Source organism: Thalia democratica, chromosome 3, assembly GCF_965202585.1.
Source record: "Thalia democratica chromosome 3, ktThaDemo2.hap1.1, whole genome shotgun sequence".
NCBI lineage: Eukaryota > Metazoa > Chordata > Thaliacea > Salpida > Salpidae > Thalia > Thalia democratica.
The window spans coordinates 96,475,548-96,547,636 of NC_139167.1; the positions used below are offsets into that span (position 1 = coordinate 96,475,548).

General features: G+C 24.4%; 1 protein-coding gene across 1 annotated transcript; it reads right to left on the reverse strand.

Moving 5' to 3' along the window:
• Positions 1 to 32,064: 32,064 nt before the first annotated feature.
• On the reverse strand, positions 32,065 to 53,330 carry LOC145831330 (TBC1 domain family member 10A-like). Its single transcript, XM_082938545.1, has 14 exons — positions 53,224 to 53,330; positions 50,132 to 50,284; positions 48,480 to 48,638; positions 47,928 to 48,028; positions 46,397 to 46,501; positions 46,068 to 46,120; positions 45,039 to 45,214; positions 44,257 to 44,358; positions 43,945 to 44,088; positions 43,381 to 43,544; positions 40,026 to 40,268; positions 34,054 to 34,257; positions 33,255 to 33,323; positions 32,065 to 32,562 (listed from the first exon to the last, which is right to left on the reverse strand). Exons 1-14 carry the CDS (start codon positions 53,304 to 53,306, stop codon positions 32,402 to 32,404), a joined length of 1,917 nt encoding a protein of 638 aa, XP_082794671.1. The 5' UTR covers positions 53,307 to 53,330; the 3' UTR covers positions 32,065 to 32,401.
• Between the last annotated feature and the right edge of the window lie 18,759 nt (positions 53,331 to 72,089).

Consider the following 72,089-nt stretch of genomic DNA (forward strand, 5'->3'; position numbering starts at 1 on the left):
TATTCTATACAAATTCAGGTAAGAATTCTAATAAAAAAGCTATACCCATAATACTTTTTTACCTTATAATAAAATTTTTATGCTTTTTGAATAAATTTCTTCAATAAAAGTTTTAAGTTCTTCAATTTTTATATTTTGGATGGCTAATAATCTGTCAAACAAAACTAGTATTAACTTCTTTAATTGAACGTAAATTAATGTATGAAAATTACAAAAAATTTTAAAAATACTAAATATTTTGTACCGAATAATGGTCTTAATACAATTTTAGCACAAATAAAACATTCTTAAATATAATTGCACTTCCAATTTAAATACAGTTTTAGAGCTAAATTTCGTTTTCTAAATTATGAGCCGTAACAAACATATTTCTTCGTCTTCTTAAAATTTGTTTATAAAACACTTAAGTTTTGAAACAACGTTATTGCCACTCTAAAATAATTAAAAATATTAAAAGTCTAAAATTAACGAAATCATATTTTATCGTAAAATTTTGATTATAATCTTTATAAAAATATTAGTAAAGATGTTTAAACATTTTAATTTTTTTTAATCCATACTAAAAAATTGTGCGTAATTCCGTTATGTCCTTTACAAAATACTTCATTGTATCCTGGTGTACAAATTGATTAGCAAAAATTTTTCGTTCACTAAATCTTTTGACCAAATTGTTTGAGTACTTAATTTTTTGTCGTTTAAAACATTCACTAGATTGTATTTTCATTTTTATCGTGCCAGACAAGTTTTTGAGTATATCATGATAACCGTCGGGTTATCAATACGTCACAAAAGTTTTGAATATTTTCAATTGCATGTTAAAAATCCAGAATGTTTTATGATAGCAACGTTTTGCAATAGTAAAAATGATTAAAATTGTATTAGAAACTTGCAATAACATTAGAAAAAATATTTTTTATAAATATATAAGTTAAAACTTATCTGCTAGTTTTCAGCTTCTGTCATCTAGAGGTTAAGCTCGTATAAATTCTAAGCTTTTAGTTTTAAAGTCTTTTGTCAACTCTTTATAAATATCAATTGAAAAAAACTAAACTAGTTACTCTTTTTTTTGCTTATTTAAACTTATTTAAAAGTCTTAAGCAATTTTTTTATATTTACAATGTTGGTATATTTAATTCAATTTACTTGAAAATATGTTAAGATTTAGCTTGAAAACATTTTATTGATAAAAACTACATTTTTTAGAATTTTTAAAAATATTGAAAGCATGGCTTATTTAGCTTTTAGATAGTTCTAGTATTTTTTCCTACAATTCGACTCAAATGTAAAGATCTGCGTTAATTATCATAAAAATAAACACAGACTACTAATACATTTTAATTAATTCAAGTTAGATGGATTTATATGGGTTTTAGGACTATTTTATAGGGTAGAGTTTGACCTATTTGTTTATTAAACTAAGAATTTGTAAGCTTACAGTTTTCTAAACAAAACTATATTAAAACTTTTTGAATATCCAGTTATTTTCCAAGTTAGTGTTTGTAATTCAAAAAGTTTTGATAAGTAGAAACATTGTTTTAATTGTTCGCCTCATATAAATTCATTTTATAGCTATATTTTGTTTTCCGAATTATGGGTCATAAAAAATATGTTTGTTTCTCCTTGTAAGACACATTTATAAAGACTATTTGATACTAAAGAATTTTTCAATTACATTTGTAATACTAAAAATTACAGTTACCAAAGGTAAAAAGTATTCACTCTAAAAGTTTGAACATTACGATCATGTTTACTCAACAACATATAACTTAAATAGCGATTTTAGCTACTCGAGGAGAATTACTAAAGAATGGGTTAAAAGATAAATGGGTTTATTAGTAAAAAGACAAAACTTAATAAATGTTAACGATTATTAATTTTTAAATAGGCGACTATAAATCTATATTTTGCAAACGTTTTAATTAAAGACATAAAAACTTTAGCTCATCTTAGAAGAAGTTAAGTAAGTAACTAGTTAATGTACAAGCATTTCGCTTGTTTCAAATAATCATCATTACGATGCGATGGATAGCCACCAGATACATTTAACATTTGCTGCCGCAACTTATTCTGCATGTGAATAATCTTTTGTAGCAAAAATTATCGTTACGTCACTACGCTTGTTTCATGCGCTCGCATTTCGCGCTGCTGATTGTTGATCTATTGTTTTTATTTTTGCGTTCGGCTGATTTGCTGCATTTACTATTAATTTCCGTTATTAAGTTGAATTAATAAAGTTCTTGTATCATTTTTTACTAAAATTTGGTACTTTTGATTCTATTTACACCAAGGTTTACAAAACTCATTATAACAGGTAGGTGTCAAATTTGCATGTTCGGACGAGATTGCACAAAGGAACTTTATTGCACCAAGGGTCACTTTTGCACGAGGGGAATATTTTTTTTTTTTTGTAAATTTTTGTAACATTTTTTATTAATTTTTTTATTTGTTATTTGTGTTTATTTTTATTTGTACTATCACTGTTACCCCTAACACTTACGATCGTTCGGTAACTTTTTTATATTTTAATAACTTTTTTTTCTGTTTTTATTTAATAATAATTTTTATAAATCTTTTTTTTTCTCACTGTTACCCCTAATCCTTACCCTTGGTAAGTTACTTTTTTGTTTTTATTAACTTCTGTTTTTTTTTTGTTTTTTTTACTCTTGTGAGAATTTGTTTTCGTGCATAACGAACCCTCCTGCAATTTTGTATTTGTGCTACTTTGTGCTTTTTTTATTAAAAAAATTTAATTAAAAATTATATTATTTCGTAACACTTAAATGATATTTTGTTCTGTGTAATCCGTAGTTTTTAAATATTGCGAAACTGATAAAATATTGAGTTTTTGTTCAAGGGTCAGTTTACAAACAATAATTATAGTTAAACATCAAGTTATAACAAACAATAATTGCCATGTATAATATGATAAAATTTTTAAGAATAGTACAAACAAACCTGATTTATGCTATTTACATATTTAATAACTAGTTATCTATCACATATTTTTGTGCTTAATTGCATCGTTTTATACCATTTTAAGTTTAGAGTTTATCTAAGTAATTGTGTTTTTAATAGAATATTACTTACATAAATACTAAAATTTGATTTTTTTAACCTACTTTTGTTATTACTTTAACTAAAATTTATAACGGGCTATTTTTTTTTTTTTCTTAAAGATCGGCTGACCATAAACTTTTTATACACTTTTACACAATCAGGTGACTATTTTTTATTAGTTTTTATAATAGTAACTTTATAAATACATGAGAAAACGTATGCAACTTATTTATGATAGACGATTCTTTTTAAGAACGGGTTACTATTAAATGATATCAAAAAAGTACAAACTTAAGTTTGATACCAAATAAAAAATCAGATGAATGTTTTCTATATTTATCTCATTAATGAAAGGATAAGTAATCATAAGTTTTTTTAATTATTCATTCACGTGCCACAAGTATTACAATAACTACTAAAAATAACAGTTATCATTATTGTTTTATAAAAAAGTAGTAATTTTATTTTTATTATAGTTATAAAAAACTAAAACTATACGAAATAAAGAATAATAGTAAAAATAGAAAAAACCTAAGATACTTGGATACATACTCAGTTTTGTTTTTACGTTTTTTCTTTTTTTAATGATAAACATTTATTTAAATATACTGTATTAAATATACTGAAAATTATACTGTATGTATTAATTTTCTGATTCACAAGAAATTTACAGCTACAAAAAAGAAAAACGGGTCAAATATAAACAAAGATGTTTTTCCACGAAGGGTCATTTTTGCACCAGAGTAAAAACAACAATAAAAATAGAATATAAATTACGTTAAAAAAAAGTACTGACTGAGGGCAAGGGTTAGGGGTTACAGTGATATTTAAATAAAAGTGAAACAATGTAATAACATGAAAAAACTATAAAATATAAGTTAAGATAGAAAAAAACAGTTACTGACCGAGAGTAAGGGTTAAAAGTCGCAGTGATTGTAAAATTGATAAATTGACTAAAAAAAATAAATTGGTAATAAAAAAAGTAAAATAGATAAGGTAAAAAAATTAATAACAAGTTACCTACCGAGGGTAAGGGGTAATAGTGATAAAAAGAGAAGGATGTATAAAATATAATAATAACATATTATATTTTTTATTTTTTAATTACAGTAACACATGTTTCTGTGTGTTGAGAGGTTAACACATTTCAAGGGAGCTATGAAAATCGAGAATTTACTTATATTTATAATATATAAAAGAATTCAACCCGTGCAAACGTATCCTTTTGTGCATATTTAACATGTACCAACAAAAAAGTGTTTGAACATAAACAAACATTAAAACTTACTTTTATCAGCAGCTTATAAACAAATAATACTTGAGTATACCAGCATTCACTTGCGTTAAAATTTCAACAACAGGAAGCGTGAAGACACGTCATCGTTGCTACTAATAATATTGGAGCTATATTTATACTATAGTGAGACAATTTTTTGTGAGAAAATTTTTTGTGACGTCACTAAACTTGTTCCGCGTTCTAGTAAATTGAAATGAGTTAATTTGTTAGTCTGGTTTCAATGAAGCGTATTGTATACATTATGGCTTTTTTAACAGCAAAAACATTACTATTGCATCTTTATTGCAAATTTATGCCTCTAATCCACATTTATCGGTATACAAAAGTTGTATCATTATCACTCATTCAAAACAGTATAAATGAACATTTTTGTATAACAATAGCAAGTATAACAGGTTATGTTTTTAGAAATACGTAAATATAGCATGAAGTTTGAGATGAAGAACAACTATGATTATTATTATAATGTTAAGGTAATTAAAGTTATTCATTTATTACTGAACCTATTTTTGTTCTCTATTGTTTGTAACTAAAATATGCATTAATTTATTCTGACACATACTAGTTTTCTAGGTTTTTAAGGCAACTTGGTTACTTGTTAAACAAAAACATTTCTAAATAACATTAAAGATTAAATTATATTTGAAAGATTGAAAAATATTTCTTTATTTCTTTAACCTTTCCCGTTAATATTGAGAAACTGACTGAATGATTAGGTTTTTTTTAGAACAAACAATAACCGTTTTTGTTTGGTATGTAATTTAATCTATTCTCTTTTAATTAGTTTTTATACCTTAAAATTGTTTGTAAACAGAGTCTTTAAACTTTATGCAAACTAATAAATAAAAACAAGTTTGAAAATTGTTTAGTACTTTTACCTTAGAAAAGATATAAAACACATGTTATTAATTTAAAATTGTAGGTTTGACATAATCTTATGTTGAAAGTTAAAACTGAAATCTATTATTACAAACAAGATTGAGTTAAATCAGAAGAAAGTAGTTTTAATCTTTAAAATATTATACATATTTAAAACTATAATCTATGGTTAAGCTACTACAAAAGTGTTGTAAAAAATACAATATTGCTTCTGTTGTCTTTGAAAAATGAACATTCACTCACTTTTTTTTATTTAAAACATTTTCAAGTGATAAAAGGCTGAAATATACACAACTAAAAGTAAAAGTTAATGAAGTAAAAGAAATTACAGTTAAAAATTAAACATTTTAGGCTATATAAATTTTAAAAACATTTCCATAATAAAAACACAACTAATAGTCATATAAATTTAAAAGCCGATATTTTACCAACTAACAACTCATAAACTCATACAAGTAAACAAGCTAAAACTAAAATTATCTTTTCATAATTATCGTAAATTACTAAGCTCTAAAACATTAAATTTTTGTAAATTGTTTTATTTAAGTTAATTTTAGTATTTAATTTATTTTATTTCTAAACTTTCTTTCTAGTCTAAACTTTTAAAATCAGGTTTTTCTAAAAAATTATCCTGTAGGCACTGTCAAATACTATATTTTTAATACCAGTATGATGATTCTCAAAGTAGTGTTTAAATAGGTTTACTATCATTTCTAACTCGCTATCATTTCTAACCTGATCATTTCTTACCCGATCATTTCTAACCCGATCATTTCTAACCCTATCACTTCTAACCCGATCACTTCTAACCCGATCACTTCTAACCCGATCACTTCTAACCCGATCACTTCTAACCCTATCACTTCTAACCCAATCAATTCTAACCCGATCACTTCTAACCCGATCACTTCTAAACCGATCACTTCTAACCCGATCATTTCTAACCCGATCACTTCTAACCCGATCACTTCTAACCCGATCACTTCTAACCCGATCACTTCTAACCCGATCATTTCTAACAAGATCATTTCTAACCCAATCACTTCTAACCCAATTAAACCCGATCATTTCTAACCCGATCATATCTAACCCGATTATATCTAACCCGATCATTTCTAACCCGATCGTTTCTAATCCGATCATATCTTACCCGAAATTTATTTAGCCGATCTGTATTAATATATTAATAAATTAAATTTTTAAGATAAGGATTTGTTTTAATAACAAATTAATCTCAACAAAATTGTTTTTTTTTTTAAAGTTTAGTTTGTTTTCTTTAAAATAAAACCTAATGTTCAGATAGCTTTTGTTAATATTTAATTCTTGATATAAATTGGTTCATTTATTGTTTTGACAATAAGGTTTAAAATTGAACTATTAATTAAGTGTAATTAATTAGTTTTAAAAATCATTACGAAAAAAGTAAGTCTTTTGTGTTCTAAAGATTAAATATTAAGTTTTGATAGTCGTCAATGTAAGAAATATAATGAGTATCACAGCAGTTAAAGTCTATTCTGTACTTTCTTTTGGAATGATTCTATATGGTTAATATATATTTTAAGTGTAGAAACCAGATTACCAATTTGCCTCCGAATTCAGGGAAAATTTATCTGAAATACAACTTTTTAAAAATATTAATATCAGCGTTTATGAAACTTTAAATATTACAGTTAATAGAATTTAGTAATTGTAATTATATTAGTGTTTTCATTTAAAATTAATATCATAAAGTTCTAAGTTCTTTAAACGAAAGTGTATACTGTTTAATACAAAGCCAAAAGTAGAGTTAGAAGATTTTTTAAATATTCACAACTTGTCATTTACTCGAACTTTAACTTAATTTAAATTTTTAAATTAACTTGTAAATTGTATGTAAATATTAACTTTAATTAAGTTATAATCAATTATAATAAACTTAACTATGAAAGTTTAGTGTCGAAAACTTATTATTACGTATTTTTTCTTTTTCTTTTGATATAAATTTATTTAGGGCAAAATAAATTTATATTTTTCATACAAATTTAAAAGTTGTCAAAATTTAAAATTTCAAAAACACGATTTTCCTCACCATTAATAGTAGCTATTTCTAAAATAATTTTCTTGATACCTTTTGAAAGTTATTGTTTAACAGGTTTTCAAGAACACAAAAACTTTATATTATTTAGCGATCATTAAATATAAAATGTAAGTATAAATTATTAGATTAAACTATATAACTTAAAAACTTATAAAAAAATAATAAAACCAGTTTGTATTGTGAAACCTATTATATAGGTTTAAGTTTTTAATAAAGAAAAAACTCATCGCATTTATAGAAATTTAAAGTTGCAAAAAACCACCGAGAATAAAGTCAATAAACTGCAAGCTGGCTTTACTGTAATGAAAAAAAAATAAACATGTATTGTGTAATAATCGTCCGGAAAAATATTTGATTAAAAGGAACAAAGAACTTAATGGATTTTTTATAAAATTCTGCTCCTAATTATACTTAATTTAACTATAATTAATTTATTATATTATTTCAAAATGTTTTATTTCCAGTACTTATTTTGTTTTTACTTACGTTATTTCAACTGCTCATAATAAAGTAATTTTGAAAAAATGTTTGCCAATTAAAGTACTAATTTAAGTCGCAATTAAAACATGAAAAGATTTAATTACCCTCGAACTTGTTATACAAATAAACTTGTCTGACTAACTATTAGTGTTAAACAATTTTTTTTGCTCTAAAACTAAGTAGGAATTTATTAATGATGTGAAATCTAGACGGTCAATCGACATAACAACATTTGCGGTTTAGATATATGAAATAACTGTTTTAATAACTAGTTTCTATTAAAAACTATGCTTTTCCACTTAATATAACAAAAGTTTTTAACTTCTCCTAATGTTTGTTTGAATTCCATTAAGTTAATAGGCCTATGCAAGTTGCATAACAATTTGTATGAGTTATTAAGATGAAACTTAAAAATACCCTTAAGATACTTAATAAAAAGTTAATACATTAGTAAGCAATAATAAAACATTTACGTCAGACTTTCAATGTAGTTTTTAAACCGTAAAATAAAAGTTTTTGTATTTAAGTATTACAATTGTAGAAGTTTACTTTTTAAAATTTGCTTATGTTAAGACTATTGTAGTCACGTTAATTACAATAAGATCTAACAAAAATATAATTATAACTGTTTATTTTCAAATCCTACAAAGAAGTGTTCAAAATACTTCAGATAAGAATTTAGTAAATTATATATGATTAACGAAAACCGTCTCTTAAAGTGTATTGAAAAAACAAAAAAAAATAAAGAAAAAAAATAAAAATATGTGCAGGATAAAAAATCAAAAAATGAGGTAATAATATAAATTAAGAATATGTTAAGTTAATACTTAAATTAAAATTTATACGAAAAAAATTTTACGTAACACAATCATTATGTTTTAAAGTAACTTAAAGTTAAATTTTAGTTTATTATTTTAATAACTTCATTAAGACTAGTTTGTTTTTGCATAAAATCCAGCTTAAAAAATAAAAACGTAACATAAGTAAAATGGGTTAGAAACGATCGGGTTAGAAATGATCGGGTTAGAAGTGATCGGGTTAGAAATGATCTTGTTAGAAATGATCGGGTTAGAAATGATCGGGTTAGAAATGATCAGGTTAGAAATGATCGGGTTAGAAGTGATCGGGTTAGAAGTGATCGGGTTAGAAGTGATCGGGCTAGAAGTGATCGAGTTAGAATCGATCGGGTTAGAAGTGATCGGGTTAGAAATGATCGGGTTAGAAGTAATCGGGTTAGAAGTGATCAGGTTAGAAAAGATCAGGATAGAAGTGATCGGGTTTGAAATGATCGGGGTAGAAGTGATCGGGTTAGAAGTGATCGGTTTAGAAATGATCGGGTTAGAAGTGATCGGGTTAGAAGTGATCGGGTTAGAAATGATAGTGGGTTAGAAATGATCGGCTCCCGTTTAAATAAGGCAGATTAAGAAGCAATATTGTGTTTTTTACAACAGTTCTGTTGCTACTAATTTATTAAAGTTTACTGTCTGTGCAAATGGGTTCTCATTGTCTTGGACACTAAAAATCTATTTATAGTTAAGTTCTAATTCAAGTAAAAGCATAAAAATAGAAATAAACCGATTATATTGAGTTAGAAAAGTCTATTAAACTTACCTATAAGTGAGCTTGTAACTGGAAGAAAATTAGTCATTACTATTTTATAAATACAATTCCAACCTGTCAACTTAAAGTCTATCAAAGAATTAAAAATAAAGTTTTGTATTAACTTTCAAAGGTGAAGTAATTTTATTACAAAACTATAGTCCTATTTGTCTTTGATGCTTTGTAAAGAGTTTATGCTTTTTAAAAGAGTTTGTGTAATAAAAATTTCAAACACTTTAATTTATAAATTTAACTTTGATTAAGTAATAATCTTTACAACAATACTAATTATCTATTAAATTATTTTCATAAGTTTCTTTAGCTTAAGTGAAATTTACAAAATAAGCTCTAAAAATACATAAGATGTAGTTCTGAATTGTCTTTTTAGAACAACTTTAGTATAAGTATTCAACCAAACATTATAAATTTTAACTTTTCGCCCCGTATAAGTTTAGTTTTAGAGCTAAATTTATGAACTATGGGCCATAAGAAATATGTTTGTTTATCTTGTTAAAACTTATTTATAAAAATCTCTACAGTAGTCAAAATAATTTTCTACTCACTTGTATTATTGAAAGTATTTATTCAAAACATGAAATTAGTGAAGTATAAAACCCAAAAACTATTTTTTGTCATATTTATACAAACACTAACTAATCTTTTTTGTAACAAAATTATCGTTATGTCATCAAGCTTATTTTTGTCTGCATTCGTTTTTTAACTTCAGTAATTTAAATTCTTTTTACACAATGTACCGGCAAACTGTGCCGGCAGGCCAAGCAGTTTGAAAGTGCAGGTCTAACCTATAGAAAAAATAAAACTTATATTTTGGGGGAGTAAAAACTGAAAATACAACTGCGATCAACGAATATATATAAATTCTGAAATAGATCAACAACCACCAAATTTCGCCGACCCCTTATTAATAAAATAAAACACACCAATATTGGGGAACTAAATTTTATATTTTAGAATTTACAGAAATTTTTTATGATAACAAAGTTTTTTTTTTTTAATAATAAAATTTACCTTTAAAATGTTTTTTATTAATACTGAAATATTTTACTTTTGTCCAGATAGAATAAAACGTTTAAAAGTTTAAATAGTACATAAGCAATTACGTTATTTTCGTAATTTACAATTATTTTTACAACACTGATTATTTGAGAGTTTTTAAATATTATAAGTTGTTTTATTTCATAAAAAAAAAATTAAAGTTTTTAATCACAAAGTATAATAACACATGAAAAAAAAAGATTTTTTGACAACAAGTGTTAAGGAAACATATTTAAGGACATAAAACAGTTTTTTTGGTCATTACATTATATATAAACAAAAGTACAGACACATGAATACTACTACATGATTTTTGACAAAACTTTTAAAATTTAAAAAGTTAACATTTACAGATTATTAAAAAATAAGTGCATTGTAGATTAAAGTTTGTACAACTGAAAATGTAAGAGTAATCATACTTAAATAACAAATAGCAGTATGTAACTAAAAAGTAATAAACTTAATAAAAACTGATAAAACAAATAAAAATTAAGTTTTAAACTTTGGTCAGAATTTTACAAATAAAAGTTCATTAATAGTTTACTTTCAAATGTAAAATATGTTTCGATATAGATATTTTATTTTTGACAGTAGTTATAGATCAGACTTTAAAGCGTTTAAAAGAATTAAAACAAGTTTGCAAGCTTAATAACTAACTTAATTTTTCATGCAATAAGTATGTACAAAACATTAAAAAAGACACGTTTTGATTTTTAACAAAAATTTTCCTACTTGTTATATATAGATTTTACTCTTAACATAAATAATTAAATTCTTAGTTCACTTTCCCTACTTACTGCTATACATAAAAAATTAAAATATTGTTTATAGCTTTCACAGACACATGTAGTTTGTAAAGTAAAATTCAAAAAAATTGAGATTGTTAGTTAATGTTAAAGTTCTATTCTTTAATACGCATTGATAACTTTAAATATATTTTGTAATTGAGAAAATAAGATTAAAATGTCTGTTTAATTAATCAGTTACCACAAAAGCACAATTTTTTTTTATTTAGTATTTATATGATAGGCTTTATTACTTAAAAAAAAAAACAAAAAAAAAACATTTAGCAATCGTTTTTAAGAGCTCTTAAAATTGTTTTAAAATTTTTTTCAGCTAATACTTAGTTTCAAAAAATGCGAATTTGCTAAAGTATAAAGTATTTAATTAAGAGAGAATTCATTAAACATAAACAAACTTTAGTTGATGTATACAGTAGAATTCTAAATAAATAATTGTTTTAAGGAAAATTTTAAGTAACTATTATGTTTTAACACACAGTAATGAAATTAACTTTTACACTACTTAAGTTCTTTATTTACATTAAAATCTTAGTTTAGATTCTAACTAGATTCTTGTATTTCTAATAGTTAAGAACTTTTAGAACTTTTAGTTTTCAAACTCTAACCAGTCTTAACACCTCAAAAACAAAGTCTGTTCTGACTATAATCTATAATACAACTTTTTTTTAAATAAGGTGGATGTTTTTTATTTATTTTAAGATAAAAATTTTATCAATATATCAAAACACAGTTAAAACTTGTGTATACTGTAGTTAAACGTCTTTAATACTTCAGTCTTTCATGGGGAACGGGCCATTATAAAAAGACTAAAAGTAATTAGTAAAAAACTTAGTTTTGATGTAAAAATATTTCCAAACAAGACAGTGTTGCTATACATTATTTTTCTGAAAATCTGGTGTTTAAAAAATCTTTAATTTGTTCAATTAATCGTTTAATACAGACAAGAATTTCGAAAATAAAATAACTTTAGTTGTTTTAATTCAAAAATTTTGTTCAAAAATCTTAGCAGTTTTATTACATTAATAATTAACCTTAAAAGATATTCTTTTTTTTGTTTTTAATAGTTTATAATCTTAATATTACATTTATAAAATATATAAATGAAACTACATAGAGTAATTGGAGTTAGTAATTCAAAAAAATTTGCCATAACGTCAATTATGAAGGCTAGTATTTTTAAAACGCTAACTTGAATGCAAAAACTCCAACGTATTAAAGCTTATCAATGCTATTAATTAAAACTTAAACATAAAATGTAGCTTAAGTTATAACAATTTAAATATTATATAATAGTGATGCACAAGCATTGCGCTTGTTTCAAATAATCATCATTACGACGCGATGGTTAGCCACCAGATAATTTGAACATTTCTTGTTGCAATTTATTCTGTATTTAAATTATTTTTAATGGCAAAAATTATCGTTACGTCACTACGCTTGTTTCATGGACTCGCATTTTTGCATTGCTGAGTGTTGTTTCGATGTTTTTACTATTGCGGTCGGTTGATTTTGCATTTTCTTTTTATTTCTGTTCTTGAGTCTAACTTAAAGTGTTCTAGTATTATTTTTCACTAAAATTTTTTATTCTGTTTACAACGAGATTTTCAAAACTAATATTAATAACGACCTATTTCCATAAAAGAATCACTTAACTTTTCCTTTTGTCGATATTGTCCAATTTTTGTAAATTTGTATTAAAATAAATATGAACTTTTATAAAATTTTTATAAACTTGACTTAAAAGAGGCATTATAACTTTTAGCTAATTATTTTTGATTTTATCTATTCCTTGATGTACAACTTTAATTTCTCTGATAAATGTTTTAGTGCTGTTAACGTGATATATAAAACAAATTTTGTTATTCTATAACATTTATCCTGGCCAAGACATTAAAATGTATCCGTTGTATACGACTCGACAACCGAACAGTTGCTTTGTTACCAGGTCCTAGGATCAAGTATTTTGAGCTTTTTTGTCGTTCAATAAACTATCATACAGTTTCTAATACAACGCAAACAAATAGCTTGTCATAGCTAAATCTAATTATAACTTACATAACATATGTATATGAAAAGTTTTATACAAAATTAAATTACCCGCATACGTGTATTAACTATGCATTACTGATACATATTGACTACAACAAATTCATAGTTTAGAGTTTTTATTTGGTCTTTCTTAACAAATATTTATTATTTTTTTTAAATTAATTTATTTTTTTTTAAATACTAATTAACAATAAAATTAAGTCACTAATATCCGTTTAGTTACACTTAATTAATATTTGTATCTGTCTTAGTTTATAAATATTGCAAAATTGAAAAAGTGTTGAGTTTCTGTTCAAGGGAAAATTTACTAAGTAACAACAAACAATAATTGCGATGTATAGTAGGACTAAATATGACAATGTTTTTAAGAAAAGTATAAACAAGCCTTATTTATATTGTTGACAAGTTTTACAACTAATTAACTTTCACATTGTTTAAATTTAGTATTATCATTTTATATTTATCTTTAAGTTTAGTTTTTATCTATGTAATTGTGTTTCTAATAGCGATCTACTAAAATAGTTAAAATTAGATTTTCTACTCTACTTTTATTATTACTCTGACTAAGGTTTATAACAAGCTAATATTTTTTAATTTTCTTAAAGATAGGCTCATCATTATCTTTTATGAACACTTTTTATGAACCAGGTAAGTATTATAAACTTTTTTTAAACAATAACTTCATAAATACAATAGAAAACGTATGCAATTTTTATATAATAGCAGACTTTTCTCTAAGAACAGTTTAAATTAAATGATCTCAAAAAAGTACATATATAAGTTTGATACCAAATCAAAACGATAAATTTTTTCTATATCTGGCTCATATATATCAGCCTAAATACTCATAAGATTATTTAATTAATCGTTGAAGTACCATAATTATGGAAATAATTACTATAAAGAAACTATTTTACATAATAGTTTCATAAAAACATAAATCTATTAGTTTTATATTTTATTATAGTAATAAAAAGCTAAAAATACACAAAGTAAAAATTACTAGTAAATATTTGAAAATAACCTAAAATATTTAGATACACAGTTTTGTTTTAATGTACTGTTCTTTTTTAAATGATAAAGTTTTTTGTCGATTAAGATGTGAAATTTTGAAAACAATATTGTTGTATACATTGACTTACAGATTCACAAGAAATTAAAAACTACAAAAAAGGGGAACGGGTCAAATCTGTACGAAGACATTTTTACACGAAGGATCAAGTATAAACGATTGGGTTTGAACAAAGACACTTTTGCACGAGAGTAAAAAAATATATATATATATATACTAGTTAATAAAATAGAAATAAAAAGTTACTAGCCGAGCTTTAGAGGTAACAGTGATTGAAACCATAGAAAACAAATAATAACTAAGAATATTAATGTAAATAAAAACAAAGCGAAAAGCAAAATTATGACCAAGGGTAAGGGTTAGGGTAATAGTGATAGTAAATATTATAAATAAAATAAACTTTTTATTAAAATTAGTTAAAAATAAAACAAATTCAAAAAAAATTCTAACCTGTGCAAAAGTGATTTCTTGTAACAGTATTTCAAATTTCACTTGATAACTGTGTTATCGGAAGTATTGAATAAACACCTTGTTCATCCAAGCGTTTAAGAGAAAGTTTGCAAGGTCAAGTGTTGTACTGATGCAAGTTAAGAAAAGCAGAAAATAAATAGCAGTTAAGAAATTCCTGATTTAATGATGAGTTAAGTTAAGAACATTGCTATATAAATCAACCATGGAGAGTAGTGGGGGCATTATAACCACAGCCTGCTGCATTAAACATGATATTCCCGGATAAATATTTATATTGTTTTGTTGATGTTATATAAAGTGTTTTTTTAGTTACCTTATATTTAATAAGTGTTTTATATTCACATTTTAATTAATTAAATCTTGTTTGTTTTAATTACATTCTTGAAGCATATTCCTACTAAATTATATCTTGTTTAAAAATTTTTACCTCATTTCAAGTATTTTCTAAATTATGACGTTCTTTATATTTTTATCACTGTTTACAATTGTTCTTTAATATAAAAAAAATGTTGATTCATTTTCAATGCTATTATATAGAGCAGCCCTAAGTATCACTTAATATCACCTATTTAGTATAGAATAGTAAATATAGATTTTGTTATGGTTTTTAGTTTTTAGTTTTTATTATGTTTGTACACTGCATTAGAAACTTACATGGCGTCCTCGTACAAACTTGACGCCTTTCAAAAGTGTCTTTGTACAAAGTTGACCCTTCGTGCAAAAGTGTTCCTTCGTGCATATTTGACACCTACACATTAAAAATGGTTTGAAAATAACACGTATGAAAGTTAACTATTAAAAAAAAGTACAAATAAAACATAATTTTCTATACAAGCATTTGGCTTGTGTTAAAATTTTAACAACTGGAGATGTAAAGAAACATCATTGTTGATGATGATAATTCTGGAGTTATCTTTATACTATGCTGAGACAACCTTTTGTAGGGACATGTTTTGTTACGTCACTAATATTGTTTAGCGTTCCAACAAATTTAAATGACTGGATTTATTAGTAAGGTTTCAATGAAGCGTGTCGTGTACATTATGGCCTTTTTTAAACAGCGAAAACAGTACTATTGCATACTTATGACATCTAAACTTATGCTGCTAATCAACATGTATCAATATTAAAAAATATTTATTTTGCTCTCATTCAAAACAGTAGATAATAATAACTAAGAAATAGCAAGTATAATAGTTGTATAATGATACTTTAATACAGCATTAAATTTTAGATGAAGCATAATTGTGACTATTATTAAAATATTAAGTTATTAGAAATCGTTCATTAGTTACTAAACTTAGTTTTTTAGTGTCTATTGTTTGTTATTATCATAAAAACTAAGATATTATGATATTATTTATAAATACTTGCACAATCAGGGTTGTTAACTAGGTGATCTTTAATTTCGTCCTGGACAAGACGTTAAAAGGTTTCCTCGGTGTACTACTCATTAACCGAAAGGTTTTTCGTGCATCAGGTCCTGAAACCAGATAATTTGAGCTTTTTGTCTGTCGTTCAATTAACTAATAGCAGATATTTTTGAAGCAAATACTACTCTTTTAGATTTAGATCTTTTAGATTTACTTTATTATTCATTTTTCAAAATTGATAAATACTTTTTGGAACTTTTATTTTAATTTTTTTACCAGATTGCCAAAGGTCATATCGACTTAACTATGTTCACAGAAGCAGTCCTGGACATGACGTTAAACTGTTTTGGTGTATGACTCGATAACCGAAAGCTTTTTTCGTACACCAGGTCCTTGGACCAAACTTTTTGAGAGTTTTTTTAAGTTTAATAAACAACAATGTTACAAAAATGTTCAAGTTAAACTGGTAAAATACGAATAAACTTTTTTTTATATACTGCTATGGAATAATTGCCCTCAAGTCTAACTAATGGTCTAGATAAGAAAATATTTCTCGATTTTGTTGAGTGATTATATATATATATATACTTGTTAATTGGTTGATGTTTTACACTATAGTTCTTGAGTTCTTATTGGCATGAGGTAATACTAAAGTAATCGAACATTTTTTTGGCCTTGCTGGCTTTATTTTTTTAAACTTTTAATGTCTAACTTTCATTTCTAGTTTTTGTCGATAGCAAATATATTTAAGTATCAATTTTATCTGGTTTATTTAATCAGCAAATAATTGTTTTGAACAAGTTTATGTACACGATTATGGAGTATTTCTTGTATTTCTTTTCATACTACAAAATAATATATACTAAATAATTTAAAAATTTTCTAGTAAAAGTTTTCTTTCTACAAACAGATGTCAAAAATTTATGGGTAGTAAATAGAAAATCTAAAATAGTTGTAAATGCTTTAAAAGGTCTGCTATTGCAGAACACTTAGTTAATAACTTTGATTGTACAAGAAATTATAGTTTTATGTAGTATTTTTAATTTAATAAAACTTGAGGGTTGTTGTAAGTTGTGAAACATAAAGATTTTGATTAACTGTATGTTTGTTTTCATAAATATTTATAAAAGTTGTTACGTTTATTTTTATTATTTTTAGTTTTATTGTAAACAAAACAACTTATGATAACAATTACCATTTCCTCATTACTTAATTTTACATTGACTACTTTCTGACTATATAAGCTGGATTCGAAATTCTATTTTTATTTCTTAGTAAGCATCTAGAGTTAAGCACCAAACATATTTTCTTACAAAAACTTGAGTTATGTCTATCTTTGAAATAACCTATAAATTTGTGAAAAAAAAAATATATAAAAAAATCAGCTATTTAAAAGCATTAAAGATAAATTAAAACAATTTTAAAATCAACAGTTATATAGTTTTAATAATTTTCTATATTAACATCAAACTATATAATTAATACTTCTATATCAAATAAAATTAAAATTTTTTGTTTAAAGTTTATGAATTTTAATTCATCTTTTATAATCTTATTTTCAGTTCTGGCTACTAACTTGTAAAAAAAAAAGTTAATTTATTAAACTATAAAGTTATTTTGTAGCTTAGTTTCTTTTATCTAAAATAAATCAATATTTTAAAATTAAAAAAAAAACGCTAAAAATTTATAAGTTGTTAACATGACAAATATGGTTTTGGTTTAAATTACTGAATAGAACTTGTAGCATCTAATTATTCGCCTCATTTAATTACATTTGTAAAATTTTTTTTTTAATTCTGAATCGTATTTTATAACAAAAATATTTGTCAATCCTTGTAAAAATTGTCTATAAAAAATATCTATTAGTATAAAATTTTAAGGTGATTTTGGCTAAAAAGAGTAGTAAATAGTGAAAGACATAATAGTGTATTTGTGATTAACTAGTAATGGGACAGTATATTACAAGGAGAGTAATTAAGTTTTAGATCTCTGCCATAGAGGCTTAAAAAAATAGTTGAGAAAATCCCGTTTTGGTACTATAAAAAAAAATTATATTTAAATTTATTAAGGTGTTTGATTGAAATTTAGATCATAAAATGAAGCTTAAGTTATACTAATCTAACTTATGTTTATTCGTATTGTACAAGCATTTCGCTTGTTCAAAAAATCATCATTATGATGCGATGGCTAGTCAGCAGATTATTCAACTTTCCTTTCGCACTTTATTCTTCACGTGGATAGTTTTTTGTTGCAAAAATTATCGTTACGTCACTAAACTTGCTTCATGCACTCGCATGTTTGCATTTCTGATTGTTGAGTTAATTTATTATTGTTTCGTTCGGCTGATTTGTTACATTTTTAGTTCGTTTCTATTATTGAGTTAAATTAGAAGTGTTGTAATAATAATTTCACTAAAAATGTTGATTCTGTTTACACCGAGGTTTCCAAAACTCATTTTAATAACGACCTATTTCGCAGAAATAAATCGCCGAACTTTATTAATTTGTAATTTTACTTTTTCGACTCTTAACAAGTTTTTTCCTCTAATAACCAAAATGACATCCAATTGGTCGATGATTTCTACTTTTGATAAACTTGGTTTAATTAAATATGTCATATTAATTTATAAGTTAGACATAAAAGAGCGTTATAAACTGCAACATTTTAGAAATTTTCTATAATTTTATCTGTTCTTTGAAGTAGTTTTATTTTTTTGAAAAATATTTTAGTATTGTTATTTGTGATATATAAAACAAATATACTTATGTACTTATGCTATTTTTTTTTTGATTTTATCTATTCGTTGGTGTAGATTATTATTTATGTGATATACGTTTTAGTGCTGTAAATGTGATATATAAAACAAGTGTTATTATTTCATAACCTTTATCCTGGACAAGGCATTAAAATGTATCCGTGGTATACGACTCGACAACCGAAAGGTTCTTGGTGTACCAGGTCCTAGGACCAAATATTTTAAGCGTTTTTTTGTCGATTAATACACTATCATACCATTTCATATACAACGCAAACAAATAGCTTATCATAGCTAAATATTGTTATGATTTGTATAACATTAAAAATGTAATTTATGACATGTACATAAAATATCTTTATATAAACTAAATTACTTGCATACATGTATCAACTATGCATTTTTGACACACAATTACTACTACAAATTCATAGTTCAAAGTTTTTATTTGGTTTTTCTTACTAAGATTTTATTAACATTTGAATTTTTTTTTTTACAAGTATTAATTAACAATTATAATAAGTCCCTAATATTAGTTTCGTTACACTTAAATATTATTTATTTCTGTCTTAGTTTTTATGCATAGCGAAATACATAAAATCTTGAGTTTCTGTTTAAGGGACAGTTTACTAAATAACAACAAACAATAATTGCTAAGTATAATAGAACTTTATAAGATTAACTGTTTAAGAAAAGTGTAGTAGATGAAACTTATTTATATTATTTACATATATTACAACTAATTAATTTTATATTACTCAAGTTAAATGTTTTTGCCTGATTTTTTTTTTTATGATTTTGGCTTAAAATTTATCTATTTAATTTTGTTTCAAATAGTAAATTACTAAAATTATTATTAATATTTAATTTTTAAACCTTATTTTGTTAGTACTCTAAATAAAGTTTTTAAGAAGCTATTAATTTTTTAGCTTTATTTCAGATAAGCTGATCATAAACATATACATACATATATTTTTTGAGAACTAAGTAACTGTCATAAATTCTTTTTAAAATGAAAACTTTATAAATACATCAAAAAATGTATGCAACTTACATATAATAAAAGCCTTTTTTTAAAACTGATTATTTCTCAAAAAAGTACAAATTTAAGTTTGAGTTATATAATTTCATACCAAATCAATAATATGATAAAATTTTTCTATTGCTCATGGATAATGTAATTACTTATAAATTTAGTTAATTAATCATTAAAATTTAAGAAGCATGACAATAGTCGCTAAAAAGAAACAGTTTTCATTATTGTTTTGTAAAAGAACAAACAAAATAGTTTTATAGTGTTATAGCATAAAATAACTAGAAATATACAAAGTAAAACTTTATAGTGAATAATTGGAAATAACCGAAAACACATGGGTACACAGTTTTAATTTTATGTATTGTTTTATTTTATTTTAATTATAAACGTTTTTTGTAGAGTAATTACATTTGAACCAATTTATATTATATATATAGACTTACAGATTCACAAGAAATACTTAACTACAAAAATGGGAAACGGATAAAGTATGTACAAAAATTTTTTGCACGAAGGATCAAAATAAACGAAGGGTCAATTTTGCACGAAAATACTATTGCCTTACTCACTTTTGCACGAGAGTAAACCAAGTCAAAAATGTATATAAACTAATGAAAAGATTTAAAAATAAAAAAATTACTAACCGAGGGTTAGGGGTAATAGTGATAGTAAACATAGAAATAAAAAACAAATAAAAACTAAGAATATTGATGTAAATCAAAACAAAAAGCAAAAAAAAAAAGACCCAAGGGTAAGGGTTAGGATAACAGTGATAGTAAATATTATAAATAACATAAATTTTTAATTAAAAATAGTCAAAAATGAAGCAAATTCAAAAAAAAACTTCCAACCTGTGCAAAAGTGACCCCTTGTAACAGGATTTCAAAATTGCATTTGATAGCTGTTTTATTGGAAAATTTCAAATAAAAATTTTTTGTTCATCCGGGCGTTTAAGAGAAAGCTTGCAAGGTCAAGTGTTATACTCATGCAAGTTAAGATAAGAAGAAGTTTAAGAGTAAATAAGAAATTCCTGATAAAATGTTAAGTTTAGTTTAGAACATTGCTATTTAAATCAGCCATAGAGAGTGGTGGGGCATTTTAGCCACAGCCTACTGCAGTAAACATTTATATTGTTTTCTTGTGTGTTATATAAAGTGTTTTATAGTTATGTTACTTTTTATAAGTGTATTTGTTTACATTCTAAGTAGTTAAATCTTATTTGTTTTAATTACATTCTTATAGCATATCTCTGCTACACTAAATCTTGTTTAAAACTTTAGGCAACAGTTAAAATATCTTCTAAATTATGATGTTCTTTATATATTTGTCAGTGTTTGAAATTGTTCTTTAATATAAAATATTTTCATTCATTGTCATGCCTAGTTTTATATAGAGCCTTAGTGTTAGTTAATATCAGAATTTAGTATAGATTAAGTATAAATTTGATAATGCTTTTTAGTGTGGTTGTATACTACATTAGAAGCCTACATGGTGTCTTCGTGCAAAGAGTCTTTATACAAAAGAGCTTTTGTGAAAAATAGAACCTTTGTGCATAAGTGTTCCTACTTGCATATTTGACACCTACACATCAAAAAGTTTTGAAAAAAAATATTTTAAAGTATATAACTAAAACAAAATACAAATAATACTTAATTTTCTAAACAAGCATTAGGCTTGTGTTAAAATTTCAACTACTTGAGGAGTTAAGAAACACCACCGTTGCTAATGATAATTTTAGAGCTATATTTATACTATGCTGAGACAAGTTTTTGTGGGAAAATGTTTTCTTACGTCACTACTATTCTTACGCGACTAGAAAGTTTAAACAAGTTGATTTATTAGTACGGTTTCTTTGAAGTGTACTGTATTACGATTATGGCTCTAAGTAGCATAAACAGTACTATTGCATCTTTATGAGATCAAAATTTATGCCAATAACTTACAATTAAGGTATAAAAATTTTGTATTTCTACATCTCATTTAAAACAGTATAAAATTAGAAACAGCAAGTATGACAGTTGTATGCAAAAATGGTAAAAAGCACCGCAAATTGTAAATCACTATCAAAAAATTCCCAGCTGAAGGCCTTTTTTATTATCACAGGTAAATAAACATTTAAAAAATAGTTACAATGTTTATTTTTATATCTTGAGATTGGTTTTCTCATTCTGAAGATATCAAAAAATGGTTTTAACAAAAGTACTTATAATTTCATCATTAAAGACTTTGATTTACATTTTACCTACAAATTTAAACTGTGTAGATTTTCTTTAAAAAAATTCAGCTTACTAATTTACGATTCTCATCTGTGAATAAAATATGCACAAAAAAAAATTATATATAAGAGTGGTTATTGAACAAAAACGCAAAATTGTATAACTTGTTTGGTTTAAGTACCAAAATACGCTAATAGAACTCTTGAGAAGATATTAAAGTAGTTCTCTAATAATAATACTTCTAGCTTTTATTAACACATAAAGATTTTAAAGTATTTAAGTTTGTTGTACCTGTATATGCTATTAAACTTATGTATTTAACTCCCCACATGCAGCAGATAAGAAATTAAAAAACCTTTGAACATGATTTCTCAAAAACTAACATCAAAAACACTTAGGACTTTTTTTTCTCTTCGTCATCAACTCCAGAATATCTAGTGTAAGTTTCAAATTATGGCCTTTTGACTCCTCGTTTTACGGCTTGTGGCCCCCTATATTTCGTGAATTCTCCAATAATATCTAGTATAAGTTTCAAATTTACCATTAGAACCGCTTAAGATCTTTTTTTTTCTCTTCTTCATCAACTGCAGAATATCCAGTGTAAATTTCAAACAATGATCTCATGGCCCACTCTTTGCTGCTCATGGCACCCTAAATTTCTGTACTGGCCCCAAGGGGACTTTTGGCCTAGTTTGGGAGAACCTGATCTAGTTTAAGTTCACATATCCACCATAGTTCGTACCTTTGGCATTTTTACTCTTCATTACAGACCCGAATTATATAGTGTAAGTTTCGAGTTTCCTGTACATAAGACCTTTTTTTTAATTTTAACACAAGAATATCAAGTGTAAGTTTCTTTTATTTTTGTTGGCCGCAGGTTATACCTTTGATGGGTAAATCCCATTTGAAATAAAAACATGCTCGCGGGCAACAGTTTTCTGATCCTTGTTTTAAATAAAACACAAAACTATAACTTTTTAACATGACTTGATTAGTTTGTGTGTATATAAAGCTTAGTTAGAAAACTGATATCTTTTTACGTTTTTCTAATTTCCTACACAATTACTATGGTTTTTTACAAACATTTATGTACTTTACTATGGTTTTGTTTTGCTGAACTATCTTTTTGTGAGTTTTCTTATTCCAATTCTATTTAGTTTAAGAATTTTACTTAAAAAAATTAATTTCTTTCAGAAACTTTTAAGACAGAAATAGAAAATACCTGAGCAAAAACAAAGTTTGTCATCAAACTTTTTAGAAATATAAAACTTTGTAATAAAAAAATAAATAAAATTTAGTTATTTTATGCACACTAGAAATGACTTAACCTTTTTTTTTTGACAAATATCAAATTATTATTGAAAACATTTATAAAATTAGATTTTTTAACTGCATTAACAGTACTAAACGTAAAAAAAATTGTTTGATTATTCTATTGGTCAATTCCTCGGAACTAATGTTCTGCTAAGTTATATAACTTAATTCGTTAAAAGTACAGATAGTTTTTGGTATGTTTTTTATAATAAGAAATTTGCTCAAAAAAACATGTAGATAAGCAATATTTTTGAGTAAAATTTATAAAACCGATTTAAATGTGTTAAAACGTTAAAAAGTATTATGTATACACACCTAAGTTGTTTTATTAGTTTTGAGTTTTATTTGTCGAAAAAGACATTTTAGGCTAATATTATATTTTTAAAATTAGAAGGATAAAGCTATTTTGATATTCTAATAAACTTACTTAGCGTTGAAAAAGCAAGATTTAAATATTTTAAAGTTTCACATGTGACCTGTATATAAGAGTTTTAATCATTTGCATAATCAAATAAAAAAAAATTATCTCTAAGATTAACTTTGCTGTAGATCTTTTTAATTTTAAAGTAAGCTGATAATGAAAAAAAAAAAAGAATATATATTTTTTAATTACTTTATATGTGATAAACAAAGTTTTTATTGGTTTACTATGCACAACTTTATATATTTTGAGAGTTGCTAAATTAAAGTTTTTAGATTATTCTCACTATCTTTAGGTAGGTAATTTGCTTATTTCAGAAAAACTATGCGTTATATAAAAAGTATAAACTTAAACTTTGAAGCAGTAATATTTTTTATTTATATTTGAAAAAATGTTGGTTTAAATTTCTAAACAACCAAATATTCTTAAGCAGGGTTTCAAAAACTTCTTTCAAAGGACCTCTTTGAAGAAATTGAAAATGCTGTTGCCCCCTCCAACAAGATTTTTCAAAAACTATTATTAAAAATGCCTTAGACCTTTTTTTTGCTATAAAACTATATAAAATCCAGAATGTCTAGTTTAAATTTCAAGTTATAGTCTTTTGGCTTTCCCTTTTGCGGATTAATTCAAATTTCTTAAACTTTTTCCATAAACTAAAACTACCATTAAAAACGCTTATGACCTTTATTTTCTCTTCATCATTAAGTCTAGAATATCTAAAGTAAGTTTCAGTTTAAGACCTCATTGCCCCCTGTGGCCCCTTTACTGATTATGACTCTCTAAGTGTCTGTAATGGCTTCCAAGGGACCAATTAGCCCAATTTTGGAAACCCTTTTCTAAAGTCTAAATTATGAAAAAACTATATCTCATTTGAAATTAAATTAAACTAATGAATATTGAATAACAATCTTAGATCGTGAGGAATGGTCTTAGTAATATAATAATAACGTGTTGGAGCTTAGTAATATGACAAAAGGACATTTCAGGACTACACACTGTTTTTTTCACTCTATCTATTTTACAATTAAAACATTAAAAAAAACAAAAATATCTTAATAGAATTTTTTTAATTAAAATTACTTTTTCAAGCCTATTTAATTTTTTTAGCCTTAAAAGTAGTAAAAATATTAGGTTATCTATTTGTTTCAAGAAAAAGCATAAGCTAGCACATTTTAATATTAGCAAATATATACTTATACCAAACTTCAAAATAAACTATTTTTCATAGTAAATTGTTTAAAAGATATAAATTAGCTAAGATTATTTTAATTTTACAGTTAAACAGTAGTTTTTGTTATTAGTTCTACTATTCAGCTTTTTCAAACACAAAAATCAAATACTTCTTAGTAAACACATAAACGCAAAAAAAATCTTATGAAGCTTAAACTTACTAATAGTCTAAATATTTTTAAAATTTCTACAATCAGTATTAAACTAAATCATTAAAAAAAGTCAATTAATATACGCAGTAAAGACTATTTATAGGTGTAAATTGAACTATCAGTAATCTTCTACAGTGTATAAAAATAATATTCCAAGTTCAACCTACTCTTTACTTACTCAAGTGTTCTTTTAGTAAAATACCTCTAAAACCTTTTAAATTATTCATGGTCATTTAAGTCATTTGGTATAATAGTCCACAGTTTATTACACTTATAAGCTAGAAATTTATGCCCTTGTCTATTGTCAATTACTTTTTAGTAAAATAAAGGTTTTTGTAAAAAATGTCGAGCAGAAGTTTACTTTATCAACAGTTTAAAAATACTATCTACAATTAACTGATGAATAGTCATATTTAAGTATGTACATTAATACACTTAGCTCAGAATTAAACAAACTTTCAACATTTAAAATTCCTTTTATTACTGTTAAGTTTCTTACTACATATTTACGAATGCATCTAAATGCTTTATTTATAAGTATATTGACCTTATTGATTTCTGTTTTGTTTGTTCTGCCCTAACATAACAAACCTTATCTAATGTGCCTCATAAAGACTAAATCAAATTTAAATACATGTATCTTTTTTTTCAAAATGTATACCAAATGTTTTTAAACACTTTTACATGTACTGTGTATTAGATAATTTGTGCCCTTGTCTATTGTCTACTACTGTTTTTTAAGGCAAAAGTACTTTGCGGAAAAGAAATATATGTCCAATGTTAATGTAATTTATCCACATTTAAAAAATACTATCTAAATATAATGTAACTCATAAAGAGTAAATAAAACATTAAATACATATATTTTTAATTTAAACTTTACATTTAATGTATTTTTAATACTTTTACGTGTAATGTGTGTAAAACTGTACTATGCTTTATTAAAAAACTAAATAAAAAAAATTTATGTGTTGACTTCATTGTTCAGCAGTTTCGGAGATTGTAAAATAACTGCTAAAATGCATAATAACTAAAATATTTGTTAGTGTGTGATATATTAACCATCATAAACTTCTTTGAAAAAGTAAAGCATTTTGAACATAAACTACTTTGAATAGACAAATAAGCTTGCTATTCAAATTAATACTATTAACGTTCAAAGTCAAAAGTTGACCTTGTAAGCTTTGTGATAGCCGAGGTCATTAATGCCAATAAGCCGAGCTTATTCCTTGTAAAATTTTTCATAGGTCAATTGACATCACGACACTGCAAATGCTAATAATATTCAAGAAGACCAACAGTCTTCTCAAACAACCTAATTTCCTAACATAAATCTTTAGATTTGTAATTAGATTCAAGCTACTTAAGTTTATATCATTAACTCATTAAAAATATGTACAGTCTATACATTATATCAGTTAACATTAATATTATATCAGTTTTGTGCTGTGTATCAGCAGTCTCAGGTCTTTGTTTTTTACTAATAACTTCTCACTATCACTTATCAATATATTATCATTAGCATGTGCGCTTTTATTATTTGCTGTCGGGTTCTCAGTACATCACAATGAAATATAAACCTTTTTAATTTTATGCTACAAGAAATCGAGACTCTTTCATGATAGCAACATTTAAACAATAAAAATGAAGAAAATTGTAAAGAAAACTCGTTGCTACATAAAAAAATAGAATTTTATAAGTATAAAATGTTAAAATTTATTTGTTTGTGGTCGAGTTTTACCAAATAGATTTTAAAACGATAAGGCTTGTAAAAATGTTAAGCTATTAGTTTTTAAGTCAATTGTCAACTGTTTATAAGTATCAGTTGAATAAAACTAAATTATTTATTCTTTTTTTTGCTACGTAAACCTATTTAAAATTCTTAAAATAATTTTTTACAGTTTTGATAAGTTTTTATCAACTTATTTATTTGAAAATATGAGAAGGTGTTGCTTGAAAATATTTTACTAACTAATTAAATTTTAGTGAACTATGAATAATCAAGTCGTGGCTTTATTTAGCTTCTGTATGTTTTTAGTATTTTTCGTTACATTTTGACTCATAGATCTTGTAGATTTGCATTAACTAACAAAAAAAAAGAAGACTACTAATATTTTTTAAATTTTAATAACCACCTATTTTCCATAAAAGAATCACCTAACTTTTCTTTTTGTCGATATTTTCCAATTATGGTACACTTGTATAAAAACAAATATAAATTTTTATAAAATTTTTATAAACTTGACTTAAAAGAGGCATTATAACTTTTAGCTAATTATTTTTGATTTTATCTATTCCTTGATGTAGATTATTAATTTCTCTGATAAATGTTTTAGTGCTGTTAACGTGATGTATAAACAAGTATTATTATTATATTACCTTTATCCTGGTCAAGACATTAAAACGTATCTATGGTGCAACTTGACAACCGAAAGGTTCTTCGTGCACCAGGTTTTAGGACCAATATTTTGAATGTTTTTTCCGTTCACTAAACTATCATAAAATTTCATATACAACGCAAACATTTTTATCAAATTTATCATAGTTAAATCTAGTTATGATTTATATAACATTATATTATAATGTATGATATGTACATATAGTATCTTGATACAAAATTATATTACCTGCATAAGTTTATCAACCATGAATGTTTGACACCAGTTTTTACCAAAAACTAACAATATCAAGTTTTTTTTTAGTTTTTCTTATTAATAGTTTTACTATTGTTTTATACGTGTTATTTTATTTAAAAATTTTAATAAACAACTATATTAAGTGCCTGACATTTGTTTCTTAATTGATTTATTTTTCTATTTGATACTTAGTTTCTAAACATTGCGAAGTTTATAAATCTTGAGTTTTTGTTCAGGGAACAGTTTACTAAACAACAACAAACAATTTCTACCATTTATAGTAGTACTAAATATAAGAAGTATTAAAAAAAGTATAAAAAAACACAACTAATTGATTTTCGTTTCACATTACTTAATCTAAATTGCATCATTTTTTCAGCTTAGAGTTTATCTATGTTATTGTGTTTTAAATAACAATTTACTAAAATAGTATCAAATTTTTTTTTTCTCCAGTAATGTTTCTACTCTAACTAAGATTTATAACATTATATTAATTATAACTTTCTTAAAAGAAAGGTGACCATTATTTTTTATATGTACCATCTTTAAATTAGATAGCTATTTCAAATTCTTTTTCTAATGGAAATTTTATTAATACATCTGTAAACATTAGTAATGTGTTTACAACTTTAAAGAACGGTTCATTATTAATTGATCTCAAAAAAGTACAAAGTACGTTTAAATTTAAGATTGATCTACATACATTTCTTACTAATTAAAGTTGTGATAAACCTTTTCTAATTCTCTATCATAATTATCAGGATAAACAACCGTAAATTTCTTTGATTAATGTTAAAAGTTAAGAAAAGGAGACAGTTTTTCATTGTGAAAAAAAGTAGTTCTAATAGTTTTATCCTTTAGCAAATTAAAAAAAAAGATGTATTTTATTGTTACTTATTCTGTTTCTGTTAAACATCTACATAAAATTAGTCATTATATTTACCGATAAATAATTGAAAAAAGTTCAGCTACAACTACTTTAAGTAAAGTTATTTTAAATAGTAAATGATAGCTTATTTATTAGAGTATACTACGTAGTAGATATAAATACAAAAAAAAATGATTAGTTAAAAATGCATTATTAATTGTAATAAAAAAAACTTTAAGTTAAATAATTTTGTACAAGTTTGTTAAAAAACTAAAAATAAACAAAGTAAAAACTTATAATAAATGATAGAAAAAAAGCCTTCATTGCTTATAAACATACACAGTTTTGTTTTTATAAGATGTATCGTTAAAAGGCGTTAAATCCTAGAGATCCTGATAAGCTAAGCTACAGGTGTTTTTGTGTAAAAACTTTATTCCGACTAACGACGTTTCATTCTTCTCAAATAAATTTAAGACCATACTTGTATATAGACTCCGTTGACATGTTATTAAATTTTTTTGAGAGCAGTGAAACACCGTTAGTCGGAATAAAGTTTTTACATAAGAACATCTGTGGCAGTTTGTTTTTATGTAGTTTACTTTTTAATGATAAACTTTTATTGTTGAGTAATTACACTTGAACAACTTTATATTGTATATATAGATTTTCTGATTCACAAGAAACTCATAACTACAAAAAAGGGTAACGGGTCGAATATGCACGTAGATACTTTCGCACGAAGGGCCAAACATGTACAAATGGTCACTTTTGCACAAAGAGTCAATTTTGCAAGAAGGGTATTTTTTGCAAAAGGGTAAAAGAAAAAAAAGCAGTACTGACCGAGGATAAAGGTAGGGGTAGCAGTGATATAAAAAGTAGGAAATAAAACCTATTAGTAATAAAGAACTAGAAAAAAATATTAAAAACTAAATTTAAAAATACAAAAAAAAAAAACCGACCAAAATGACTAATCGAACAAAAATGTCGCCGTGCAAAAGCGTCCATGCATATTTGACACCTACCCATAAAAACGTGTTTGAATAAAAACAAATATTGAAATCAACTGTTATTAGAAGCTTAGAAGTAAAAATATATGTTTGTTAACAAGCATTGTACTTGTGTTAAAATTTGAGGTTATCAAGTAGTGAGCTTGATATTGCAACTTTTTGTTACGGAGTTATATTTATACTATGCTGAGAAAACTCTTTGTGGGAAAATGTTTTGTTACGTCACTATTATAGTTTCATACTAAAGAGTTGTAATGAGTGGATTTATTAGTACGGTTTTTTTGAGGCATATTTTATTACGATTATGGCGTTTTTAAACAGCAAAAACAGTAGTATTGCATCATTATGACATTCAAACTTATTTTACTAACCCACATTTTTCGTTAACGAAATTATTTATTGTTTATTTAAACACTGGGTATTAAGATTTTTGTCAAACAATAATATATAAATAGTTTGGATAAAAAATTATTGCTATATAAAATAAAAGAAGATACCACAGCTAAGGTTTTAAAACTATTTAAAAAATTATTATTTGTAAAATGCTTGAGCAAAAATAAAAGACATAATTTTTAACCTTCAAAACATTAGTATATAAATAATTATAATCTAATGTTTAATTTCAATTTAAGTAATAACATCATTAAACCCATTATACTGACCTAATTACTAAGTATTTATTCGATATACCGTTTACCTATCAAAAACATTAGTTCAACCTTTTTTGTTAAACAAAAACTGTAGAACTGTTAAAAACTACATTCTATACAAACTTAGGTGAGAAATTTAATAAAAAAGTCTTCTACCCATACTACTATTTTTTTTCCTTATAATAAGTTAGTTTATGCCTTTTGAATAAATTTCTTCAATAAAAGTTTAAAATTCTGCAACTCTTTTATTTAGGATGGCTAATAATTTGTCAAAGAAAACTAGTAGTAAATAACTAATAAGTTATTTTCTAAGTAGGTTTTTTTCATTAAATTTAACCAACTTATGAAAATTACAAAAGAGGTTTAAAACTACTAAAGTTTTTGTACTGAATAACGTTGTAAATACAATTTTAGTACAAACAAAACGTTATAAATATAACATGTAAGTAAAATTGTCGTATATTTATTGTAAGTAAACTATAAATTTGTTGTAAGTAAAATGTACTTTCAATTCAAATACAGTTTAAGAGCTAAACTTTGTTTTCAGAATTCTGCTCTGTAAAAATACATAAAAATGACGCTCGTGCAAAAGTAGCCCGTTCCCAAAAACTGTACATAGAAAAAAACACTGGAAATTTCTAAGCAAAAACTGTCCAAGGTGAATCTTATGGGTGTATCGCGTTCCATATTTCGAAGAAGAAAATCAGAAACTGCAGAATATTCATATTTTTCAACTATAGCCACCAAGTACCTTGCTAATAAGATATCACACCGATATGGGGATATTACAATTAAGAATTAAACAGATAGTTTTTGTAATAACAATGTTTATTTTCAAATAGTAAAATATACTATTCAAAGTTTTTCAATACTACTAAAAGCTTAAACTGTTGTCCAGCTAATTAATTAAATAGAAATTGAAACAAAGTTCATTACCAGCTTAGTTATTACTTTATTACAACTATTTACATTTATTTATTTTACACTGATACAATGAAAGTTTTAAAATGTTACAGGTTATTTTATTTCATACAAACAAATTTATTTTTTATTAAAGCACCAAATTTAAAGACACATAAAATATTTTGAACTTTTCACAAAAAAATGGTAAGACAATATATTTAAAGACACAAAATATTTTTTTTCGGTCGTTAGTAAAGTATATGAACACAAAAATAGACACATGAATATTATTATTTGGTTTTTCACAAAATTTTTTGTGGTTAATAAAGTTAACATTTACAGATTTATAAAAAGTAAAAGCATTGTAGATTAAATATTTTAAATATAAAATATAAAGGTAATCATGTTTAAATAACAAGTTGCAATACTATAATGAAAAAAGTAATAAATTTGGAAAAAAATAATAAAATTTATAAATAAGATTTTCTTTAAATTCTGCTCAGGCTTTTATAAAGCCTTCATAGCTAAAATGTTGATTAACTTCAAAATGTATTTCAAGATTTAAAACCTTTATACAAGTAATTTCATTAAAAAATCAATTAGTCTGATTAAACAATTATGCTGTTACAACTTTAGAGGTAATAAAAGTATTTTTTAGTGCATTTTAAATAGTTATTAAATAGTTCAGAAGAAAAATAACTGTACAAATAATGAATCATTGTTGGTTGTAAGTGCTTGGTATTAAAAGATTGAACTTGTTAAAAATTATTTTACACTTTTCAGATCAGACATTAAAAACAAAAAGAGTAGACTTTAACTTTTGTAATAAAAAATTTTTCAACTCTTTTAAACTAAATCTCTAACCATCATCTCAGTAATAAAAAAATCATAAATTTAATTTTCAATTCAATTTTTAAAGTTCTTTGAATTAATTAAATATTTTAATTTATAAGTCTAATTCAAACACTTTATTTTTTTTAATATAATCTTTTAATTTATTTTAATCCTGGCAAATCCTGTATATTTCGTCGACGAGGCGGCAGAACTTTCTCTTCTTGTTAACTATTGATGACGTCATAACGTCTTTATTGACGTCATCGTTCACGTGATCAGCTGACCGTGACGATTTTATTGTGACGTCATAACTGTGTTTGACGTTGGCTGTTTGGAGAAAAAAATGGTTTAGATTTTTATGTTTTTAGCCTATATGTTTAAAACTATGATAGTACATTTAAAAGTTTGAAAAACTTTAAAAATAATTCAAAATAATATAATTTAAAAGAATTCATATAACTATGATGAGAATATAAATAAGAAAATAGACATTTTTTTCAGAGATGGTATAAAAGATTTTAAACTAAATTATTAGAATTCATTAGATTATTATATGCTGTTTCATTAATTATAAATAGCTTGTTAAAAAAGTGTTGTTTTTCTACAAAATTGTGTTAAATGACAAAAAATATTTAAAGTTGTATATAGCTATATTTAGTCGTAAGAAAAAATAAATTACAGTTTTTGATGTTTGAAGTTTTTATTTTCATAAAATTTTTAATTTTTTATTATCAAATAAAAATTTAGTTTCAACTGCCTGAGATAGAATATACCAAAAAAAAATTTCATGTACGAGTAATTTTCAAAAATGCATTCCGTGATGACATTAAGTTAAAATGAAGGAATTCGGAGGGTTGTGCTGTGAAGTTTTATTGATTAAAACTATTATTTTAACAAATGTTTTTACCAGTAAAATGCTTAAACGTCTTAAAACTGATAAATGATTAAACAATTTTGTCTGGTTTATTTAAATAAAAACCAAACGCAATATTTACAAGAAAATTATACATAAATTTTACCTGGTAAACTATTAACATTTCTATTGCACAAGTTGAAAAAATCTGAACCTTTTCCTCTTACTCGAAGTCCTGTAAATATATTTTTAAACTTAGTATTAATTATACAAACTGAAAAATTTCATTCCCATAAGTATCTTTAATTTTTTCAAACCATAAATGAAAAGATAAAAAACTTTAAACCTTGTTCTTCATATTAAAAGACATAATTACATTTTAATTCTTATCTTTATAAAATTATAATGAATGAAAGTTTTATAATGTTATATGGCTGATTTCACCAGCTAATAACCATGACTAATACTTTAATTCATAATAAAACTAAAAAACTTGGAAAAAATAATACAAATTAGCTCATGATTAGTATTTTTCTTTTTAAAGGAAAGCAAAGTTCCAACTTATTCAATTCAATTTTACAGAATTAAAAACAAAAGGATATTTTTATAGTAGTAGACTATCATATATAGTCAAACAGTCTACCATATAATATTCTACTCACTAAACACAGGTAGAATTATTTTCAATATCTTGACACAAAAACTAGCTACAAAAAACTTTTTGAATATGTAATTATTTTATTTAAAAATTTTAATTTTGTTGATAAATGTTATGAAAACAGAAAACTTAGGTATGCTATTGAAATAACATATAATAGTTTGTGAAACAGCTTTAAGTTTCAATAATTTTTCATTGAATTTTTACATTAACTTTATATAATTTATGTAGTGTAACTTAGTTTTAGTTTTTAATAACTTTATCTTGAATGTAGTATTTATAATAATACTCAAAAAAACAGACAAACCATCAATTTCTATAATTTGTTGAAGTTTATTTATGACATTATTTGGATACAACTTATCCGAACAAATAGGGTTGGATAACCGAACAAGGTGATCGGATAACCGAATTTTCCTCAGTTCTTGCAAGTTATCCAGACAATTTATAGATTTTATCTTGTTGCCTTCTAACCGAAGTTGTTGCAATGATATGAGGTTTTTTAGAGGTTCTGGAAAAATTAAGTTTTTGTATTAGAGTTATAAAAGTGTTTATTTTTTAGTAAGTTACGAGTAAAACTTATAGTTTTTTTAAATAGTTCAAAAAAAATGGCTTGACTTGTTGGACTCTTTTAAATCTTATTAAAAATATATACTTTTATCTGATTAAAACTTAATATGACTTTTAAGTATTACGCTATAATCACAGTAAACAAATAATAAAAACCTTTTTCAGGTTATTTTTGTATCTATCTTACTTTTTTTTATAAAGTATTAAAATATCTTTTTTATATATAGTAGATTTAATTTCAGTACATATATTAAAATAATATCTAAATAAATGTAAAAAAGAAATTTTATATCAAAACACTTTGATAAGCATAAGGGCTGTAAGGTTTTTGTATTCATCTTTTAATAACAACCATGTTTAAAACTTTTTTATAAGTCAACTCTATTGAATAAAATTTTCAGAAAGATCAAGTAAAAGGCTTGTAAATTTTTTGATAAATTAATTACAACATAATATACATTCTAATAATTTTTATTATTATCAATAATCTCCGAAAATTATTTTAAGATGTTGTAACACCATATAAAGAATTTGCTTAAAAGAAAGGGTTGCCACTTGCTTTTTAAAATGTTTTCCAGATTTTCCAAATTTCCTCTAGGCTTGTAAAAGTAGACATTTTGGGGTCTATTTTTAGTTTAAAGTTAAGTTTAAGGTAAGAAACTGTGATAAATATAAACAACGAAAAGATACTATTAAGCTACTTAGAATGTGTTTTTTAATAAAAATTATTTTTGATGATGACAAAATTTTTTACCCCATATGATAGATTTTTTGTGTCAAATCGAAATTTTAATACTAAAAATTTAAAGTTGTGCAATGTTTCAGGTTTTTTCCGAGTTTTTTAGTGGTTTTTGTTCAAACCCAAAGTATGAACTTAATTATTTAAATACTATTTTCTCAAATGAGGCTAGAACGCATTAGTCATTTATTTGTATAAATTGAAAGTCAAAAAAGTGTGTAAAATTTAAAGTTTTATTATTATAACTGAACATAATTTAAATTCAACAACATAATATATGTTATGTTCTAATACTATTGTAAGATATTTCCAACAAATAAAATAAAAATTTAGTTCAAACAAGAATATCAACTAACAGAATAAAAACAAATAGAGCATTTAAAACACTAATGAAAGAAAAGTAAAATTCACCTAAAAAGTCATATAATAAACTTAAAAAGAAAGGGTATATAATTACTTTTAAATAATAATTTTATTATTCTTTTTTTTTCTATATGGTTATAGTACAATAATTAAAATATGGTTTTAAAAAAGCGGAAATAACTCAGGTTTTAATAAATATACAAACATTCTTACAGTAAAACCTATCAATAAACTTTGAGTTTATCTCTTACTTAAGAACATAACCTAATAACTAAAATATGTGAACTGTAAAAATGTATACTTCTTGAAAACAAGAATAACAATGTGCTAAAATTAGGTAACTGATTCGCAAAATAGTGACTTATTTTACCTAAAATCCATATATCAGACTAATCAAGGAACTAAATTACACTTTAATGACTTTTTTGTTATGAAATAATTGTAATTAACTGTTTTTGTTTACAACAGCTGATATAACTTGAGAGTTTTCGCTCCTAATAAAATTTCATTTGTACAAATTTTATGAGAAAATAACTTTTCAAAGGTTATTTAATGTTGTAGTTTTCTCTTTTGAATGTAACTGTTTGCGTTACAATGTAAACAAATGTTTAACTTCTGTACTGCATTTCGTTTTTGCATTATTATAATATTCAGAACTAGTTTATAATCTATTATAAAGATGTAATTTTAGTAACTGTTTTCATAAAAAACTTATTAAAACTTTTAAGACTCTTAATTATTTTAATACAATGAACTAATAAAAGTAATAGAAAGAATTGGGAAAATATAGTATTAATCGTATTATATAGTGCTATCATAATTAAACAAAAATTTATAAATAAATCGTTAAAATATTTATTAAACTCGAAAAAGTATGAAAATTTAAAATAATTGCAAACGAATTACTTAAGAGCGTATCAAAATACATTGATTAAAAGCTACTGGTTAAATTTTTATTGATTATTATTAAATGGGTTTTTGGTCATTTACATGAGTTTTTAATATTTTAAGAAAAATAAATTTGAATTTTTGTGCTTTTGCAACAACAATACTTGTATTGATTTTCGGTTAGAATGAAATAAAAATATAAAATTAACCGTGAAATTCTACATTACGTACAAGACATTTGCAATAATACATTTGAGTATTAAATATAAAGCTTCTACTAGAATCTCTTAAAAATATTTTTTAAACATATTTTCTAAAATATTAAAATTTAACTCAATAACTTTATTTTTTACACAAAGTATATTTTAAATAAAACAATGTTTTTTGAATACTTTTTTGTGACGAATATAAACATAGTTTTTTGTTTTTAAACATTTTATTTTACTACAATAGAGTTTACTTTTATGTTTTCTAAAAACTACAAATATGTAATACTTTTTAAATTGTAACAAAAGAAATAATTTTTTTTAAACCATGTAAAACTTTATTGTATAAAAATTAGCAAAGTTTTTATTTAATAATCAAAAATAGTTAACAATAAATAAATATTTAGTAAAAGCTCAGCTAATCGTTTAGAAAGATTTAACCATAAGCTTTTCTAAAAGATTTAAAAATAAAGTCGCTTTTATAGAAACAATGAATTCTATTGACGCAAGAGCTTACCTTTAGATTGATTCTAAATATAAAAATAATTCAATTTACTTAAAATAGTTTAAAAGCTTACGTAAATATATATTATTTTATTGTTACAGATTTAAATGAATAACATTTATGAAGTAAAACCGATTTAATTGAATAAAAAGATCACATTATTTCTTTCAGCAAGCTTTATAGAATTACAATATAATATGTTATTTATACCTATATAATTATGTTTAGTTTATTTATTCATTTTATCTAAATAAATAAAATGCAGAAAAACAATAGATCTTTATTAACATGTGATTTTTTTGAAAATAACTGTTTTTTTTTCTCTAATGATTTAAATTAAACTTAATCACAATAACAATTTTAAAGAAAAGAAATCGTATACAAAACTAAATAAATTTAATTGTTTTGAATAAGACCAAATATTGAATCATAATTTAATCATTTTAAATACAAAAGTGTTGAAATTGTATTGTAAACTCATTAATATAAAAACTATAAACTATTTTGTTTCAAAATAATTAACACTAATGATATTTATTTTGATATGGACGACTAAGTTTATACAAAAAAAAAACAAATACTCATCATTAATGTTAATATAACTTTATTAACAAATGAAAAAAAAATTTGGTTTTATATTTTTTCAATTTAAACATACACAAACTATAAAACTAATTAATTTGTACATACTCATATAATTATATTTCAAAATAAAAATCGCAAGGAGCCATAGTATTTCAATAAACTTTTTGTTGGTTTAAACAACATTATGTTATGATTTATTTTAAGTACTTGAACGACTTTTTATTTACAAAAACAAAGCACAGTGACTTTAAAAATATTTACAAAATTTGATGCTATCACTAATAAACTTCAAGTATAAACATACAAATTAAAACCTTCAGTACCTTTTTGTTAATGAGACTTATATAGATTAACCTTATGCAACAAACAATTAGCATAGAGCTTAGTATTTATTAAAAATCTAATTAATTAGCAACATAAATTCCGTATATAGCTAATATAAATCGTTATACAATATACACTATAAGTTAAACTTAAACCACAAAATTAATTGGTTACAAATACTTTAATTCGAAAATTTGATTAATATACTAGTACACTAAATTCTACAATAAAAACTGTTAACATTTAACTTATAACTAATAGTTTAAACATAAACAACTTATATTGCATTTCTGTAAACTAAAACTGTTTTTGTTAAACCAAATGCACCAAAAGTTAACTTGAAATTAAATATGCAAGTAGCCAAGTATAACTACTTTAATATAATTTTTAAAAATATGAAAAAACGTAATGATTAAAGTGTTTGTAAATAAGTAGATCTACTCATTACATTTTCAATTTAATAGTATAGTTAATACATGTTTATCAAATTTTATTAACATTTTTGTTCGAAACATAATAAAAATAAACAATCATAATTTTACACAAAAAACTAGTAAACAAAACTCTTTTTAAAATATTAAGTATAATAAAGGGATAAACAATAAATTATTTTAAAATAAAATTTTTTGACATAAACAAACACTAGTAAAATTGTAAACGTATAATTCTTTGGCTAACACAATTACGAAACCAAAATAATTTAATAACTACTTTAATAAATAAAATGGACTTACTATTAATTTATAAACAAGTTGATAAGTTTTAGATGGTATTTTAGAAACTTATTTTCTAAATAGGTTATTTCAGTCTCTAAATTGTACACAGCTATCAAAGTACAGACTTTAATTACAATAAATATAATATGTTTCTACTTTTTTGGTGAACATAAAACTCAGTACATACAGCATACTAAATTAATAAAATACTTTTGCAGTATATATATTTTTAAACACGTTTTACTTCGATAATTTACTACTTTTTTATTTGTCTTACTATTCAAACAGTTTAATTAGAAACAATTCTTATAGTTTATTTCTTTATATTTCATGATAATTTTGGTTGGAATTAAGTTTACCATATAGATTTATGTGCATAGAATTTGTTTTGCACAAAAGTCTCTTATCATGGGCTCTCTGAGATTTAATGCTTTCTTAGATACATTCAGGGTTGCCACTCTTTGAGTGAAAAATTTTCCCTGCGTAACCTTAAACTTCCCTGAGTTTTTTTTTTAACCTTAAAATTTTTATTATTTATTAAAAAATTAAAATGTTAATTGTAAAAAATTTGAAGAATTAGCCGCAAGGCTAAAAAAATTTCCAAATAAGCAGTTGAAAATTAATAAAATTAACTTTTTTGAACAAAATATTGAAACTAGATTAACTAAATCTCATTCTAGATCTGGATAAAATTTTCCCTGAGTTTCCCTGAATTTAAAAATAAAGGTAAAAATTCCCTGAGTATCTCTGAGATTTTCTACAATTTGAAAATTCCCTGAGTTCCCTGAGTGTGGCAACCCTGTACATTACAATATATTTGTTCTTACAGATTATAATATATTACAATATAACTTTCAAGTCCAACAAACCTAAAATAAAAACCAAGAAAACTCATTTTTATAAGAAATAATGTTCAATAAAAAAAGGGGATCTTAATAATATATTAATTACGATATTACTACCTAAAATTTTGTAAAACAAATAAATTATAATTATCATTTATGACGAAAATATTAACAACATTTTAGCAAACAGCATTTTAGTTAAATAACAAAAAAAACATACAAAATAACTTTATAATACTTGTAATCTGATTTGAAGCTAAATTTAAAGAAACTAATTGGTTCAAGTTTTTTAGTGGTGAAAAATCAGCAGTATAGACAGACAAATTGATAATATATATAATGATACGTAAAAGATAAAGAATAAAAACAAACCTATATTTGTAATTTGATTCGATGCAAGATTCAAGCAAACAATTTGATCCAAAATTTTTAGTATATTATATATATATATATATAACTTTCACTAATTTACTTTATAAATAGTAAAACAATAACAAAATCACTAAAAATTAATTAAAACTACACAGGAATGACCAACCTATACTAGTTATCTGATTCGATGCAAGATTCAAGCAAACAAGTTGATCCAATCCACCAAGCGGTTCAACGTCACCAATCTGATTCCCGCTCAAATCGAGGTCAATTAAATTTGTGCAGTGATGCATATCGGGTTGCAATGTGATGATGTTGAATTTTGAGAGATTCAACATTCGGATGTTAGCGAGGTCGAAATTGCAAGAGTGGTGCAGGATTAGTTTCCTAGTGCATTCCGTGTTCTCTTCTGTTAAATTAATAAAAGTTGATAATTTAGATTTGTATGTCTAACAGTAGTATAATAATAATGAATATTCAGGGTTGCCAAATGGTTTTTGGCAAATTTTCTCCAAGTTTTCTGAATTTCCTCAAGGTTTTTGAAAGTACACAATTAAGGGTCTATTTTTAGTATAAAGTTAAGTTTAAGGTCAAAAACTGTGTAAAGTAGTAAAACAACATTGAAAAGATATTACAAAGCTACTTTTTTTTTTTAAACTTTTATGATGATGACAATTTTTTTTAAATCTATATGATAGATCGTGTCAAACTTATTTTACTACTTGACACCTCTAAAAATTGTTTAAAATTCCGGGTTTTTAGTGATTTTCGTTCAAAATTTCAGTCTTTTTTTTTCAGTATTTATGAAATTCCAGGTTTTTCTAGCCTGAACTGTCAAACTCCAGGTTTTTCCAGGATTCCAGGTTTAGTGGCCACCCTGTAATATACCTGGAAAACTAAAAGATTAGCTTGCGTGTGCATTCTGTTTCTTCTGCTCTTTTAACAAGTTTTAAGTAGAACATATTTAGTTTAAATTAGTGTTATATTAGGTCTGGAAGCTAATAAAACTAATTGTATATTGATATTTGTGTTTAAAAAAATAATTTTTCAATGTATTTTCAATAAGTTATTCAATTGCTGGATTAGTTTGTTAGTGCATTCTGTGTTCTTTTCCGTCGAAAACTAGAGTAACCAAAAAAAATTAAATGTCATATTTGACGTATAAATTTTACGCTAATTTAAAGATAATATGAACGGAATATTAGCAACTGTGTTTATGACTATTGCGTTTATTTATTTTATTTTAGAATTTTAACTATTTTAGATAGTTTGGTTTTTATCAACACATTTTTATTAGTAAAAACATATAAAAGTTAAAATATAATTTTTATATAATGTAATATACTATTTTTTGAAACTATACACAACTTAATGTTTAAGAATAAAACTTGATAAGCATGTAGTTTTGTTTGATTTTTTTTCTTTATAAATACTATTTGTTTTAAATTTTAATAAATGTTACTAAAATCAGTGACAAAATGTTAAGAAGCAGATTCATATGTTAAATAAAGAAAAAAACTTAAAAACAAAAATGAAATTAAAACTAACTCTTTTCATTTGATGACGTAGACATGCTATGATGAAGTGATCAAACTTTTGATGATATGTTGAAATAAATCAAACTACTTTGATAATATTTGAAGTTTTTTACTTAATTTTAAAGCATTTGTAACTTGTTTTAAATTCTAAAGAAAACACAGTTTATAAGAGAAAATTAGTCAGAATAATTTCTAAAATATCTAAATCTAAAATTACATTAAATACAGAAAAACATTTGATAATAAAATTAAAAGTTATTACAGGGAAAAAACATTATAAAATTTTTGAATATAAAAACTCAATATTTTAATTATATAACAGAAACAGAATTGTTAATGCAGCAGTTTAGAATTTTGTAAATGTAGCTACTACCCTAATAATCAAATAAAAATAATACAAATGGATAAAAAGATACTGAAAAACATTATTTTTAATAAAATTATTGAGCTATATTTTTTTAAAGAGTTTATTTTAAGTTTTGAAAACTTAAATTTACCACAATAAACAAGAAAGTAAATGTTTTTAACATCAATTAAGTTGTCATGATATTTTAATTTTGCAGCCATATATGACAAAAATATTTTTTTAATAGAAAATATATACTGAAAAGTAAAATTAGTTATATGAAAAAAACTAATTGAATAGAAAAAAATAGATCATAACAATGAAATTAAAAAATAGCAATTAAAATAAAGTATAGTATTGAGTTAAGAATAAATTTTAAAAGTGTAGTACTAAAAACTTTTAAGTTTTAAAACGAACTTTGATGAAATTCAATTATCACACATTTGAAAGTTCAAAACAAAAAAATGAAAACTGTGAAAAACTTTCCAATAAAATAGAATATTATGATATAACACAATGAAAAGCATTAACCAAATAAGCTTGCTTATGCTTTAAAAATAAAATGTCATAAACAAAATCACGTATTAAATTTAAAATTGAGTTTACAAATTTATTAGTAATTACTTAAAACTCAAAATGCCAAAAGTATTGAGTTTATGATTTTAAAAAAAGATACTAACAAGTAAAAGTAAGAAATTAAAATTACTACTACTAAAATATTTTTACAACTAATAAATAGTTTTAGTAAGTTTTATTCAACAATAAAACAAAACATTTGGAAGACTTAAGATTTTGTTATTAGATGATTTTAATCAAATAATAAAAATTGGCGGCGAATTATACAAAGGCACAAAAAATACAAATAACCATGTTTTGATGTTGGAATTGAAAATAACTTTTATTTATAGTTTGTTACTGTTTTCTAGATTTATTATTTGATTGTTTATAATTTAAGTTAAGTCAGTTAAAATGTGATCAAACCTTTGTGCATTCTAACAAAAAAAAATCATTTTGTATTAAGTTGTAACTTTTAAAACTAGGTATACAGTATGCTTACTATCCTTTACAAAGTTTTGAACAATACACTAATTAAGGAATGGTTAGGAATAAAAAATACAACCTTATATTCAGATGTTTTTTAATACTTTGAATATGTTATTATATTTTAATCATGATAAAAAATACCAGTAGATTGCACTGCAAATGAAAACACTCTAAAAATGTTTTTGAAATGAAGAAAACCACATAATGTCAGGAAAAAAAATCCACCCAAAATATGAGAGTTTCGAGTTTTTGCAGGTCTTTTATTGGTGGAGGTTGTTTTATTTTGAAATATTTTAGTTAGTTTATATTGTAGATGATGGAAAAAAGAAGTCTAAAAAATTCTTGCTGCAATATTTTTAATAAATTATCAAATTAGTATTAGCCAAAATTAGAACTATACCTTGTTTAAAAAAAAAACATATTTTAGCATAATTTATTTTCTAAATTTCATTTAAATATCTTAAAATCATAACGGACCCGCAAAACCCTAAAACTCTGTCCAAAATGTCTCAAAAAACCAAGCAACAATCTTATAAGGGTCACAAAAACCCCTCAGTTGCTAAGCAACAAAAGTCACTCGTTCTTTTCATCACCTCGGTACATTTTCGCTCCATCCAGCTTCTTGTAGCTCTTCAGCTCAATTTTCCCGCCACTGCTTGAAGGGGAATCCCCGCTACTGATACCAACTTTGTTCTTGTTCGACTTCTCGAGCAGGGCCTTACTTTTGTGGAAATGCTTCTCCGAACGGGGTTTGTACCTGTAGAATAAATAAACTTGAAAAAAAAAAATAAAACATATTAATAATTATGAAACTGTTGCTCATTTTGTCATATATCAATGTTCATATAAATATATGTGTTTGTACTTATACTTGCAGTTGTTTCAGTTTTTTCATTTTTAATAAAGAACAAAGAGTAACTACTCATTCCAATAAGTATTAATGTTTGTATTATATATGTGTGTTTACATTTATGCTTATTAGCTTCAGAATTTTAATTTTTAATAAAGTTTTTAAAGTCTTTTCTTCATATAAAATCTTAATCTTTCTAATAGATTTTTTCTTCATCAAAAATCTATATCAATTTAATAATTTTTTTCTTAATAAAAGTATTCATCTGTTTAATATTTATTTTCTTCAGTTATCAATTCTTCAGTACCTGTAGCTCCTAGTTGCTTTTATGTTCTCGGGGTGGATCTTCTGCTGTATCTTTCGCTGGTTCTTGAACTCTTTATCAAGATCTCCCACCGATATTTTCAGATTTATGACGTCGACTATTATCCTTTCTGGTAGCATTACTTCCCTGCATTAAACAAATATTCATTTTGAATATTTAGTTAGTTTATTTTGTACTTGAAAACTTTTAAAATATTTTACCTCGGAGGTTTAATATGTCATATAAATCTGAACAATGTATGTATACAAAAAGGTAACAAATATAACAAAAATACATTAATTAACTATAATTTACCTTGGAGGTTTTCTTAATGTTTCTAGTGTATCGTACAAATCAGAACAATGCCTACAAAGCGCTGGTGTTCCAATTGTTTGCTTCAAAATTACCAGACAGCATCTGAAAAATTTTAAACTATTAAAGAACTGTAAACTTTAAGTTCTATAACGAAAAAAAACACAACATTTATTTAAAAAAAAAGTTTTTTTAATTTTATGTCATTAAGTGTTTTTTAAACAAATAGAATAAAAATAAATAGTAGTAAATAAAAAATTTACTTGAGATGGTACGAACACTTTCACAAAAGAAAATTACCAAAACTCAACTTGTAATAAGAACTCAATTTACCTCAAAACAATGATAACACCTTCACAGAAGAACATCAAAAAAATTAAAATTTTAAAATAAACAAATAAAACAAAGAACAAACAATTAACAAGTTTAAATACAATAATAACACCCTCCCAGAAAAACATATACTAAATTTTATAATTAGTTTAAATTTACCTGAAAACAATAATAACGCCTTCACAGAAGAATATTAAAAAAAGTCAAATTTTAAAATAAACGAAAAAATAAAATAATAAAAAAAACCTGAAAATTATAATAACGCCCTCACAGAAGAGCATTATAAAAAAATAAATCTTAAAATAAACAATTAAAATAAAATAATAAACTACCTAAAAATAATAATAACCCCTTCACAGAACAACTTATAAAAATTTTATTTAATAAAAACAAACCTGAATACAGTAGTTATAACATGAATAAAAATATAGAAAAAATAAATGTTAAATTACCTGAAAATTATAATAACGCCCTCACAGAAGAACATGTCCCAAAGTCTGAGTACCGATTGCCAAGGAAGAGTTCTTGTGAAAAGACACATCAGCCACTCTTGACAGTATAAAAGCGGTTCTATGCTGTTCTTCTGTAAGTGCTTGTACCCTACTGGTGATACTTTTCTGAATAAGCCCTGATAAAAATTGCACTGCTAAGTACTTAAAAATTTGTATGAAATTTTCTATATAAGATAATTTAAATGTATAAGTTACTTGTTTTTCTCAATAAACCCTGTATGCAAAAAAGTTATTAATTTATCTATATTATATATATGAAGTTTTAATTTGGCTAAGTTTATAAAACTTCTTCAAATTAATAAGGGCATAGGGGGTCCACCTTGATTTTTACAAGTTGATCTTATTTTATAGTATTATCATTTGTACTATTTATATTTTAAGATAATTAAAATGTATTTGTACTCAATAAAGGACATTTATTAAACTATAGTTTTTTTGAACATACCTAACTTTTAAATTGAAATCAATGTTGTATTAGTATATTCAGAGTAGTTCAGCGTCAAACAAAAACTAGAACTTTCAGTTCACATTTAAACAGATATTTTCAAATACTTCAGGTATTTTGATTTACAGTTAATTCTGTAAATGCTTGTAACAATAAACTTCTGAGCTTTTAAAATAAAGTTTTGAGTTTAAATACTAATTTTCGACGGCCCAACAGATAAATATGACTACGCTTTAAGGTTAGCAGTCGAACATATTTCATTGTAAACAAGAGTAGGACATTTAAAGAAAATTCAATGTCAACAATTTGGGTCTAAGTTTAATTCGGCAAAGGGTTTTATGTTACACATAAACATTTCATAGTTTGCATTTTAAGCTTTCTAATGCAGCCAATGTTAGTTTTCACAAAAATGTTTTGACCGCTATTTTCTTAATCAAATAAAGTAAACAGCGAACAAAACAAATTTTTGTGCTTATAAACTATTTTGACTTTATTTTTTTAGTTATCATCAAATTACTACAAACCTGCAAAACGTGACCATCAATTTGGACGGCTTCTAAGCCTGGAGAGTAATAGCCTGAAAAATAGTTTAAAAAAGTTATACTTTACACCAATGTAACCTTAATGTAAAAATTTAAAATGGAAAAATAATCCAAGTAAGATGATATAAATAATCCCAGTAATAGCCTGAAAAATAATTTAAAATATTGCAAAACAACAGTATAACTCATATGTGAAATTAAACAAGGAAAAAATATTTTAAACGTTTATCATGAAATTTTTAAATATGATAATTTTTTAAGTTAAAAAATTATCATGTTTAAAACAAAATAAAACTTATCAATATAAAAACCTGGTATGTAAACATCAAGAACTTTAACCAAACACCAAAAAGCTTCTTCTGCGGGCATATGCATTAGTAATACAGCTGCTACGGGTGCTTGGGCCTGGCAGTAACCTGTTGATATATAAATCTTAATAAATAAATAAAAAATTCCAGGTTTTTTTTTTTCAAAATTCCAGGTGTTTTGTTCAAAATTCCAGGTTTTTCTAGGTTTTATTTTCAAAATTTTTTAAATTCCAGGTTTTTATGCCTAAATTATCAAATTCAAGGTTTTTCTAGGATTCCAGGTAAAGTGGCAACCCTGGTGCATAAGTAAGACTGCAGCTACTAGGGCCTGAGCCTGGCAGTAACCTTTAAAATTGTTATTATAAAAAGACAAAATAAATAAAAAACATGTATTAAACGAACTAATGCAGCTACCTTTGCAAAAAAAAAATAAGTAAAATATTCTAATTAAATTTCAGGCAATGGTGACTGAGCCTGGCAGTGACCTATAATTAAGTGAAATATAGTTAATAAATAAATAAGTGCAATAATAAAACTGCAGCTACAGAGGGTTGTGCCTGGCAGTAACCCACTAAAACAAAATAAATTAAACTAAATAAACAAGTAAGGAAGTAAGACTTCTGAAGTCTGAAACTAAGTATGAAACAAGGACTTCTGGTACAGGAATAACATTTAAATGATAAAAAATAACAGGCGTTAAAAATTTTAATAACAAAAGGTAAAAGAAGAAAGAGTAAATATATATAAAGAATAACAGTAACAACAAATTAAAAAGTATTATTTCTTTATCACACTAACACGTGTTTCTGTGTGTTAACGGGTCACACTTCAACAGAGCTATGAAAATCAAAAAACTCTTTTCTAGCTAACACACAAAAACATATGTTAGTGTAATAAATTATAGTTTTAATTTTAACGTTAGTAAAGTTTTAACGCATATTTATTATGTATAATATGCCATACGAATATAGATAATAAATAATATTTGTTACAATCAGGGTGGCAAATGGATTTTGGAAAATTTACACCAGGTTTTCTAAACTTTTAGAACTTCTTCCATGTTTTTTAAACTACATCATTTTTGACCATTTTTAGTCGTAAATTAATCTTAATTTTTAAAAAGTGCTTTTTGATAAATTTAAACTACTTAAACAAAATATTACTACTATTATATGGATGTCCAAATTTTTATTATGAAAATTCTTTCAGATTTTTAAAAATTCTTGTGTATGGGTCTATTTTTAGTTTACAATTGATTTTAAGGTAAAAAACAGTGTTAAATAGTATAACAACATTCAAAAGATACTGTAGAGGTAATTTAAAAGTTTCTATAATATATATATAATTTTCTTTTATGGTGACAATTTTATTATATGATAGATTTTTTGTTTGGTATCAAAAATTCACTACTTGCATGTAAAAACTGTTTGAAATTCCAGGTTTTTCCAGGACTTGTTGATACCCTGAAATATAAATACTAACCTGAATAACATCAAAATAGAAAATATAAATACATAAAACACTATATTAATACCTGTAGCTGGATTATGGGCTGCATATGCGTAAAGAACATTGTAAAGATCTTTCTGGCCATTACCACCCCTTTCAGCAAACATTTCATGGAATGGAAACTGTCTGTGGTATTTTGTTTTAATTTAATTAAAATTTTAACTTTTACTGCAATATTTGGTTTACATGTTAGTTTGAATGTTGTTTTTTTTTGTTGTAAAATTGTACAAAGTTAAAAAAGCAAACACAAGTCAAAAACTTGCTTAGCTGGGTACTAATAAAAATAATCGTTTACAAAAAAACTTAATAAGTTCGAATTGAAAAATTGATCAGTGAATATATCAACCACATTTAAATAGTGAACGTTTTAAAGTAAATATTAGACCGTTGTAAACTTTGATTTAAGCTTTAATTATTTTTTTTAAACAAATGCAACCTAATACTTGTGCAAATCTTACCTGATATTTAAGTTTATAACATCATATTTTATAGATTTTCAAAACTTAATACCTGTGTAAATCTTACATGAGTTTTAAGTTTTAAATATGATATTTTGTAGATTTTCACAACTAAATACCTGTGTAAATCTTTTGTAATGTCTTCATCAATGTTAGGTGGTAGTTTTGCTTTCAAATATTTTTCAAACTTGTCTTTGTTATTTTCAAGTAGATACCTGCTTCCACTCAAGTGTTGCCAAGCTCTGCCTCTTAGAGATGATGGTATTCCTTTTCTGCACCTAAATTTATATTCAAATATTATCTGAAAAGTTTTGAAAGTTTATTATCTGTATTAGTGAGCTATATCTGATGATTATGAGCCCGGCCTCTCAAAGATGATGGGATTCTTTTCCTACATCTGATAAAAGAATGCATGCAAACTATTATTTCAAATAAAAAGATACATAAATATATACGTAAATGTTGTATGGTATATCTTTCCTACATCTGACAAAAGAATAACAGATAAAGTGATATGAAAGTTTTGTTTCATATTTGGTAATATAACAATAGTCTATTTGTCAAAGATTTACAATAAGCGATGTCTCAAAAAATAGTTACGCAATTAAAATAAATGTAGGTTGAATTTATAAAGATTATGATAGTAGAAAAAAAACTAAACAATTAACCACTTATAGCATATGTAACATTAGCTTATACCTATCAGAACTTGGAATGTTAAAAAATGTAAGTTTGTTATGACTTTTGAAGTGTTTACAAAAAAACAAAAGCTATATAACAAATTTTTTAAACTAATACAATGTACATTTTATAAAATTTATAATCACCTCTTTTGAGCTGTATATTTTTGAACGAAATTTGTTAAAACAAATTTTAAAAGTATGATAACATTGATCATGTATTTTACCTACATATTCTATCAACATATGTTTACAAATTCTTTTATTTAAGTTTTCTTATTTTTGAGTAGAATGTAATTAGATGACATAAATTTGTCCCAATTTTTGAACATATTAATAAATAAACAAAAGTAAATAGTTAGCTTAAGGCCATAGGGGGTAGGTTAAAAACACTTTTTTTTACAAAAATTAAATTTAGCTTTTTTATGAAAGCTTCAAGTACAAACTACAAGCTAGTTTTTATAGAATTCAAAAAAATCATTTAACTTTTGAGATATTTTGCTTTTTGTAAAAAGTGTCCAATACAAACGTACAGACAGAAAATTTCTCAGAAATTTCTAAAATTACTAAAAACATATCTCCTCCTTCATTTTTCAAGCAATCTTCTTCAAATTTTCAGGAAATGTTCCTGATATTAAAAGAAAAAAATATTTGTTATAAATTAAAAAAATAAAAGTCTAATAAAAACTTTATGAAAAAAATTTGAAAAAAAAATCTTTTTTTCTCTAAAACTATTTTATTTTTACTACCATTACTAAATATATTTTACTTAAAAATTTTTAAATTCCAAAGTAACGTTTTTTTGTAATTGTATAACGATCAGAATGTGAAAGTTTGAAGAAGATTGCTTAAAAAATGTAGGAGGATATAGATTTTAAATAAAATAGTCTTTTTTCACTGTTTTAGTTTTCCCTTTCTATAGGAAACCTATTATGCGGCTCAACTTTGACTGGTCATATATAAAAAAATAATTTAAATTTTTAAAACAATAAAAAGCATCTTGAAGCTTAGAATGAGCTCTTTAAAATAAGATTAACTTGTAAAAATAACATTGCTTACCCCCTATGGTCTTAATATACAAATGAAATCACCTCTTTTTGAGCTGTATGTAGTTTGAAGACACAAATTTGTCCCAATTTTTAAACATGTTCAACCACTTCATTTCCCTTTCCCTGACTTTTTTTAGAGATATTTGCATTTCCTGTTCTGTATCAGTGAATTGAGAACCGCCCGTGAAGCCATATCTGAAGAGAAAATATTAAATTGTTAGCAAAAACAGATAATAAGATAAGTGCTAGGTATTTCTATTATATTTAATTGTCCTTATAGTCAGTGAAGCAACATATGCAAAATTTAACAAAATGTGTAAAAGTAATATTTTAGGCTTTTTTTACTAACTTTGTATTTACATATCTGTCATTTATGTGGGTATAATTTAATTGTAAATAATGAAACGGTGTCTATTAAATACATTTAAAAATATATCAAAAACCAACAAACTACCCAACAAAAAATAAATCTGCACATAAATAACTAATTTTATAAATAAACAATAATTAAAATACTTTGTAATGCTTTTTTAACACCATGCTTAAGATAATCCAAATATGATTCAGATTTAATCTTACCCTCACTAGCTCAGTTTTTATTTAATAACAAATTTATTACAAATAGAGTACACCTAAATCATTTATTGTACACTAAGTTTAATTTTTATAACTGACTTGTCTTAGTAATATGTTACTTATCAAAACTTATCAACTTCCAAAAATGTTATTCTTAACTTTTCTTATTGTATTTCTGTTAATGTTTTAGTGGTACTTTTTTAACTGAATAAACAACCAATTTTATTACAACAAATTTAGCACCACTTTATTTTTTTACTTACTGGTCTGTTTGTTTACTTGCTACAATCTCAGTGTTGCCAGTATTGCTACTGACAACAGAAACATCACCTTCGGTTGATAAGTCCATTAAAATAATTTATTTATTTTTTAATCTACCATAAAATGAAGTTGGATTATTTAAATTATTCATAATTCTAAAACCCCTATGTTTTGCAAAAATATTTTTTAAAATTTCTAAATGTAATTCTACTGAAACTACAGAATTCTACAGAAACTTCTTCAGTTGATGATTCCATTAGATTCACTTAATTTATTTTTAATCTACTATAAAACTAAGCTGTATGATAATTTAAACTATACATGATTTTAAAGCGCCTATGTTTTGCAAAAGTATTTTTTTTTAATTTTTAAATGTAATAACCAAATGATGAATGATGAGACAAAAAGAATGTTTAAAATATTTAAGTTAGAAGGTTAAATATATGTTTTTTTTTTGTTTTTTTAATATAACATAGATTCAAAAAAGCTTTCTGCAAAAACAAGATACAAATATGAATATAATGAAATAAATAAAGATAACAAGATATAAAGTTTAATAGCTTTGGTCAAAAATTTCAACATGCAAATTAAACATATTAATAAAAAAAACATTTCAAGTTAACATAAAAAAAATTTCTACTACTTTTGGATAAACTCAATAATAATAAAAAAAGCTATCTTATAAACAGCAAATATAAGTTGTAGAAGTAAACTATTGCTTTATATTAAATAGTACTAATACTTATACTTATAAAAGTAACTTTAATTTGATAATACATATTAATTTAATCAACAATACTTAGTTACATAAGACTTAGTAAAGTTTAATATTTTAAGTATATAAGTAACAAACGATTATTGAGGTATACACTTCGCTTTACTAAAAAGATATTATCTAACAAAGCTTTATTTAGCTACCACATGTTTAGTACTATAACAAAAATATTTTCAATATTAAGTGTAAGGAGGTTCAATAAATTCTTTGTGGTAGGTACAAACTGAAAAAGGAAGTATTTGAATTAAACAAAAACAGCTTTAATCAGCCATTGTTAAACTTTACTTTTTAAATTGATATAAAAAATAACAGCTTTTTACTAAAAAGCTGATTTTATTGCCATTTAAAATATAAATTCTAGTACTAGCCTACTTTTGTTAAAATTAACTTCTAAAATACTTATTTTTTTTAAACATTTTAATATGTTAAGCAATATATATTAGGCAATTTAACTTTAACAACTGATTACATTTTTAAAACTAATTAAATATTTGTTTTATTCTGTATAAATAACATGTACTTATTATAGATGAAATGCTATCAAATAATAATACTGTTCTATACTTTATAAACACTTCTGACTTATCTGAAAAATTAAAAATATACATAGTTAAAAAAGTAAAAATTAAAAATTAATAAATATAAACAATATTAAAAAATTTTCAACAAAATTTCATGATGTCAAAAACTCTACAGTACAAAAACATAACAGTTTTAATGATCGAAATTAAAAAAAAAATCTGGCTTAAGTGGTTTGTCTATTTAGCTAATTAGAACACCTAATTTTCAAACATTAAAAGTTAGCTAATGAGAAAAAAAAAATAGTTTGCCTTTTGCTAGTAGTTAAAAAAGTTTTTTTTTTAGTTAATTAGGTTCAAAATTTATAAACTACAACTATTTATGTCCTTACTAATTACACCTAAAATAAAGACATGTACTAAAAATTATTTTACTTAAACTAATGTGATATGTTACAACTTAATTATTGGTCTAATATTAATGAATAAATTTACAATAATTTTAAATAAAACTTAGCAACTCACTTATCAGTATTTTTTTTTTTTATTTAGGACAAACTTATAAAACAAAGCAACAATTTACTTGTCAACAATAGAAAATTTTCATTAAGTCTTTTGTAAATAATATTGAAAAAATAACAACTTATTTCTTTATATTCAATAATGTCAACTTAACATTTATTATTTAACTAATTTAATTTTATCATAAAATGACAATTAAACAACTTCTTAGTGACAAACTCTGTTAACTTTTTTAAACATACTAACATTATTGAATATTAAAATAGCTTCCTTGTCAGTAACATATTTAGTAAAGTCAGGTTAACTTTAATTAAACACAAATTAGTAAGATACTATTACAAAATGACAATTTAACAACTAATTTGTATGTAATAAAGTCAATGTTGTAAATTTTAATTTCCATTTAAATACAAATAACAATAAAGTATTATAACAAAATTATAAAAAAAAATATTTTAGATAGTGACAATTTAACAGCTTACTTGTCAGTAACAAATTCAGTAATGTCAGTTCCAACAAAGCTGCTGACAACTGAAACGTTGTCGTCATTCACTGATGAGTCCATTCAGATTAAGATATAATATAAACTGGTGAGAAAAAAAACAGTATTACAAAGACAATGCTATAAAACTTAAACACTTTGATAATTTATTGATGAATCAGTTCAGACCAAATTTATTTGTAATAAAAACTTCAAGTTATTTTTTTTTACTTACTTATTATTTATAATTTTTTACTTATTATTTTTTTTTAATTCAATATTTTATAGTACTTAAAAATGTTATTCTGGGAGTGAGTAAAATATTTTATTTGTACATTGTTATTTAAAAAACCAAGCAATCTTTTTAAGTAAAGACAAAAAACTATAATGAAACTTTAAAAAATAAAATGAAGATTATAATACATAACCTATAAAGCAAATTTATACACTGTCCTAAGGGGATAGGGGGTTCCGCCTTTATTTTTACAATTTGACTTACTTTTTTGTATAGTTTAATCTGAGCTATCAGGCGTTTTTAACCCCAAACTCATAAAAAAATTCAATATATAAGCAAGTCCGTGACCTCAATAAGTTCCTAAAGAAAGGCGCAAACTAATAGTGGCAAAAAAATGCTTCACTAACACTAATATTTACTAAAAATCTATCTCCTCCTTCATTTTTTAACAACTTTTTTTTAATTTTCACAGTAAGTCCATTACTCATAATCAAACCAATTTAAAGCAAGATTTAATTTTTAATTTTTAAAAATAAAATGTTTTTTTTTTTTGTTTTTTTATCTAAAATTCAAATATTTTTAATTTGTTTAAAATCCCAACATTACAAGTCTTTTAAATTATACAAGAAATGTTTCCTACAAATTTTAGGTCTCTAGCTCAAAAAATGAAAAAAAATAGATTAATAGTGAATTTTGTAACTTCCAAGAGAAACCCTGAAAAATGTGTGGTCTATATCTTTGTTTTAAAAACTTTTTACAAAATCGTCTACACTTCAATAACTAATTAAAAATTTAATACTCTATAGATACTTAATTTCAGTTATACTTTAATTTTCATATAGAAGCCAATGTTAGTATTTGTAAAAAAAAATTTAGAACCACCCTATGCCCTTAATTCACTGATGAGTCCATTTGGGTCAAGTTTATTTATACGAAAAACTGGTATAAATTAAAAAATTTTATTAACAAAAAGTAATGAAATACTTACTGATTATCTTCCAAGACTTTTAAACAAGAAAATTTCATGTCAGATATTTAAGTATAATTTATAAAAATGTTGCTTACAGTATTAGTTTAATGATAAACTTTAAGTGTTCAATAACAGATAAAACTTATAACAGTAATAATTAATATCTGGTAAAAATTAGTTTTTTTTTTATATTATCTAAAATTCTTTATTTCAATTTAAATACTTTCTAAAATTTCATAGTTTAATGTCTATATTTCCAAGTTTTAGAATTTTTAAGGTATTTCTAGGTTTCCAAATAAAGATAGTTACCCTGATTGAGTATATTTTCAAGCTATTACTTAAAAAAAACTATATATAAATACTTGGAACCTTTATTCAACTTTTATGTGTACTTGTGCTATAATTTTGACATAAACTATTTTTAGAACATTTGTCTGAAATATGCTACGTTTTACAATAGTAATGGCTATTAAATTAATTAAATTTGAACATTTACTATAGAAAACTTTGTAGTTTTACTTCTTAATATCAAACTGCTCAAAATTAAGTTTATATTTTATAAATTTTCATAAAATCGAAGTATGTAGCTTTAAAATATTTTGGTTCTTATTCATTTTTGCAATCAAGCTGTCTTCTGAATAAAAATGTATTGACATGTAACAGAACATTGTAAACCAGTAAGAAAGAAAAGTGTGAATGTTCACAACTTAGAGTGGAAAAAGATCTTTTGGTCATCAAGCTACATAAAATTTGTTTGTAAACACTGCTTAAATAATAAAAAACAACTTCATCATTGTTTGTAACACTTCTAAACAAATCAACCAAGTAGTAAATCTTAGTTAAAAATGATAAGATAAGTCAATTTTAAATATCTTAAATTGCTTTTTTTGAGTTTTATGTTTTTGAAAGGGTAGTAAATGTTTGTTATGCTAGTGTTTTTGAAACACAAACAAAATGATAAAAAGCAATGGAACAATAAACAACAATAAACAATTTATTTTATTCAAAAATGTACTATACATGGCAATTATTGTTTGTTTTTATTTAGTAAACTGTCCCTTGAACAAAAACTTAATGCTTTAGCATTTTCGCACTACGCAGAATTCGAGCTTGAACACAAAGCAAGTTCTGTAAAATAATCATAATAGTTTAACTTGTATTGATAAAGAGTTTACTAAGAAAGTTTTTAATCTAGAACAATTTTTTTTTCACTAGCAATATATCTAAAAAATTTATTTGGAAAATTTTCTCAATTTATTGTAGTTTTAGAGCTAATTTCAATAATACTAAAATGACAAATTATCTATTTAATTTATTACTTTTAAATTTATGTTGCAATAAATAAAAATATAAATTGACTTTTTAGCAAAATAACATGCTAAAATTGATAGATATTAGTTTTGAACGAGTAATCTTTTTCTTCTTATTTGGGCGACAGTTAATTTAGTTTTTTAATTTAGTTGAGACACTATAGGGTAACTTAGAAAAAAATAAAACTATATTAGTAAAAAAATAAAATAAAATAAGCTTTTTGAAGAATTGTCGTTCAAGAAATAAAATTATGTTTTAAGTTTGGCCCTCAAAAATGAGACATTGAGTATAATTGACAACAGTGTAAAAAATTAATCCGTGTAAATGCTTTTTAAGAAAACTGAACCTAACTTGCGTTTTCGATTTATTTTAAACGTCAAAAAATAGTATTTATAAAAAATTCACTTTTAAACAAAGACACTTTTGCGCGGCGTCACTTTTGCTCAAAAAGTAAATTTTTGCCCGGATTAATGCTTTTGCAAGGTTTTATATATATTTTTTTATTTTTTTACTAAAATATTTTGCTTTTATTACTTATCTTTTTTTTTTTTGTTTTTACTGTTACTCCTCTTAACTCTTACGGTATATATTTTTCTTCATTTTCGTGTTATTTATTAATTTATTTTTCTTTGTTATTACTACTACCCCTCTTCATCGGCTCCTTCTATCACTTAGGAGTTTAGGACTAGTGAGAAAGTGACCCGTCTCGAGGGAGAAAATGAGAAACTAAACTTTATATACATTTATATAAAATCATTAATATAAGAAATATTCTTATAAGGGTAAATTATAAATCTTTTGATTTTTAAATTTATAAGATTTCGCTAATTTATTAAACTATACAGTTTTCATAATTAATGTCATTACTAATGTACTAAGAAATAAAAATAAAAAGAACACTTTTAAATTTTGTCATGTTTAAGTTCACTAAACAAGTAAATATAAACAAATAAATCCAGTTTTTTTATTTCTTTTTTCAAACAAGAAAAAAAAAACTGTCCTTACAAAAACAGCTAAGTAACAAAAATATTGAATTACTTGACACATATTTATAAGTTAAATTTAAAAATCCAGATTTGCTAACTTGTTCAGAACATAACAAAACTGAAGAATTAGATTTTTTTTTTAGAATTTTTAATTCAATATTAAACTAATGGTTTTTAATAACATCATAAATGATAACACATGTTTTTCAGCTACTACATAAAATACTATAACATTATAGCTATTACAACTAAATTGAACAATTAAATATAATGAAGTTAATCCTCTAGAAATTTGGTCAAACATTTCACATTATGTAGTATACCATGCAACAACAAAAATCAATTTATTACTCATACTAACTGCTGCATGTTTACTTTTTGATTAATCTATATCAGAAAGTTAAGTCAAGTTGTTTTCATAATAATCAATCAACTAATTTTTGTATTCATTTTCAGATATTACAGCTTTGCTATCGAAAACTGTACAGTCTGCATTATATCCAATTTGTTTCGTTTTAGCTTTTTCTGTTTTCACACGGTTCGTTCCTTATGAAAAATTACCATTATTAAAAAAAAACTGACTTTTTTACCAGATAAAAGTTAAAAGACATTATCATACTTTAGCTAGCATTGGTACTAAGCTGTATATAACTGGTGAATATAATACATCAAGTAATGTTGTATTTAAAATTTTTTTTTAATTTTACTTTATTTCGACCAAGTGAATTAAATCTTCGATACCATTCATCTGTTCGACCTTTTAGCATTGTATGTGATACTGTGGTATTATTTGAGATAAATTACAACATGAAAGATACCATATATGATGAAAACATCAATCATTTATATGATTTTTAAGTTAAAATTTTACAAAATTTGTTTGAAACAAATTAATAAAATATTGTTTCCGTTAACGAAGTTGTATTTTTAGTTTATCGACTTTTATTGTTTTCAAAACAAGTTGTTCAAAAATTTTGTTATTAACTACGGTTATGTGGATTACTTTTACATAACCTTTTATAAAAACCTTTTACTAGTTTTTAATCATTGTTATGAAATTTATTTAGACTGCTTTGTTACTTGAATACATTAGTAAATAACTAAATACTTACAAAACAACAAATTATTATTCATTATTCATTAATTGATCAAATTAATTGTTCATTATCAGTATCTTTATTTTATTAGTAAAAAAAGTTTTACTGAAAATAAAGTTTAGTAGAAATTTATGTTCAAAGTAAAATATCTTTTCAGCTAAACCAATTCAATAATTAGAGACAAAACTACAGAGTAATGGTTAAACTTTAATTCAGTTAATAATAAATATTAACAAAGCTGTAGAAAAAAAAAGTAACAAAAAAAAACGAAGCATTTCATTTTATGACTTTTGTTAGAATATCTTAAAAAGATAAACATTTTACAAAAATGCATCAAAATATTTATCTTTTATGAAAAATTGTTCCATATTACGTTTTTATATTTTGAAAAGCTGTTGAAACAAAGTCTTAAAACACAGTTTAACAATTAAACATGCATTGTGTTGGTCAGTGCTTCTGAACCTTTTTCTAGTGGCGGAACCCTTTTCAATAGTCAAACTCAAATCGCGCCAGAGGCAATAGGTATTTTATGATTCTTAAATAAATAAACTAAAACGAACATGGTTAATCGCATCGTCATAAAAATCTTTCCTTGCATAATAAAAACAAAATGAGAGCTACAAACAATAACAAAATGAACATGAACCTAATCGATTTCACAGACTATTGTAATAAACGGGTAAGATGCATAACGAAAAACAAATAAAAAACATTTAGTGCAAAACTTAAACTTGTCTCTTAGCAACAAGCATGTTAATGCGCGGCTGGATTTTGGATAGACTGAGACGGAGACAGCCAGATAAGTTTGGAGTCAGCATACAGTTCCTTTGCTTCGTTGTAATGTTTGTTACAAGCTAAAAGCCGGACTCGCAAAGATAAGTTGTGGTGAATGGTAAAGGAAATTTTACTGCACGCTTTGCTTTGACGGGGTACTCTGAAATTGCACATATCCAAAAATCGAAAAGCTCCTTCCCTTTGAAACTCAATTTTAAATTGCTATCTTCAGATAGTTGCAGCAATTCGTTTTCTGTATCTGTAGGAAGATCCACTTCTTCTGAAGCAATATCACATAAAAGGATTCAAAATCCATAAATTTCCGATGTGAACATCCTCAGAAAATTAATTTTGAAACTTTATAGAATAAAGATATAATATACCAGAAATAGGTTTCTGATAAATATTTTTATTTAGTTTTATTGTATAAACATTTAGAATTTGTATTGATTGCACGAGTGTGAAGTTAGCCGGAATATTTTTTTAAAAAATGTCCAAACTTTGGATCTAATTATTTTTCTTATCTTAATAGCTAATTAAAAACTTTTTTTTTATTTTAAAGAACAGTCCTTTGTCTAAAAACTAAAAAAATTCTTTTGGGTTTGGGTTTCGCTTTTCGAGTGGGCCCCTTAGAAAAAAATGTTTTTTTATTTATTCTTTATTTTTTGAGTTTAAGTGAAAAAAGAAAAGTTAATGATATTTTTTTTTAAACCTTTAATAATATGTGTATAGACGGTTATAATTTTTTTTTACTAATTGTCAATAGTTTTTTTCAATTTGGCCTTAATTGGGTTTTTTTATGAAATTTATGAATTATGAACTTAAACTCATAAGAAAGTTCATAAAAAAACTCATTTAAGGCCAAATTTTACAAAATATTGACAAATAGTAAAAAAAAAAATTATAGCCGTTTATACACATATTATTAAGAAGGTTTAAAAAAAATTATCATTAAATTTTTTTTCACTCAAACTCAAAAAAAAAAAAACAATTTTTTCTAAGGGGCCCTATTCAAAAAACAAAACTCCGATCCAAAAGATATTTTTTTAGTTTTTAGGCAAAGGACCGTTCTTTAGAATAAAAAAAAAACATTTTAATTAGTTCTTAAGATAAGGAAAATAATTAGGTCCAAAGTTTGTACATTTTTTAAAAATTTATTCCACCTAACTTCACACTCGTTTTGATTGCTCCTACGTTGTTTGCTTTAGTGATAATACCAGTATTTTCATGACACCACTAAAAATATAAATTTAAAAAAATTGCTTAACCAGGACACCTATTAATAATGAATACCCATTAAATTTCCTACCGCTAGATACACACTAAACAGATCAATGAATCCTATAATTATACATGTTTTCCATTTAATGTGTTCCATTTCTTTTGAAGTTTTATGATTAATGTTTTTTTTTCTTTCTTATTTCTTTTTTAAATTTCGAAAGGCTTCGCGGAACCCCTAAGAGGCGTCGTGGAACCCTAGGTTTCCGCGGAACCCCAATTCAGAAGCACTGGTGTAGGTTATAAGTATTTAGAATTATTCCGCGTTGTAAAACTATTATGGCGCCTAAAGTAACAATTTATATTTTAATTTTTACGTTATGTTTTACTAAGATTATTTTGAAGAACGCGTAATTCTTGCACGAGTTCTACGAGCGTCACTTATTCAAGAAGACACTTTTGCATGGAACATTGGTTTTTTACGAATCGTCACTTTTAAACAAAACGACTTATAAAGTGTTAAATTTTTTTGTAGCATGCTTTAAACCGTGAAAGAATTACATTTTATTCATAAACATTTTTCATATAAAAGTACATTTTAGTTAACAAAAATAAAACCTATTTAAATTAATTTTTATCTATAATTGATATAAATTTGATGTTAAAATCTATTTTTTTATTTACTTTGACTACAGAAAATAGCTTTAATCGTTATTTGTTAGTTTTTTTTTATATTATTAGTTACAACACTAATTTATATTATGTTGACTCTTGGAAAGTATTTAAGTATATAAAGATTACAGTTAAAGATATTTGCTATATTTGTATTTTAATGTTATAGGATAGTTGAATTAAGAACCTCAAGGTGTTTAATAAATAATAATTTTAAAATTACAACTATTTAAATGCATTAAAAACCTAAGCAGTTTAATAAAATAAAGTTTTGAGTAATTTTAAATAAGCCTTGTAACAAATAAAACACTTCCTCCACAATATTTATGTTGCAAACAAACCTCTAAAAATTAGAAAAAAAAATGACTCAAAATTTTAATTTTTTCTGTATTTTTTGTTTGTTAACTTTTAACGGTTTTAAAATTGACATAATTTGAACAAAGACTTAGAATTAAAAATTAAAAAAGAAGTTTTTTAAACTATTGTTAAAACGGTTTTAAACAAAATATTAATTATACTTATTATATTTTTATTTGTTTTAAGTTTAATAAGGTTATACTATAGTTTAAAAAAGTTTGTGCATTTGTAACAAATGTATTAAATTGTAAATGAAATTTTATATTTAGTTAACTACTGAGTTTTGTATTTTTAAATGATTTAAAAAGAAACTTTTCAGAAATAAAAAATATCTATCAACAAAAGTAGTATTGTATAAAAAAAGTTTTTTTTTTTAATTCACATATGTAAAAACTGTTATATATAAAAGAAGTAATACATTCTACTCATATAAACCCCTTGATAATTTGTCTATATTAAAATAAAAAAATTAAAAAAAATGTAATTTTGGTAAATTTTTAAGTATTAAATAACAGTTTAAATTTAAATACTGATGTTTTTTTATGAATAATTTTAAAATTACTATTTGTGTATTAATTAGTGAAACAACACTTTGATCTTCAACAATTCTCTAAGCTAAATGAAGTCGTTTTTGCCAAATTCAAAACTAGAAGTAACAATGCAAGAAAGAAAAAGTTTTGATTTTCCTACAAAAATTTTGTATGAAAATAGATATTGCAACCAAGTAGATTTCAGTGTTTTAGTTTGTGGAGGATTTAATGCTGATAGTAAAAAAGAGATAAATAGTGTTTTTAAACTTCATGGTCGTGAACTAAATTGTAAAAAGTTCACTTCAATGCCAGAGGTACTGTGTTTTTGCAATACTGCTATTGTTAACTCTGATCTGTATATATTTGGTGTGACCTCAAAATATGGTTCAGACGCTAATTTTTTTAGAAAGTTTTGTAACAAAAGTAAAACTTGGGTATGTAAAGCTACAAACAACAGATGTTTTTGCGCTTGTTCCTTCAAGAAAAAATTATATGCAAGTTTTAACGACTCGAATCGGTATTTATTCAATTTGAAAAATGACAAGTGGACCCGAATAGCTGATACAGAAAGAGGTAGAACTGATGCAGCTTGTACAGTTTTTGAAGGTAAAATTGTTTTTACAGGACATTATACGAAATCAGTTGAAGCATATGACTATTATGAGGACAAATGGACTTATTTTCATGATATGATTGAAAAACGATGTGGGCATGTTTCAGTTAGCATGGGTAGTAAGTTTTTTATTATTGGTGGATGGGATAATTCGAGTAGTGAAGTATTTGACAGTTATTCAAGAAAGTTTACCTTATTGCCATCAAACATTCTCAATCGCTCTACCGTTCGCGCTGTTACTAATGGCTCCAATATTGTAGTGTTTTCTACGAGAGTTAAAAAAACCAATGTGTACATTTACGATGTTATTAACAAAAATTGGTGTAATCGTGATATAGAAGTTTTAGAAAACTTGAGTTATTTTAGCTGTGTTAAGAACCCTATATGTTAACAATTTGACTTTTATTTATTTGAACTTCAAGTCGATTTGTAATTATGCATTTTATTTTCGTTGAACTTTGCTAAGAATTTTGTTGTTTATATTTTGTTTTTAATAAAAATAAAAAAGTTAACTTGAGCTAATAATTTATGAATTTATTTGTTATTTTACAATCCAGTTAAACCACGCTTTAACATTGTAAGCGTAAAAAATCTTAAAATAAATTATTAAGTTATAGGCAAAATAATCTTTTTATTGAAAAAAAAAGGAGTTTGGTCATTTAAAGCAATAAGTATATTTTATTCCTAAACTAATTTAGGCAGCTTTTTTGAAGATTTTTCAGAATACTTATTGATTTAAGTTTCGATTCTGAGATAACCTGAATATCAGATGTTAAAATACCTTAAAGCTTTCCTTTAATTTATCTAGTTTTTTTAATTATTTTTTTTAAGAGGCACTTTTTACACACATATTTCTATTTTATTACCATAAAGATTTTATTTTTTTGGTATTAATCTAAGGACCAATTTTACTTAAATTTACTAAACTAAAATCCATATAAAAACAATTTATTTCTTTTAAAATATTATCTAATATTATTATTTAATATTATTATTAATATTACATGACATAAAAATTTAATCACAACAAAACATTAATCAAAACATTTGAAAAATCAGAGAAAACTCATCATTTGATTTCCTTTACGAAACATTTGTCAAGCAAATGTTAAAACTTAAAGTCTTTTACTTTTTATTACTCGTGATTAATTTAAATTTAAACAGAAATCAGACTAATGAAACTCTTCTTAAACGGTACAGCAAACAATAGTATTTATAATTTGCTATAAATTGAATTTTAAATTAGGTATTACTATTTTTAAATTTAAGTTAAAACAAATTTACCTAAAAATTTAACTAATTTAGAAAAGAGCTTGTAATGTAAAAAATCTTTATATGTTTTAAAATAAAAAACTTAATAAACTACTCATCACGATCAAAAAAGAAGGAAAATTTTAAATTAAAAAACAATCTATTCATGAAGGATATAAAATATAACCATGGTATGGAAACTGAAGCTAGATATTTTATATTTCAACATGAATATTTATAATTATAAATGTTATAATTATAATGGGTTTTTTTATCTTTTTAGCGTTGAAAATGCTAAATATTAATAAATATTTACATCATATAGTACCTACTTTAGTTGTTATTTTAAGGTTTATATCGGAAAGGTGTTCATTTTTGTTTTCATTTCATTTAAATTTACTTTTATGTACAAAAAAAATATTTTATAATACTATTTTTTTTTTTACAAACTAATATCTTACACAGTTTTGACCTACTTACGTAATAATATATATTTTTATTATTTTCACTTAGTTCCAAAATTTTGTTGTAGTTCCTTCAGTATATTAAAATTTTATTAGAAAAGAGTTTTGAACTTTAAAGTATTATAAATTTAAATGTGCATTAAAACTTTGTAGACTTTTTTATACAATCATTTTATTTTATTTTATCATATAAAAGATGCTGTAAAAATAAGAATTAATTAATTACTGTGTGCAGAGCAGATTTAATCGTTTTGTTCAACATACAAACCTTGTTAAAGTTAAGGCACGTAAGAATTTAATAAAAATTAATTTAATTGCTTTTTAATCATAAAAATTAATTAACTCAAAACATAAAAATATAAGTTTTTTTCATAACTGCTTTGCATCATTATTTTACTAGGCTCAAAACTGCTGCTTGTTAAATAAATAGTAATAAAAATAACAAAATATGTATTTATTGCTCAGTTTTAGTGTATTTATTTAGGTATGTTTTTAACTTTATTTATTGGATTTAAACTATATTATAAATTAATTATAAAATTTTTTATGTATAAATACTTAATTTATGAAAAAAAAGTCAATAAATACTGAAGTTACCAACAAAATTTTAATAATATTTCTTGAATAATTAATTTAATTTAAATCAAAAAATCCTTATTACTTCTCGATTACTCAAACATTTTAGATCTAACTAAAATTGTACTTGTTTATTGATATTTTCTGTACTAAGACGAAGATGGAATTTAGACGTATGTTACCATTGTACTAGTATCCGACCAAAACAAATAACTGTTAATTAATTAAAGCAGTTTTACAACTACTACGTGCATTTGGCATTAAAGTAAAATATCGAATGTAAACATTTTAACCACGAAACTAATATTATTTATTTTATATACTAAATATTATATTAATGAATAATGAAGTGTTTGTCAGTTTTTCCACAAAGTTTACATTTTCATATTTACTAAAGTTTAGAAACTTAGATTTTAATAACTTATTTGTTTATGGAAGTCTTTTAAAACTTTAACAGATTCAATTTTGTATAAAGATTTCTGCCGAAAGCAAATAAAAAATTACATAGGTAAAAACTTCAAGTTATACTTTACTACCAGTTATATATTTATATTTTCATATGATATATATTGAATGTTTTTCTTAAAACTTTTGATGGGAATATTTTAATAATAAAGTACTGAATAAAAGTTTTGTTAGTTTATTTAAATTAATATTTTTTTGTAACGGTTTATAAAGATTATTCATCATTTTTTTATTAGATTTTTTAGTAGTGAGCTATTTAATTAAAAAATAAAACATATATATTTCAATCTTAATACTAATTATGAATAAAGAAAAATATACTTATGCTTAAATTACAATAACAAATATAAAAATGAATAAAAAACTCAAATATTTGTTTTTTTTATTTGTCTATACAAAACTCCTTTAGTCAAAAAGTTAACCTTTATAATAGTAATTTAGGCTTATTATAAGAGTATAAAGTATTAAAAATTCTATATATTGCTAAGTTAAAAAAAATAGTTTTTTAACAAATGTATAAAACAAAACGTAACAAAATATATTCATAAAAGTTTTGTAGTAATATGAACAAAGTGTTAGTTGAAGCTTAAACTTGTAACTTATTTAATAAAAAGCTGTTTAACTTTTTGTTTATTTTTTACATAGTAAAACTTATGTTTTTAAACAAAGTAATTTAAATTTTAGCTATCATGAATAAAAAATCGTAAAAAATAAGTTACGGTCTAAAGCAGGTGTCGGCAAACTGCGGCCCGCGGGCCAAATGCGGCCCCTTAAGTCAAAATCTGCGGCCGAGCTCATTTTTAGCAAAAAATATACAATTTAACAACAATGAAAATTAAAGATTTCGTAATAGAAATTTACTGTTAGGCTCTTAATTCAATAAACTATCTTTTCTAGTGCCCTAATATTGCTTAATTTATCGTATTTTTTATCTTAAATAACAATTTTCTACTGACTACTAGAATTTTTGTTTAATAATAGCTGCCCTCAAAGGTTTTTTTCTAAATAGTGCGGCCCGCGAGCTATATTTTCTAGGAATATTGGCCCGCGAGTTACATAAGGCTGCCGACCCCTGGTCTAAAGGTAAGTAGCGCTGTTAAAGATTATAAGAATTTGAGATTATAGTTCCCTACATAATTGTCACACCGAGCTAAAGTGTCACTCCGTGCTAAAGTGTCACTCCGTGCCAGGGGCGTCGCGTGGGGTGTTGCACCGCCGCAATTGCACCACCTTAAATTTTTGTAAGAAAAAATTAAGTTTCTATAACGTTTTCGTTATTTTTTAGAACAAAATCTCTTAATAAACTCCAATTTAGAAAACGACCATTTTGCTCTCTTCACTGCCGCAAATGAACTCAAAACAGCAAAATTGTTTCAAGAATTACCGCAAAACAATATCTTGCCGTTAGTAAGCTAAGTTTAAAATTCCCTGAAACAGTACAAGTTTAAGTATCATTCCACAAGTTATTGTAAACAAATCTAAGCAGAGCACAGGCGATTAAAGCAGAAAAAGCTTGAGAAGAAGCAACTCAAGCAGTGACAATTCGAGAAGAAGCAACTCGAGAAGAAGCAACTCGAGCAGAAGCAACTTGAGAAGAGGCAACTCGAGCAGAAGCAAATCAAGAAGAGGCAACTCGAGCAGAAGCAACTCGAGAAGAAGCAACTCGAGAAGAAGCAACTCGAGCAGAAGCAACTTGAGAAGAGGCAACTCGAGCAGAAGCAAATCAAGAAGAGGCAACTCGAGCAGAAGCAACTCGAGCAAAGACAACTCGACCAGAGACAACTCAAGTAGGGGCAAATCGATCACCTTCAACTCGGATTTTTTTTTCTGCACCACCTAAGAAAAATACTACGCGACGCCACTACTGCGTGCTATAGTGTCACTTCGTGGTAAAGTGTCACTCCGTGCTAGAATGTCACTCCGTGCTAAAGTTTCACTCTGTGCTAAAGTGTCACACTGTGCTAAAGTGTCACTCTGTGCTAAAGTTTCACTCTGTGCTAAAGTGTCACTCTGTGCTAAAGTTTCACTCTGTGCTAAAGTGTCACACTGTGCTAAAGTGTCACTCTGTGCTAAAGTTTCACTCCGTGCTAGAATGTCACTCCGTGCTAAAGTTTCACTCTGTGCTAAAGTGTCACACTGTGCTAAAGTGTCACTCTGTGCTAAAGTGTTACTCCGTAGTAAAGTGTCGCTCCGTGGTAAACTGTCGCTCCGTGGTAAAGTGTCGCTCCGTGGTAAAGTATCACTCCATAGTAAAGTGTCACTCCGAGGTAAAATGTTGCTCCGTGCTAAAGTTTCACTCCGTGGTAATGTGTCACTCCGTTGTAAAGTGTCACTCCGTGCTAAAGTTTCACTCCGTGCTGAAACGTCACTCTGTGCTTAAATGTCACTCCGTACTATAATGTCACTCTGTGCTATAGTGTCACATTGTGCTAAAGTCTCACTCTGTGCTAAAGTGTTACTCCGTAGTAAAGTGTCGCTCCGTGGTAAAGTGTCGCTCCGTTGTAAAGTATCACTCCATGGTAAAGTTTTACTCCGTGGTAAAGTTTTACTCCGTGGTAAAATGGCACTCCGTGCTAAAATGTCACTCCGTGCTAAAATGTCATTTTGTGAGAAAGTGTCAAACTGTGCTAAAATGTCACTTCGTGCTAAAGTTTCACTTCGTGGTAAAGTGTCATTACAATTTAAACAACTAAAATAAGAAAACTGAACCGATAATTAAAAAACAAAATTAATAAAAATTCCTAACTGGTAACTTATTTTTTTATGTACATATCACACATTGAAAAACTTTTAAATATTATTCTGAGACATATAAAGTAATAAAGCTTGTTAATGTTAGTCTTTTTTTAAGATATACTTAAATAAACTTTCCTTAGCAAATAATATTAATTTATATTTTTTTACAATAGTACTTTAATTCAACTTTAATTTTTTTAAAAGGAAAAATAATATATCTACTCAAAAACAAAACTAGTTTGAAAAAATATTTTATAATATGAAAAAACCTTAATTTTTAGTAAAGAACAAAATAAACTAGATATTTCGAATAAAAAAGAAAACTAAATATTCAAATAATCATGTGAATTTCGCTGTTAACAAATATAATTCATGTCATAAATACTCAAGATAATGTGTTCATGTTTTATTATTAAAGTGGTTCTCTAGTTTAGATTTTAATTATTAAAATTAAAAATTTTGCATATTTTTTTATGTAGAGTTTTGTATTCGAATTGCTGTGCTAAAATGTGTAGTAAATTATAAAAAACAAAAACCTCATTATTTAACGTTATTTAAAACATTTGCTTTTGACTGTGTATTAGTATTATTAATTTTTATATAAACCATGTAATAGAGTGTATTGCTATACAATTTAATATACTGAAAAAATTGTTAAAGAAAAATATAAGCAGTTTATAAATAAATTGTAATTGACTTTGAAAGCAAAGAAAAATTTCTATTAAAATTAAATATTTTACTTAATTACAAAACAAAAGCTAAACTTATGTTTTTGTGAACTATGAAATCACTCTAAATTCAATGTTGTTGATAAAGATTTACAAAATTTGGTAATGTTTTTGCAGCTAATATTTTAAAGCATATTGTTCTTACTTGTTTCTTTTACGCAGATCTTATTATTTACTTAAGCTAACTAGCGAAAAAATTTCAACTTATGGTTTAATGAAAAATTAATTAGGTCTTGATAATTTTCTACAAACTGATAACTATATATTTTCAACCTAAGACTAAAACATTTAAACACTTCTGGTTTTATATATATTTAGATAAACAACTAAAAAAATTCAAACTTAGTTTCGTTACAGTCACAAAAAACAAAGAAAAACCTATAAAATAACACAAATGTATTGTCAAAGTAAACACAGTGTTTTTATAAATGTAAGTAGCTTTAGATTAATATTTTTTCTAAACTTAGAGAAGCTTCTACTTAGTATTAATCTGAGTTGTATCTAATATAACTTGAACAAATCAAACTATTTACGACTCCGATTTTCTTTCCTGACCAACTTTCATTAATAACATCATAAACAAATACTTTATTTTCTTGTGGAGAATACTTATTAGCAAAAACTGACATTTGGCAACCAGCACAAACAGCTTTAAAGTAAGATCGATTCATATTATTTGTAAAAGCAGAATTAATGAACGTAAATTTTCTGTAAAAGCTGTCAAACACTTCAATACTCGTATTATCATATCCACCAATTACAGACAGTTTATTACCCATACTAAGCATAGCATGAGATCTTCTTCTTTCAATCATATCAGAGAAACATGTGAAATTGTTCTCATAATAGTGTTATGCTTCTACTGATTTATCGTGTACACCTCCAGTAACAACAATTTTGTCTTCAAAAACTGTAGAAGCTGCTTTAGAACTATTTGTTTCGTTTCAGATATTTGGGTCCATTTGTCATTTTTCAAATTTTTATAAAAATTACCATCAGTTCCGTTAAGAACATATAAGTTTTTCTTGAAAGAACAGACACAAAAATAACTACTCTTTTGATAGAATTGCGTTTTAAATGACCAGGTATTAGTTTTGTTACAAAACCTATTAACAAAATCAGTTCCTATTTTTCGCGAAAATTCACCAAAAACGTATAAATCAGAATTTATAAAAGCAGTTTTACAATCTGAACGTTCATTTAGCATTAAAGTATATCTTTTACATTTTAGTTCAAGACCATTTAGTTCATAAAGACTTTTTAAAAATCTATTTCGTTTATTCATTCCTCCACAAACTAAATTATTGAAATCATCTTGATTGCAATATCTATTTTCATACTAAATGTTTAGTGGAAATTCAAAAACTTTATGTTTTTTGTATCGTTACTTGTGTTGATTGACAAAGACATCTCAAATTTTGTTACAGAACTATTGAAAACCCCAAACTATTGTTTAACAGACAAGTATATAAATGATATTTTAAAAATACTTATTAACGATTAACAGCTATAAATATAAGTAGTTAGTTTAATTTATAGACTTTTAATCAAATTAATTTCAACTTTATACCTTGAAGCTTAGTTTTACATCAGCTAAACTGTTATTAGTTTAAATTAAATAATGATAAAATAATATCCTTTATTTAATTATATCTACTGCAATATAGGTGATAAATACAAAGTTTGTATGTACTATATTTTTAATTTTTTTTTACCATTTCCTTGTAATTTTTAAAAAATAAAAAAAGTTATAAGTTAAATATAGCAAAAACATGTTCAACTATCTAAATTTTACTAAACACTGCTAACTTTTAGTTAATATATAATTTAGAGTCTAAGTCATACTTTTATTTGTCGAACAAAAATGGCATAAATGTTTAAAATGTACTGATGATTTATAAAAAGTATAACTTCTAATGTTAATTATTAATTCTAGAATTTTACTTTAGATACGAATCAATGTTCTTGGTAGCTTTTATAAATAATAAAATTGTTATTCAAATGTGAAATGTTTGTTAACTTTTAAAGCTGTGTAACGACTTTTTAAAGTTAGATTAACATTTACTATCACAGGACTGCATACATCTTTAGTATAAATTGTTATTTATAAAGTACCCTAATTAATAATTCCTATATTGTTTAGATCATTAATGAAAACTTTTAATCGAAAACTAATCAGTGTTTATACTTTGAGCGTTACTATTTATTAATTTTAAACTTTTACTCAGTTTTACTTATACCTACAATTTAGAAACAATAAACACTACTACATATATAATATAATAATTATTGTAATAATATAATGAAATTTTTATCTTATGTGATTAGTTTTAAAATTTTTCTTTGTTTTTATAAATTGAAACCTCGACTTACGTTTAATATATTGTAATTTAGGGATTTGAAGTTTTAACACACACTTTATTTTTACGAAATACAAAATTAGTTAGAGAAAAACATTTCGAAATTTGGTAATAGTAATTAAATAGTAATAATTTTAATCTAACTTAGCTAATATAATAGCGCTAAAACAAAATTAGATTTATAAAATCAACAATTACTAACACGCATTTGTTTCTTTTTAAAATTACATTTTACACTAAATAATAACATTCCCTATAAAGACAAAATTCAAAAAAGAGATTGTCTTTACAAATAAATGAAGCAAAAACAAAAATTCTAGACTATTAAACATAACTAACATTAAAAATAAATGAAATTGCTAATACTACAAGCTCGAACAGAGGAACAAAATAAAAATTTTGAGTATGATCGAAATAAAGTAAACATTCTAGATGAATTATCAAAGACTTTACTACTCGTGTTATCATATCCAATAATAACAAGAAATTTTGTACTTATGCTAACTGAAATACGATATAATTTTTTTTTAAATCGTGTCAGGTGAATAAGTCCATTTATTTTTAAAATAATTATAAATATTTTCATGAAAATCAAAAATGTATTTATTTTTAATATGTATTTTTAAAAGTTAATTTTAATAGATTGATGACAATTTAAAGTTTTATTTTTTTAGCTGTTTTATATAAAACTTTACAAAAAAAAAGCTTATAAAAAAATTTATTGAAGTAAATATACTTTCAACCTATTTTAAAAGTAAATAGAGTTAATAATATTTATAAACAAAGTTTTAAAAATGGATCTAATTAGTACTGAACAACAAATTAATATGTACTTATATTCGCATTTATATTAGTATTCGATTCGATAACCAAAAGGTATCTTGTGGACGAGGTCCAAGGACCAAACATTTTTAGCGTTTTATTTGGTCATTAAACAGCAAGATCATATAGTTTAAACATTAAAATTAGTTTTTCTATGATATGAGCTGTTTTTATTTTGAAAGTATTTCATTTTTAAAGCTAGGAAATGTGTAGAAAACTAAGTAAAATGCTTAGAGTATTTTAAATAGTTTATTTGTTTTCTACAGTTTTAAATTTCTTAACTGAAAACAACGTTCATAATCAACAGCTAAAATTTCTAAACTTTAACTAATAAAGTTTAACAGACTTTTAAGTGTAAAATCAACATTTTATAGGTATAATATAAAAATATTAATCAAAAGTCTCTATAACACTAAGTTTTATATATTTACTCTGGTCTTAATAATTAGGCAATTAAAAAAATAAAGTAATCTGTTAAAAAAGATATTTAATTACATTTTAAAATAAATATATACAAATCAGTAGTTATCTTTATAGTTTTCAAAAACTCTGAATAAATATTAGCACTTATAAGGAAAATTAATGATAAATGAAATTCAAAATAGTCTGTCATATTCGTAATAGTGAAAATATGTATTTAATGTAGCTTATATATAGATATGACTCTAGATTACTTTTTCATAGTTATGTATATATTTTCAA

Excerpts from the sequence above, each read along its gene's own strand:
- LOC145831330 (XM_082938545.1), bottom strand. The coding sequence starts at position 53,306 with ATGGACTCATCAGTGAATGACGACAACGTTTCAGTTGTCAGCAGCTTT. Across the intron at positions 46,121-46,396 it reads TCTTGATGTTTACATACCAG|GCTATTACTCTCCAGGCTTA; the intron begins GTTTTTATATTG and ends ACTATTTTTCAG. Across the intron at positions 34,258-40,025 it reads GAATCAGATAACTAGTATAG|AACCTCTAAAAAACCTCATA; the intron begins GTTGGTCATTCC and ends TAATTTTTCCAG.